The sequence below is a fragment of the Trichosurus vulpecula genome, chromosome 1 (assembly GCF_011100635.1).
Source record: "Trichosurus vulpecula isolate mTriVul1 chromosome 1, mTriVul1.pri, whole genome shotgun sequence".
NCBI lineage: Eukaryota > Metazoa > Chordata > Mammalia > Diprotodontia > Phalangeridae > Trichosurus > Trichosurus vulpecula.
Window position 1 is genome coordinate 160,679,619 of NC_050573.1, and position 72,089 is coordinate 160,751,707.

General features: G+C 37.3%; 1 protein-coding gene across 1 annotated transcript; it reads left to right on the forward strand.

Moving 5' to 3' along the window:
* The first annotated feature begins 30,801 nt into the window (after nt 1-30,801).
* LOC118830625 (pancreatic progenitor cell differentiation and proliferation factor-like) lies at nt 30,802-31,390 on the forward strand. The gene has a single exon (XM_036737525.1). It carries the CDS (start codon nt 30,995-30,997, stop codon nt 31,337-31,339), a length of 345 nt encoding a protein of 114 aa, XP_036593420.1. The 5' UTR covers nt 30,802-30,994; the 3' UTR covers nt 31,340-31,390.
* Nucleotides 31,391-72,089: the final 40,699 nt, after the last annotated feature.

The following is a 72,089-nucleotide window of genomic DNA, read 5'->3' on the forward strand; positions in this document are numbered from 1 at the left end:
CTTAGATCATATCACCTTGGATGATTTGAAAACCTACAGACCCCCCATAACTTGCTATGAGAGCCACAACAAGAAGGTCCTGAAGCTTGAGACAGTGTCTTGTCTACCCTGGGAGAACAACCCCACTTTAAAATAGTTATGTCAAGAAATAGCCTGGAAAAATGAGCAAATAACAATGACAAAAAAAGAACTTGATCATAAAAATTAACTATGGTTACAAGGAAGATTAAAACAAAACTGAGGTAACAACAAAGTCAAAATGGCTACACTGAAATCCTCAAAGGAGAATATAAATTGAGCTCGGGCCCAATAAGAATTCCTGGAAGAGGGGGGCAGAGCCAAGATGGCAGCGGGTAAGCACGGACTAGAGTGAGCTCCGGACCGAGTCCCTCCAAAAACCTATAAAAAATGGTTCTGAACCAATTCTAGAATGGCAGAACCCACAGAACAGCAGAGGGAAACAGGACTCCAGGCCAAGACAGCCTGGATGGTCTCTGGGTGAGGTCTATTCCACATGGAGCTGGGAGCTGGGAGCTGGGAGCTGGGAACGGAGTGGAGCAGAGCCCAGCCTGAGCAGTGTGGAACAACCAAACTTGGAGTCGGGTGGATGGGGCCCCCAGCGCCCTGAATCAGTGAGCTGCGGCAGTTACCAGACCCCTCGACCCACAAACACCAAAGACTGCGGAGAAGGTTAGTGGGAAAAGCTGAGGGAGTGGAAGGAGTTCGCAGTTCGGCTTCCAGCCCCGGGGGCAGCGGAGGTGGGGCAGCTACAGCTGTCATTACTTCCGGCTTCAGGCCCACCTGGTGGGAGGAATTAAGTGGCGGATCAGAGCAGGAGTGCAACAGCCTGCTGAAGATCTAAGCCCATTCCGGGTTGGGGGTTGGGGAAGGAGCAGTGCTGGTGTGGCAGAGGTGGCACCTCCCCCCCAAACGTGGAACATAGAACTCGCTAGTCTACAAGCAGTCATACCCCACTGAAAAACTCAAGGGTCAAGTTAGTTGGTTGGGAATATGGCCAGGCAGCGAAAACGTGCCCAGATTCAGTCTCAGACTTTGGATTCTTTCTTTGGTGACAAAGAAGACCAAAACATACAGCCTAAAGAAGACAACAAAGTCATAGAGCCTACAACAAAAGCCTCCAAGAAAAACACGAACTGGCCCCAGGCCATAGAAGAACTCAAAAAGGAGTTGGAAAAGCAAGTTAGAGAAGTAGAGGAAAAATTGGGAAGAGAAATGAGAATGATGCAAGAAAACCATGAAAAACAAGTCAATGACTTGCTAAAGGAGACCCAAAAAAATACTGAAAAATACACCGAAGAAAACAACACCTTAAAAAACAGACTAACTCAAATGGCAAAAGAGCTCCAAAAAGCCAATGAGGAGAAGAATGCCTTGAAAGGCAGAATTAGCCAAATGGAAAAGGAGGTCCAAAAGACCACTGAAGAAAATACTACTTTAAAAATTAGATTGGAGAAAGTGGAAGCTAGTGACTTTGTGAGAAATCAGGATATTATAAAACAGAACCAAAGCAATGAAAAAATGGAAGACAATGTGAAATATCTCCTTGGAAAAACCACTGACCTGGAAAATAGATCCAGGAGAGATAATTTAAAAATTATTGGACTACCTGAAAGCCATGATCAAAAAAAGAGCCTAGATATCATCTTTCAAGAAATTATCAAGGAGAACTGCCCTGATATTCTAGAGCCACAGGGCAAAATAGAAATTGAAAGAATCCATCGATCGCCTCCTCAAATAGATCCCAAAAAGAAATCTCCTAGGAATATTGTCGCCAAATTCCAGAGCTCCCAGATCAAGGAGAAAATACTGCAAGCAGCCAGAAAGAAACAATTTGAGTATTGTGGAAACACAATCAGAATAACCCAAGATCTGGCAGCTTCTACATTAAGAGATCGAAGGGCTTGGAATGCGATATTCCGGAGGTCAATGGAGCTAAGATTAAAACCTAGAATCACCTACCCAGCAAAATTGAGTATCATGCTCCAAGGCAAAATATGGATTTTCAATAAAATAGAGGACTTTCAAGCTTTCTCAGTGAAAAGACCAGAGCTGAATAGAAAATTTGACTTTCAAACACAAGAATCAAGAGAAGCATGAAAAGGTAATCAAGAAACAGAAATTGCAAGGGACTTACTAAAGTTGAACTGCTTTGTTTACATTCCTACATGGAAAGATGACATGTATAATTCATGAGACCTCAGTATTAGGGTAGCTGAAGGGAATATGCATATATATATATATATATATATATATATATATATATATATATATATATATATATATATATATGTTTTTGTATATGTATATAAGTGAATGTGTATGTATGTATATATCTATGTGTATATGTATGTATGTGTATGTATGTATGTGTATATATATATGTGTATGTATGTATGTGTATATATATGTGTGTATATGTGTATATATGTGTATATAAATATATATGTGTATATATATATGGGTATATATATATGTGTGTGTATATATATATATATATATATATATATATATATATGGGTATAAAAGAGAGAGAGCAGACACAGGGTGAGTTGAAGATGAAGGGAAGATATCTAAAAGAAATAAAATGAAATTAAGGGATGAGAGAGCAACATACTGAGAGAAGGAGATAGGGAGAGATAGAATGGGGTGGATTATCTCACATAAAGGTGGCAAGAGGAAGCAGTTCTGCGGGAGGAGGCGAAAGGGCAGGTGAGGGGGGAATGAGTGAAACTTGCTCTCATCGGATTTGGCCTGAGGAGGGAATACCATACATACTCAGTTGGGTGTCTTACCCCACAGGAAAGAAGAGGGAGGAAGATTAAATAAATGAAATAAAAGGGGGGGGATGATGGAGGGGAGGACAGATGGGGGTGGAGGTAATCAAAACAAACACTTTGGAAGGGGGACAGGGTCAAGGGAGAAAATTCAATAAAGCAGGATGGGTTGAGAGGGAGCAAAATGTAGTTAGCCTTTCACAGCATGAGTATTGTGAAAGGGTTATACATAATGATACATGTGTGGTGTAAGTTGAATTGCTGGACTTCTTGGGGAGGGTGGGTGGGAAGGGAAGAGGGGAGAGAATTTGGAACTCAAAGTTTTAAAAACAGATGTTCAAAAACAAAAAAAACGTTTTTGCACGCAACTAAAAAATAAGATACACAGGCAATGGGGCGTAGAAATTTATCTTGCCCTACAAGAAAGGAAGGGAAAAGGGGATGAGAGGGGAGGGGGGTGATAGATGGGAGGGCTGACTGGGGAACAGGGCAACCAGAATATATGCCTTCTTGGAGTAGGGGGAAGGGTGGAAATAGGGAGAAAATTTTCAATTCAAACTGTTGTGAAAATCAATGCTGAAAACCAAATATGTTAAATAAATAAATTTAAATAAAAAAAAAAACAATTCCTGGAAGAGCTCAAAAAAGATTTTAAAAATCAGAAAGAGTGGTAGAGGAAAAATTGGAAAGTAATGAGAGTGATGCAAGAAAATAATGAAAAAAATAGTTGACAGCTTGTAAAAGAGGCACAAAAATACAGAAGATAATAGTATCTTTAAAAAAAGACTAGGTCAGGTGCTGAAAGAGACACAAAAGTCCACTGAAGAGAAGAACTACTTAAAAAGTAAAATTGGCTAAATGAAAAAAAGAGATACAAAATTTATTGGAGAAAAAAACTTCTTAAAAAGTAAAATTGATTGGAGAAATCTAAATTAAAACATTTCTGAGGTACTACCTCATACCTATTAGATTGGCTAATAGAACAGAAAAGGTAAATGACAAATGTTGGAGAGAACTTGGGACCAATGAGACTTTAATGCACTGTTGGTAAAATTATGAATTAATTTAACCATTTTGTAGAGAAATTTGGAACAATGCCCAAATACCTATAAAACCATTCATACCCCTTGACCTAGCAATACCACTACCAAGTTTGTATCCCAAAAAAGTTTAAAAAACAAAAAGGAAAAGGACCTATATGTGCAAAACTATTTATAGCAGCTCTTTTATGGGGGTAAAGAATTAGAAGCTGAGGGGATGCCCATACACTAGGGAATGGCTGAACAAGTTGAGATACGTGATTATGAAGGAATACCATTATACTATAAGAAATGATGAGCAGAATGCTCTCAGGAAACCTGGGAAGACTTACATGAACTGATGCAAAATGAAATGTATTGTTTACAAAGTAACAGCAATATTGTGAGATAATCAACCACGAATAACTTAGCTATTCTCAGCAACAAAATGATCCAAGACAACTCTGAAAGATTTATGATGAAAAATGCCATCCATCCCTAGACAAAGAAATGATGGTGTCTGAATGCAGATTGAAGCATATCTTTTTTACTTTATTTTTCTGAGTTTTTTTTTTCTTATCTATGTTTTCTTTCACAACGTGACTAACATAAGTACGTTTTGCATGACTATACGTCTATAGCCTGTATAGAATTGCTTGCCTTCCCAATGGAGAGAGTGGGTAGGGAGGGAGGGAGATAATTTGGAACTCAAAGTTTTAAAAGCAAAGGTTAAAAATTGGTTTTATATGTAACTGGGGAAAATAAAATACTAAGTAAAAACTGAAAAAGTAAAGAAATAATGAAATAGACAAATTGGAGAAAACTAGGAAAACTTGTACAAACTAATGCCAAGTAAAGTGATCAGAACTAGAAGAACAATTTATATAATGACTATAATACTTTAAAAGAAAATAGCTTTGGAAGACTTAAGAACTTTGATCCAGGAAATGGCCAATGACAAATCTAGGCTAAAGATATTCCATTGCTTCCCACCTCTTGGCAAAAAGTTGATAAAGGACAAGAATGAAGTAAGAAACATTTATGGTCAGACACCACCCATGTATGAATTTGTTGTGCCTGACTATGCCTGTTAAAAGGGAAGTAGAATTATGGCAGGCAATGTGGGTGTCATAGGGGGATGGGGCAAGGAGTTGAGATAATGATACTGATGGGGAAAAAGAAGAAAAGAAAGAAACAACATCAATGATGGTTAAAATTACACAAACTACATACAGAAGAAAGCCATACAGAAGGGACACCAATAAGCAGTACAGAATTGAAAGATGTATAAAATAAATGGTATAAAATAGAGAAAAAAGTAGAATTGGCCAAATGGAAAAAGGAGGTAGAAAAACTCACAGAAGAAAATAATTCCTTAAAAACTAGAAATGAATAAGTGGAAGCTAATGAGCTCATGAGACATCAAAAATCAATAAAAAAATCAAAACATTGAAAAAAGAAGAAAATGTGAAATATCTCATTGAAAAATAACTCACTAGAAAAAAGATTGAGGAGAGATAATTTGAAAATTATTGGACTACCTAAAAGCCATAAAATAAAGAGCCTAGATATCATCTTTCAAGAAATTATTAAGGAAAACGCCCCTGATATTCTAGAACTAGACCGTAAAACAGAAATTAAAAGAATGACCCAATCACCTCCTGAAAGAGATTTCAAAATGAAAACTCCCAGGAATATTATAGACAAACTCCAGATCTCTCAGCTCGAGGAGAAAATATTGCAAGCAGCTGGAAAGAGATAATTCAAATATCAAAGCTCCACAATCAGGCTCATACAATATATTGCAGGTTCTACATTAAAAGACTATAGGGCTTGGAATATGATATTCTGGGATCCAAAGGAGCTAGGAATACAATGAAGAATAATGTACCCAGCAAAACTGAGTATAATCCTTTAGGGGAAAGAATGGACATTCAATGAAATAGAGGACTTTTAAGCATTCCTGATGTAAAAAACAGAACTGAATAGAAAATTTGACTTTCAAATACAAGAATCAAGTGAACGAAAAGAGGAAAGACACATAAGAGATTCAACTAGGTTAAACTGTTTACATTCCTACATAGGAAGATGAAACTTCTAACACCTAAGAACCTTCTCATTATTACGGTCATTAGAAGGAGTATACATAAAGTGAGGAAACAGGTGTGAGTTGAATATTATGGAATGACAACTAAAAAAATTAAATTAAATTAAAGAGTGAGAATGGTAGAAGGGAAAGGAAGAGGTCAAATGGGAAAAATCATCTCACATAAAAGAGGCATGAAAGAGCTTTTACAGTGGAGGGGAAGATGAGAGAGGAAGGAGGTGACCATTTGAACCTTGCTGTCACTAGAATTGGCTCAAACAAGGAATAGCATACACACCCAACTTGTCATAGTAATCTACCTTACACTACAGGAAATTATAAAGGGAAGGAAATAAGATAAGGTAGAGAAGGGCTGATAGAAGGAACAGCAGATTGGGGAATGCAGTAGTCAGAACCAAAACACTTTTGAGGATAGACAGGGTAAAAGAAGAGAGAGTAGGATAAACACTGGTGGGGGGAATAGGATGGAAGGAAATACACAGTTATAATCAACTGTGAAAAAATACAGCAAGATTCTCTAATAAAAGCTTAATTTCTCAAATATATAGAGAATTGAGTCAAATTTATAAATTAAGAGCCACTCCCCAATTGATAAATTGTCAAGTGATATGAACAGACAGTTTTTAGATGAAATAATCAAAGCTATCTATAGTCATATGAAAAAACTTCTAAATCTCTATTGATTAGAGAAATTCAGATTAAAATAACTCTGAAGTATCACCTCACACAGATCAGATTGACTATTATGATAGAAAAGGAAAATGACAAATGTTGGTGAATGTGGGGAAACTGAAACACTAATGCATTATTGGTGGAGTTGTGAAGTGATTCAACCACTCCAGAGAGCAATTTGGAACAATGCCCAGAGGGCTATAAAACCGTGCATACCCTTTTACCCAGCAATACTACTACTCGGTCTGCATTGCAGAGATAAAAAAAAATGGAGAGGTGTCTATATGTACACAAACATATATAGCAGCTCTTTCAGTGGTGGCAAAGATTTAGAAATTGTGGGCATGTCCATCAATCGAGGAATTGCTGAACAAGTTGTAGTACATGATTGTGATGGAATACTATAAGAAATGATGAGCAGAATGTTCTCAGAAAAACCTGAAAAGACTTACATGAAATGATGCAAAGTAAAATGCGCAGAACCAAGAGAATAATGTTATATGATGATCAACTGTGAATTGCTTAGCTATTCTCAGCAATACAGTAATTCAAGACAATTCTGAAGGACGTATGACAAGAAATGCTATCCATTTCCAGAGAAAAAACTGATGGAGCCTGAAGGCAGAATGAAGCACGCCTTTTTTTTTTACTTTATTGTTCTTGTGTTGTCTTTTTTGGTGGTGTGGAGGGGGGCCTATGTTTTCTTTCATAATTTGACCAATATAGAAATATCGTTCTCATGACTGCATATGTATAATATATATCCCTTCACAATGAGGCGTAAGGGGAAGGTGGAAGAGAGAGAGTTTGGAACTCAAATCTAAAAAATGTTTAAAATTTTTTTACATGTAAGTAAGAAAAAAATAAAATACTAAAAGTAATAATATGATTCAACATATTTAAGACTAGAACAAGAAGGGATCTTTGAAATCAGCTTATCCCAATTCCTTCATTTTAGAGTTAGGGAATCTGGGGACGAGAGAGGTTAAGTAACTTACCCAAAGTCACACAGGTAGTAAATCACAGGGCTGTGAATTCAAACCCAGGTTCTCTAACTCCAAATCCAGGGCTCTTTTCATCATCCCACATAGCTTGTATAATAACACCTGCATTGGCAAACATTTGCAAAACTAAATATTTGTTTTAGAAAAGAAACATATTTGGCCACAACCTACCAGCTTAAATGTTTATTTCAGTTAAGGATACATGTTTTGGTGGCAAACATTTCCCAAATGAAAATGTTTATTTCTATCATTGTGAAAGAAAAAAAAAATATTTGTTTTTGGCCCAAGCTAACTGCACAAATGTTCCTGCAAATGTTTCAACAGGCCAGCTGCTGCTCCCACTCCCTCTGTAAAGTTTCTTGGCCAGGAACTTGGATGGGACTTTGGTGGCCACATTTTGGAGACATTTGAAATCTATTTTAGCCGTTAGGATGGTTGAAGGGTTTTCAACCCCACAGAGATGCTTTGAGATGTTTGTGTTATCACTGTAACCAACAATGTCCTGGTTTTCAATATGTGTATTAACTTAGTTTTAAAATTTTCTGTTAAAGAACTAAATTTCAAAGGCTGAAATACCTTATAAATAAATGTGACTATGACAAAAGTCTATTCCAAAGACTAATAATGGCATAGAGTGAATAATAACAAAAACTAGTATTTATATGGTGCTTTAAGGTTTGTGCAGAGCTTCACAATTCTCAGTTTATTCTCACAGTTCTGGGATATTACAATGATACCCATTTATGGATGAATAAATAGAGGCTGACATGTGTTAGCTGACTGGCCCAGGGTCAAACAGCTAATAAGTGTCTGACCTTGCATTTGAATTTAGATCTTGCTGACTCTGCGTCTAGTGTTCTAGCCTTGAGTAACCCACTTACATTGATAAGCTCTCTAAGGCTGACGAGTAGAGAATACATTCTGCTAATGCCACAGGATAGAATGTCCCTACTGGCCAAGCACCAGCTAAGCTTGGGGAAGTATCTTACCACAAAGTTACCAAGGAACTTTCTGACCTCTAATAGGGGGTTGTTTGGAATCTGCAGGATTGAAATCCCATGAAATCTATGCCAGGGTGCAAAGGATGTTTCATCCTGTGAGAAGATCAAGAAAACCAAAGGCAGAGAAAAAGGTATCTGTCCAATGTCTCAGTTTATTTTTAGATATACAGAACAAAGAAAGGAGTCTTGAGCTATCAACACTGAGAAGCCAAATCAGAACAATGTAAGCTTCTGGGATACTTTATGTTAAGCAAATAAGCTCAGCAGCCCAATTCAATATGGTAAGAGCAAGTAGCACTCTGTGTTGCAATGAGTGGTATGCTGCAAGACAGTTGTCATGCAGGTTATCAGAATAAAGTTCAGAGCAGCTGTAAAAATATGGCCAAGGAAGATGGTAATGGTGGAACAAGGCCATTCAAAGTTTCTGACCTGGCTGAATGACTACACAGGGAATTATGCTCATTTGTGTAAGGGATTGGTTTTCTTTTGTTTTTCTTTTAATTTTCTTGCTGTTCTATTTGAATGAAATATTTTGGCTATTTCATTTAATGAAAATAGTACAGAAGAGTGGAAAGAGCCCTGGCTTTTGAGTTAGAAGACTTAGGTCCAAATTCCACTTATGGTGCTGATCATCCGTGTGAACTTGACCAAGTCACTAAGGCCTCAGTTTCTTTATTAGATGACATCTGAGTTGCCTTCCATCACTAGTTATCAGCCAATGAGGTTCATAGCCATAATAGAATGTGCCTTGGAATAAAGACTTAAATGATATTTGTATAAATTTCTGATTATCTTGATTGCCCCACTTGAAGCCAAAGCAACAAGAGTTCCTAGAGCTGAGTAGGAATGAATGCCATTTTCCTCAAGAAGAGATTTGTAAAGTACTTCATGAAGCACATAACAAACAACAGTCACAAAACATGAACCTAACAAAATCTTGACAGGAAATAGCACTGTTACAGCCGACAGTGATTTCTGAATTAGCTGTTTGTGAACAGTCAGATTAATGTCTATTTAGAGTAAAGATGAAGATCAGTACTAAAAAGAATAAAGGCTAAAGAACCCACCTCTGTCATTTGCTACCTATGTGACCCTTGGCAGCTAGGTAATACAAGGGATAGTTCAAATCTACCCTTTAATGGGATACTACGAAGTCGTCTTACGTAGCTTTATTATAAAAATTCATTCTCCTCATCCACTTAGAACTAGTGCTTTCTTCTCTTTTCTTTTCTTAAATAGGAACTATAAATATACCCCAAACAAAAGAAAACTGCATATCCCATCCTTCAAAAAATCCTTCTCTAATTCATTATCCATGATGGAAGTAAAACAGAGTCCTCAAAAGTTAGTCGTTTAGAGCATGAGCTGTGACAGAGTTAAACAAGCTGAGTAGTCTTATAGTGCAATTCCAAGAACAGACTGTGTATGCATCTGGAGGACCAGCCCTTGTAGAGAGCTGCATCACTATTAAGTCATTTGCTATGTGATATATTATGTGGCTACGGCAACCCTTGAAACAAAGACGAAGGACTTAGTCCTAATAGTAACCTTTCATCTTCTGCAACATTGGTAATAGAGCAGTAGAAAATGGAAAAGAGAATGCTAACAACCATCAAAGTGTCAAAGCCTCTATAAAATCTAACTTAATTGTTACTCTTAAAGTGAAGTCCTTGTCAGATGATGAAAGACTTGCTATAGTAGTAGAGGAGCAGAATCATCTTAATATTAACTTTCTCCCTATAAATGAAAAGGAGAGATGCAGAAGGGTTGTGGCTAAGGGGAAGGTTAACTCCTCTCTTCTCCATAGACAAGTAAATAATGGAATTTTTAGATTTAGTTTTATTATGTGCTTGAAGGCATCACTTCATCTGGCACTTACATGCCTCACATTGAAGTGCTACTCTTCTTCATATCCCCAGCACTAAAGAACCATGACTAATTGATTGACCATAAACAAAAAGATCATTATGAATATTTATCTTATCTATCAATATCTGTTACAGAGGAGGAAGATATAGAGAAATTGTCCAAAGATTTTGATTAGATCCTCTCTACAAAGTTAACATGTACTTAAATATTCAGTGATCGCAATGTAAATGCATGGGTACAGTTGAAAATGAAGAACAGAAAATTTAGGTCAGGATTAGGAAACAGGACACATTAAGGATTTACAATGTACACATAAACTTCACACATAGATGTCATGAAAACTTTCTTTAAGAGGAGTCGGAAGCTGGGTCGGCTAAGTAGCCAGTGAGTAGAGCACTGGCCCTGGAGTCAGGAGGACCGAAGTTCAAATCCAGCCTCAGACACTTGACATACTTACTAGCTGTGTGACCTTGGGCAACTCACTTAACCCAATTGGCCTGCCTTTCCCCACTCCAAAAAAAAAAGAAGAGTTGGAAGTTGCTAGACATGGTAAACTCCAAATACATACATACATACATATATACATATACATACATATGTATACATGTATGGGTGTGTATGGGTGTGTGTAAATATATATACATATATATTGAAGACAGGTAGGTGATTGCAGTAGATAGAGAGCTAGGCCTGGAATCAGGAAGACCTGGGTTCAAATCTAGCCTCAGACACTTACTACTTGTGTGACCCTGGCAAAATAACTTAAGTTCTGTTTGCCTCAGTTCCCTTATCTATAAAATGGGAGCTAATAATAATACCCACCTTTCAGGGTTGTTGTGAGGATCAAATAAAATAATAATCATAAAGTGCTTACATAGTGACTAGAGCATAGTAGGTGTATAAATGTTAGCTCTTATCATTAAATATGCTTTATCTTATCAGATAGGAATTTATTTGTCATTTGTCTGGGACTCAGTTAACTTGCTAAGAGATCAAAATAATAACTAAAACTAGAAGAATAAAAATGATAAAAAGATGTAACATGTAATTGCAATTTCTGGGACTATTTATCTTTTTTTTTGTATTCCCAATATGTAGCATTGTGCCTGGCACATAGTAGGCACTTAATAAATGTTTCTTGATGACTAACTGACTCCACAATGACCTATTCATGTAATTAACAATGAAAATTGATGAATATAATAAGGGGAAAAAACAAATACAGACCATTTTCTCCAGTAGTTTAACCTATATAGTAGTCATCAATACAAGAAAGCCTAAAAACTCAGAAATCATCCTAGTCAACAAACACTTAATCTCCTCTTTCAAGTAGAGAGATATGGTGGCCAAGGGCAAAACCTTTTTATAATATATACTCATTTGCAAAAAGTTCCAGAGGAGCAATCACATTTTCACACAATTTTAGAGTTGTGTGACAAATATACTCTGGTGCCCTCTCTTAGACCTAGATTGCCATTCCTTATCCTCAAATTCCAGGGGGTACTACGGAGAGATTTGTGGAGCCTCTTCACTAAAGCTATTAGCTCAAGCACCCACTGGTTATGTTTACCCCATTGTCAACTACCAGTGAATGATAAGCAGTCCAGTTGAATTTAACCAGTTAATATCAATTGATTTTTACAAAGAAATGCTTACTTTGAAGATATAGGAAGAACAAAGGCACAAGCACTTTCCCCAACTATAATATAGACTGTCATATACAGAATGCCACTGATAGGACTTCTCATGTGGGAGGGAACACTGCCCTTTATTATCTAGATCTTTGGGGAGGGTGGGCTCAGACTTAGAACAGTTTCTACAGAGCATTGGTCCCGCCAAGTTCACGTCCAATTAAGACATCTTTGTCAGATGAGTCCTCTCATCTACTCTGGGCTTTGTCTTGAAGGTCACTCCTAATTCTTCCAGCACTGATACTTGGCAGTCTGAAAAATCCAACATGGACCCTACTTCTAGACTCCTAGATTTCTGGACTCCCAGTGGCTCTCTCTAATGACTTTTTGAAACTCACAATTACAGAGACTCTAGATTAATCTCCTTCACCTAAGATGAATGAGCAAAAACTGAGGCAGGTGAAGAATAAAGGCCCATGTTCATGGGTCCACAATTCTTCCTCAGAGGGAGAGGGTCCAAGGTCTTTCCCCTTATAGCATTGTCTCTCACTAGATAATGTCATTGGTGGGACCAAATCAACAGCAGAGGTCACCTAGAGAGAGCCAAACACAACAAATTCCTTTTGAAAGTGCCTTCAGTTCTAGTTCTACAAATACTGCCAATCAAAGAAGGTTCTCTCTACCACATGACTAGCTGATGGTTATTAGTTACAGAATATCTATGCATGATCTAAAGCCTCTCCAACTTATTTCCATTAGGATATCATAACTCTCCTTGAAGCAGGCTTCCTAGCCTCTTCCATGTGGGGAGTTCCATTATTGGCTCTCTGTGATCATGCTAGTTCCCATTATAGTTGGAAAGTACCTCAGAACACAAGTGACCTAACCCATGCTGGAACAAGAATTACCTTTACTATATATGTGCCAATCATCATTCAATTTATGTGAGAGGACCCCTAATTAAGAGAAAAATGCTACTTCCATTCCACTTTGGGATAGCTCTCTTCATTTTTGACTTCTGTATGTCAAGTCTAAACTTGCCTATTATCTGAGGAGAAGACAAAGGAGACCGTATACAATGTTCATGCCCATAATTGATAGCAGCCTTATGTCAATGCAGTTCCTCTAAATCATGGCCCTCCAAGACTAAGGAAAGTTTCAGGAAAGGATAGATTCTGGGTCCATGGTCATGATTAAATGACTGAGTTAGGAGCCACTGCCACAAATCTGTATTGGGACCATATCTATATATCAGTGCTACCAGTCTCAAACTGGATGTCCAGTAGATATCTTAAACTCAACATATCCTTAACAGAACTCACTATCTTTCCCATTAAGCTCTCTCTCTCTTCTACTTCCCCTTACTACAGAGGACAACACCATCTTCCAAGTGTCTCAGACTTGCAACCTTAGGGTCACTCTGGATTCCTCACTCTCTCTAAGCTCCCATATTCAGTCTCTTGCCAAAGTCTGGCAATTTCAGCTTTGAAGCATCTCTCCAATACACTTCCTTCTCTCTTCTTACATTGTCACCACTATAGTACATGTCCTCTTCACCTCATGCCCTGATTACTTCAATAGCCTACTGGTGAGTCCACCTGTCTCAAGCATCCCCCACTAAAGTGATGTAACACTAATGTTACTAGCAGCTGCTGTGGAGATGTAAGGCCATTAAGGGCTGCTAGCACAGGTTCACTGATCTGCTTTTCTATGGACAGCAACTTTAAGGGGTTTACAATCTCACTTTAATTAAACATACGTGTATCATTCACTTAGTTCTGGAGAAAAAGTCAGCACCCTGAACTTCAGAGAAAACACAAACAGAAATTACAGGCATATAAAAAGAGCAAATAACACAAATCAGCAGACAGGGTTTCTGTCTGTCCATAGCAATATATACATAGTTACCAGAGAGAGAAGCACCAATATCTGGGTTTTCAAAGCTGGGGTCTCCTTAATGGCTACCCAGAGTCTCATCTGGCCAAATTACAGGAACAGTCTTTCAATGAGTGAGTCCCAAAGCAAAATAATAACCTCAGAGCATATATACACTTCTTTAAGGTCAGTCCACAGAGAGTGTCACAACCATGTGACTCAAACTCATGTGACTTGGGCTTTCTTATAACTTAAGCAGGTCACCAAAGACTCTTGATTCAAATGAAGGCAAGATGCAATCAAAGGCACTTGATTACCTTAGTGCTGAGAAGCACTCCAAAAGAAAAAAAACAGCAAAAAATCCTACTTTGCTTGCCATTACAAGTGATTATTCCAGTGGCTTCCTATTGCCTCCAAGAGCAAACACAAAATACTCTGTTTGGCATTCAAAAGCCCTTTATAACCTAGCCCCCTCCAACCCTTCCAGTCTTCTTACACCTTATTTCGAATACATACTCTTTGATCCAGTGATCCTGGCCTCCTGGATGTTCTGAACTAGACAATCCATCTCTCATCTCCCATCTTTTCTCTGGCTATCCTCCATGCCTGAAATGCTCTCCCTTCCCCACTCCAACTATTGACCCCCTGCTTCCTCTAAGTCCCAACCAAAATTCTACCTTCTACAAGAAGGAAGGCTTTCTTAGTACCTCTTAATTTCAGTGATTTCTCTATGCTAATTATTTCCTATTTATCCTTTATGAAGTTTGCTTTGGATGTTTACTCCTCCATTATACTATAAGATTCTTGAGAGCAAAGACTGTCTTTTGCCTCTTTTTGTATCCCTAATACTTAGCTTAGGGCCTGGCATAGAGTAGGTGCTTAATAAATATTTACTGATTTATCAATTAAAAGGAAGGGGGGGAATATATTTCTCCTTCATAAAAAGCCCCTATTCTGAGACAGCATATAGACAAATAGATATACTGCTGACTGTTTTGGCTGAGCCTGATTCAGACCAATCCCTTGGTAGCTTAGGTTAAGTTTGACATTTGAACAAAATGATATATTAACAGTTCCATTCAACAGCTAACAAAAAGAGATTTCCTTAGCCATAGCAAGAAATGGATATTCAACAAGGTAAGCATTGAGGACCTTTTGACTTGATTCAGCTGAGAGAAACTCCCTTTCCTGAGTGGTCTATTGTTATCCACCAGCCTGTTTCACGTTGTGAACTACCAGTCAAAATTAGAGGTCTCTTGGAGTGCCTTATGGCTGCTTCCTACTAAGGTTATGAGGCCATGATGTTCTTTAGTATCTCTGAGCCAATCAAGTTTTAAGAAAGGTTTCAATAATTATTTAGGAAAACATACCCTAATTTACTAGTTAGGTGGTGGAGGGCAGGGCTAGAATATTGCTTCTACCACTCTGATATTCCTTACAGATTACCTTCCTATTCATCAATAGACATCCCTGGTTTAACATTTGTACTGCTATACCTGGTTTCCAAATCTATATCAGTCCTTTGAACTCTGGCAATACTGAGAAATTCAGGTTTCTGATGAACCACTGTTTTATTTATGACAATTATAATCCTGATTCAGATTCTCTCTGGAGTGGAAGGAATTGCCCATGCTTCCATGTCTCAGTAATTCCACTAATCACCTTATTATGTTGACCAACCCCTCCCCTCTACATAGACATAGTCATTTGTACATCATCCCCGAGTAGATTATGAGCTCCTCCAAAGCAAGGACTGTTTTTTGCCATAGAGGACTTTCAAGCTTTCTCAGTGAAAAGACCAGAACTGAATAGAAAATTTGACTTTCAAACACAAGAATCAAGAGAAGCATGAAAAGGTAATCAAGAAAAAGAACAAGAAAAAGAAATTGCAAGGAACTTACTAAAGGTGAACTGTTTTGTTGACATTCCTACATGGAAAGATGACAAGTATGATTCATGAGACCTCAGTATTAGGGTAGCTGAAGGGAATATGCATACATATATGTTTATGTGTATATATGGGTGAATGTGTATGTATGTATATATCTGTGTGTGTATATATATATAGATATAGATATATAGATATAGATATAGATATATATATACATAGAGAGAGAGAGAGAGAGAGAGAGAGAGAGAGAGAGAGTGGACACAGGGTGAGTTGAAGATGAAGGGAAGATATCTAAAAGAAATAAAATCAAATTAAGGGATGAGAAAGGAACATACTGAGAGAGGGAGATAAGGAGAGACAGAATGGAGTGGATTATCTCGCATAAAAGAGGCAAGAGCAAGCAGTTCTGTGGGAGGAGGGGAGAGGGCAGGTGAGGGGGGAATGAGTGAACATTGCTCTCATCAGATTTGGCCTAAGGAGGGAATACCATACATACCCAATTGGGAATCTTACCCCACAGGAAAGAAGAGGGAAGAAGATAAAAAAAATGGGGGGGATGATGGAGGGGAGAGCAGATGGGGGTGGAGGTAGTCAAAAACAAACACTTTCGAAAGGGGACAGGGTCAAGGGAGAAAATTCAATAAAGGGTAATGGGTTGGGAAGGAGCAAAATATAGTTAGTCTTTCACAGCATGAGTATTGTGGAAGGGTTATACATAATGATACACATGTGGCTTATGTTGAATTGCTTGACTTCTTAGGGAGGGTGGGTGGGAAGGGAAGAGGGGAGAGAATTTGGAACTCAAAGTTTTAAAAACAGATGTTCAAAAACAAACAAAAATGTTTTTGCATGCAACTAGAAAATAAGATACACAGACAATGGGGTGTAGAAATTTATCTTGCCCTACAAGAAAGGAAGGGAAAAGGGGATGGGAGGGAAGTGGGGTGACAGAGGGGAGTGCTGACTGGGGAACAGGGCAACCAGAATATAAGCCATCTTGGAGTGGGTGGGAGGGTAGAAATGGGGAGAAAATTTGTAATTCAAACTCGTGTGAAAATCAATGCTAAAAACTAAGTATGTTAAATTAAATAAATAAATAAATAAACAAACAAATAAATAAATAAATGAATGAATGAATGAATGAATAAGATTAAACTGTAAATCAGGACCCTGCTGCAGAGGGAAAGAACACTAGATTTGTAGCCAGATGACATGGGTTTGAATCCCTACTCTTTTCTAACTTTAGTTTTATTTCTGCTTCATCTCCCACAGGGTTTAGTTATGAAGCTCAAATGAGATAATGTATGTAAAACACTTTGTAACCCTTAAAGCACTGCCAAAATATCAGCCATTATTAACTTGGCAGTCTTGATTAATTAGAACGAGTGAACATTCTCTGGGAAGAACACTGCTTGATTCAGTTTATCCTCTGATCCACAATGACAATAAACTTCCATTACTAAATGTGAAATTTTCTAGAAGTCTTTGGTAGCTGATCAGGGCACCGAATGTTGTGAATATACAGTCTGGACAACTTTTAGTTTTTGTTATTTCCTATTCTGGAGAAAACTCTAGGGTATCATAAAAGATCCAAATACCTAATAAATTATTCTGTGTAATTAAATGTAATCATATATAAACCTATCCCAAGAAAACTCTCCTTCCCAATCACATATTAAACTTATACTTAAGTCTAACGGGAAATCCCACCTTCTGGTAAAGTATTATACTGAATAATTTGGGAATTGCCTCTAAAAGAAAACATATACTGCAAACATACAATTGGAATATTCCCAATTAGTATAAATTTACCTCAGTTTCACTTTGAAATAGAAGACCTATATTTTAACTATTCTTCAGACTAGCAGAGGACCAGAGCATTCCTCTGTAACCAGTGCTGTGAACCAAAACCAGCACAATCTTTTCAGCTATTTAACACCTTTCCTGATACAGCTTGCAAATCCTCACCTGCTATGGCTCCCAAAAGGATTGGCTACAATTTTAACAAACGCAAATTAATAGCCTCTCCTCCTATCAGAATTTCTCTTAGAGAGTGACAGGAGACTCTTTGTTATAATGATCATAAAATATTAGGGGGAACTTTAAGCCTTCTTTAAATTTCTGACTATTATGAAATGGTACAGATATCCACATAACTCTCCCCTTCTCTTCCCTACCCCCATTCAATGCATCTCATACTCCATAAAATACATTCACCAAAACATCCAAATGCATTCTCATTTGTCTTCATAATTTTCTAACTACTTTCCTTTGTGCAAGGGATTAATTTCAGTCAATTAAGTATGCAAGCATCTCCAGTCTGAGACTAACCTGTAAGTGTCACAAATGAGAAATGTTTTAAAATGAATCATTCTTAGAGAGTGATCTTTCTGATGGGAGTTGTCTATTGCATGTCTGACATTTGTACTGACATGATCAGCTATCACTTTCACGTGGCACACCTTCAGGAAAAATTCCTAGGACTTTGCTGAGCTTCACTAAATGAATTCTAGCTACTCCCTAGACTGGACCCTAATTACAACTGGCATTTTTAGCTTGGTTCAAATGGCATCTAAAGATTGAAAAGTGACCTGATCCTTGATGTTGAGCATGAGAAGGACTTTGGGTAGCCTCTATGTGCCATTCTAAATGAGTTATACTAATTGGTCCTTAAACATATTTAGATTTAAATTGAATTTTCACATTATAAGCAGTATATTACATACTCATTACTTGCTGGCTTGCAACCTTCTCTACTTATGGGAATTGAAATAAAGCTCAGCTTGTACAAATGAGATAGGTGGCTGTGGGGTGACTCTGACCATAGACAGCGTCATCACTTATTCTTATAATTTTAATGCACAAGGCATTCTTACTTAACAGTGACAAAACATGAAGGGTAAAATCAAAACCAATTTATATTCCATTTGGTATTGTACGTACTTGTACTGTTCTGCCAGGTATAATTATAGAGGCAGCTAGATAGCAGTGGATACAATGCTAGGCTTGGGGTCAGGAAGAAAAACCAAGCTTCATACATATACTAGCTGTGTGATCCTGGGAATGTCAATCTCTGTCTGCCTCAGTTTCTTCAACTGTAAAATGGATATTATTATAGCACCTACATCCCAGCCTTGATGTGAGGATCAAATAAGATAATGTTTGTAAAGTGCTTAAGATAGTGCCTGGCATACAGTAGGTGCTTAATAAATGCTTATTTTCTTTCAGCCTTGTATAAATGGCTTTCTCCCCCCACATTTACTCTCACTACACTTTATCTCACTATTGAGGAGGAAAATTTGATCCATGATTCACAGCACAAATCTGTGTTTCTTTCAATACCATGATAGAAGGAATAATGTCAAATGAAGTCAGCAAGCACCTATGTCAAATAAGAATCAAGAGGTAGAAGTTTCGAAGAAGCAAATTTGAGCTTGATATAGAGAAAATCTTCCATACAATTAGAGCTATACAGAAATAGAATTGTCAACTTTTGTAGGTAGTGGATTCCCTGACACTAAAGGTCTACAAATAAAGGTTGGATGATTACTTAGGTGTGTTGTAGAGGATTTGTTGTGTTTTATATGTTATTTGGTAGACATGATCCTTGGAGTTCTTTCCATCTCTGAAATTCTTTGATTAATATGAAGGCAGATATTTGTTGTCTGTGTTGATTGCTAGGCCTTTTAAATCTCCTTACTGTGGGGATTGCTTTATATTAGCTAAAACTGTTGGAGACAATAATTTAGGTAAATGTCCTTTTAAAAAAATCTGCTCATCATTTTCCAGCAATAGTAGTTTATTTAAACAAACCAGGTTGGCACTATTTTTATTGTACACCATGTATTCATCCCATTACAATTTTTTTCTTTGAATTTAATGTGGATTTTAATCTTTGCACAAACAAGGTGGTGGTATGACTATATAGAAATAGCTGAATCAGTGGTTAGTTGTTGACTGTACATTACAGGCAATTTTTGGGGGGGGGGGTGGTAATGTTGCATGTTACATGCCATGCCTGGTATCACTCAAGTCTCTTTGGATTCTGGAATACAGAGTCAGAAGACAAAAAGGTCTTGAAAAGCAACAATTTGGGGCTGAATTGACTAAGGTGTGATTTAGTAGAAAATATTCATGACAAATAGGTTGAAGCCTCCTATGTAGCTGAAAAACTAACCTTTTTTGATTTCTTTGTGCTTAGCTATAAATTTCCATTTATTTTTCATGGTAAACTTACTGCCTCCCCCCTCCCCCAAATCTATGATGAATAAAGTAGATAATTTAAGTACCTGGCACATAATGATTAACAAAGCATTTTGCTAGACAAATACTGCTTAACAGACATGAACACACCTAAACAGGAAATAATGATCTTATCCCCTAGGATTAATTGTGTTCTGTACCTTTTCCACCACTCATTTTCATGAGGGAATAGAAGAGTTTGGTCATTTAAAAGCTAAGGACCAACAGAAGTAGAGCCAGGTGGAATATGTGAACTCTTCCAACATTCCCCTTAAAACAACTTAAAAAAAACACCTGAAATCACATTATGGAGTGACAGCACCAACTAAAAGTTAGGGTGGGATATTTTTTCCAGCCTAAGACAATGTAGGAAGTTGGCAAGAGAGGACTGTAACAATGGGGTGCAGGCAGCCTGAAGTGTATGAAGCAGCAGCAGCACCAGCAGCAACAGCTGTTGTGGGTCTTCAAGGTAGCCATGGTGATATCAGCAGCAGCAGTTTCAGTACCTTTCAGCCCAGAGATAGTAAGGAGAACAGACAAGAAAGAGATTATAAAAGACTTTTTGCTGACACTGGGCACAGGATCTTGTTGCATTTGCCATACAAAATTTTGCACCACTGTGCCAGGGCAAGAGAAGAGGACTAGAGCTTGTAGCCATAGGGAAGCAGGGGCCATGGTCACAGTTCCAAAACACATAGGAACACTAGCACTTGTGGATAGAGGGAAGCAGGTGCCCCTCCTGGGTTAAGATCAGAATTCAGGCAAGGAGAACAGTAATCACACCTCTCACTGCCTCACACTACATTGGAAGCACTGGAAAAACCTATAGACCCACCCCAAGACCTAAATTTGAAAATAGCAGCTGAAAAGCCTAAAGCATAGGAAAGTGCCCCACTCCAACCCAAAAAAGAAAACCCAATTTTAACAAAAAGTTCAAAGTCAAGAAATAGGAAAAAAATAAACAAACAATAAAAAAGGAAACTAGCCATAAAAGGGGATTATGATGACAGAAAAGAACAAGACACAAACTCAGAAGACAACAATGTGAAAACAGCAATAAGCAAAGCCTCAAAGGGAAAAAAGTCAAATTGGGTGCAAGACTCACAAGAATTCCTGGAAGAGCTAAAGAAAGACATTAGAATGGTAGAGGAAAAATTGGTAAAAGAAATTATATTGATTTAAGGAAATTATGAAAAGAGAATTAACAACTTGGAAAAAGAGGCACAAAAAATACTGAAGAAAGTAAAACCTTTAAAACCAGAATTGGTCAAATGACAAAAGAGGCACAAAAATTCACTGAAGAAAAATCTTTCTTAAAATTTAGAATTGCTCAAGTGGAAGCTAATGACTCCATGAGACATCAAGGAACAATTAAACAAAGTCAAAAGAATGAAAAAATAGAAGAAAATGTGAAATATTTCATCAGAAAAACAAATGACCTGGAAAATAGAGCAAGGAGAGATAATTTAAGAATTATTGAACTACTTGAAAGCCAAGATCAAAAATAGAGCCTAGACATCATATTTCAAGAAATTATCAAGGAAAACTAACCCAGTCACTTAGAACCAGAATGTATAATACAAATTGAAACAATTGACTGATCACCTACTAAAAAAGATTCCAAAATGAAAACTACCAGGAATTTCATAGCCATACTTAAGAACTCTCAGGTCAAGGAGAAAATATTGCAAATAGTCAGAAAGAAATCACTTAAATAAAATGGAATCGCGATCTGGATTATACAAGATGTAGCAGCTTCTATATTAAAGGAGTAGAGGGCTTTGAACATGGTATTCTGGAAGGCAAAGGAACTAGGATTATAACTAAGAATAACCTACCCAGCAAAACTGAGTATAATCCTTCAGGGGAAAATTTTATATTTAATTTAATAGTCTACTTTTAAGTGTTCCTGATGAAAAGAGCAAAGCTAATAGAAAATTTGACATTCAAAAAGAAAATGTAATTTGACATTCAAAAAGAGAAGTATAAAAAGATAATCATGGAAGAAAAGTCATAAAGAAATCACAAGGTTAAACTGTTTACATTTCTATATGAGGTGATGATATGCATAACTCCTAAGAACTTTACCATTATTAAGGTAGTTAGAAGGAGAATGGATAAACAGAGGGCATGACTGTGAATAAATTATGTTGGGATGATCTCAGGGTAAAAAAAGGAAAAGGTGAGAAAGAGGAATGCAATGGGAAAAAGAAGGGAGAGAAAGGATGGGGAATTATATCTCACATAAAAGAAGTATGCAAGGAAAAGCTTTTACATTGGAGATAAAAATGAGATGTTGATGGCAGGCAACACTTGAACCTCACTTTGAACTTAATTGGTTCAAAGGGAAGAAGGAATATACACATTCAGTTAAGTATATAAGTCTCTCTCATCCAACAAGGAAGCAGGAGGGGAAGGGAATAAGAAAAGAAGGAACCAAATATGGTAGTGGTCAGAAGCAAAACAGACTCTGAGGAGGGATAGGATAAAAAGAGAAAGAGAGAATGAACAGAAAAAAAATGGAGGAAATAAATGGCGATCATAACTGTGAATATGAATGGGATGAACTCACTCATAAAAAAGAAGTGAGTTAGCAGAATAGGTTAGACATCAGAACCTAATAATGTTTTTGAAAAGATATAATCAGGGAAACCATATTTTGCTTAAAGGTGCCATAGACAATGATGTAATATTAATGCTAAGTTTATGTGCACCAAGTAGCAGAGCATCCAAATTCTTATAAGAAAAGTTAAAGTGATTAAAGGAGAAAATAGACAGCAAACATAAACTACTGGGGAAACCTCAATTTACCACTCTTGGCACTAGATAAAGATCATCATAAAATAAGTAAGAATGAAGTCAAGAATATGAGTAGAATTTTAGAAAAGTTAGATATGATAGGACTGGAGAAAATCTAATGGAAATTAGTATATCATTTTCTTAGATTTACAGAACAACTTCATGAAAACTGACCAGGTATTAGGGCATAAAAATCTCAGAAACAAATGCATAAAAGCTGAAATATTGTATGCACCTTTTCCAGGCCATAATGCAATAAAAATTACATTTAACAAAGGGCCTTGGAAGCATAGATTAAAAATTGGAAACAAAATAATCTAATCCTAAAGAATGACTGCAGCAAAGAGCAAGGTCACAGAACATAGAAACAATCAAAACAATCAATATCTTCAGTAAAAACAATTCCAACAATGAAACTACATACCAAAATTTGTGGCATGCAGCCAAAGCAGTACTTTAAGGAAAATCCAGATCTCTAAATACTTAAATGAATAAAAAAAAAGAAAAAAAGAGCAGATAAATGAATTGGGCATGCATTTTAAAAGACTAGGCAAAAAAGAACATGTTTAAATCCCCAATTAAACATGAAAACAGAAATCCTAAAAATCAAAGGAGAGATAAGTAAAATTAAAAGTTAAAAAATATCATTGAACTAATAAATAAAACTAGGAGCTTATTTTATGTAAAAAGAAAAAAATAAAGTAGACAAACTATTGGCCAATTTCATTAAAAAATATGAAAAGCAAAGTACTGGTATCAAAAATGCAAAGGATAAATGCACCACCAATGAAAAGGATATTAAAACAATTATTTCAAACTATTTGCTCAATTTTTTTCAAATAAAAATGACAATCTAAATAAAATGAAAGGATATATACAAAAATATGAATTGTTCAATTTAACAGAAGAGGAAATAGAATAGACTCATGAAGAAAAATACTATCCACTTCCAGAAAGAATACTGATGAAGTCTGACTGCAGATTGAAGCATAATTTTTTCACTTTACTTTTCTTGCTTTTCTTTTTGCAACATGACTAATACAGAAATATATTTCACATGATTTTCTATGTATAATTGATAGAACATTGCTTGCCTGCTCAATAGCGGTGAAGCAGCAGATGGGGAAAAAAGAAATTGAAACTCAATTTAAAAAAATGAATGTTAAAAATAAATAAATAAGGAATTTGTCAACATGTTATAAAAATAGCTGATGACCACAAACTCCAAAGTCTTCTTTTTTGGTGGAGGACAGCCTCTAGACCAGCTAATGAGCAGGTTTTTGTTGTTCAGTTGACTCAGTCATGTTTGACTCTTTGTGACCCTATTTGGGGTTTTCTTGGCAAAGATACTGGTGGTTTATCATTTCCTTCTGGCATTCATTTTATAGATGAGGAAACTTAGGCAAACAGGGTTAAATGACTTGCTTAGGGTCACACAGCTAGTAAGTGTCTGAGGCTGGATTTGAACTCAGGTCTTCTTGACTCCAGGCCTGGAGCTCTATCCACTGCACCATTTAGCTGACTTAGCAATTACAATTAAACACTCATAAAGAATTTTTCCCTTAAAGACAGAGTGAGGCCTCTGACTGAGATATCAAGTGTAGTGATCAGGAAATTAAGTTCCAATGGTATTTGCAACTAAGAGTGACCCTGTTTGGTATCCCAAGAGCTGGGTACTTAAGACAAAGACTTACCTTTTGGATGTGAAAGTCTTATCTCTCCAAAGATCTGAAAGAATCAGACTGGGTGCTACTTGTGAGGGGATTGGAGGGAGCGGGATGGTTTCTGTTTGATTTTTTCATCTTAGAAATAGCTCTCCCCCACATAGACACATATGATGAATGAGTTTGATAGTTTCTACCTTTTCCCCAAAAGAAGGAAGCTTTGGGGTTTTCTACTGAAAGGATATGTCAGTGGAAAAGGTTCCATAACAGGAATCTAGTTGAAGTGAGAAGCTAGAAGCAGAAAGAAGCCCTGTAATTATTTCTCCAGTCCAGCTGTACCTAGCAGGAGCTAGTGGTGACCAAGAGACCAGCAGAGTAAGACTCAACAGCAACTTCTTAAGCCTAGCAGAGAGGAGTGCCTGGCAAAGACTATGTGTCCAGTAGAAACCCTTTATTCAATGGAGACCAGCAGGAAACCGGCCTGGTGTAGGAGTATAATCACATCAATAGGAGACTTTGGAAGCTGCTAACAACAGAGGTATGAGTTGACCTTTCAACCACGTGCCATTTAAGTGGCGTAGCGGGTAGAGACTTGACCTCAGGATACTGAAGAACTGGGTTCAAGACTTACCTCTTACTCCTACTGGCTGTGGAACTCTGAGCAAGTCAACAAACTGCTTAGTACTCCAGACAATTCAGCAAAATGCCAAATTGTATGAGTTGCCAGCTTACACTGTTGTAATGACAAGCAAAGTGGGACTTTTTGTTGTCTTTTGTTTTGGAGTGCTTCCCTTCTAGATACGTAAGTCGTTCCCTCTTTAACTCATTCCCTATGAGATTAAGGTTCTTGCACAACCTGTTCTTCCTCCTGCTAGTTTCCTCTGTATCAATTTTTCCTTTTATGCTTCAATTATGAGATAATAACTCCTTTTTATCTCTCCCTAGAGTTTTATTTTTCAGAATCACCCTATCATATGCAGGCTCAGTCCAAGGCTTTCTTTCAAACTATCCATTTAGTGATGAGAGTCATGAGGGTACTGATAATATTTTCACACATAAGAACTAAACAGTTTGGCCTTACTGTGTGCCTTATAATTGGTCTTTAATGCTTACCTTATATTTCTCCTGGATGTCATATGTCAAATTTTCCATAATTTCTGCTGGGTTTTTTCACAAATACCTGAAAGTCTTTAAGTTTGTTAAATGTCTATTTTCATTTTCATTCAGGATTATTAACTTTGCTGGGTAAGTTGTTGAAGTGTAAAATGGATTATTCTGATCATTTTAAATTAAAATTTTCTTGTATAATAAAACCTATGTAGACAAGAATAGAAGGAAGGCAGAAACTTGGCAAAAAACCCCTTTCACACACAATCTCTCAGATAGGATGCACTTGGGTTGGAATATTGCTGTGGTATAGAAAATGATGGCCTGATTGATGTAGAAAAATATGGAAAGACCTGGATTATGAAGGAAGATGCTTCAGAGAAACAGATGATAAGTGGAAATAAGCAAAATACAGTCTTACATATATGGCTATGAGTGTATATGTGTATATTATAGATATCTATGTATATGTATGTATATATACATGTATGCATATACATATATGCATATATATATATATCCATGTTAATTGTAGCTTTCTTTGTGGGGAAGAGAAGGGAAAATAAAGTATAAGTGCACAGCAGAGAACAAAAGAAAAGCTAGAAGGAAGAATAGCTGGGCAGACTTGAAAACAATGTGTGGTATTTATTAAATAGATTTTCTTGAAATGGAAATTTATTATTTTCTATTGAATCCTCTCTCATGTTCTGCTGTGTACATGGCAATGTCTTTTTTCTTTTCTTTTTTGTATTTAAATTTAAAATGCATTTTTGAAAAATTACAAAAAAGAGAACAGCAAAATACAAACATAAAAAAGAAAGAAAGAAAAGATATAGAAGAGGTAGGTCTTCTGACTCTTCTTGATGCACAGGTGGTCAGATCCAAATGCATGTCCATATTCTTTCTTCTTTCCCTGATGCTTCCTCTTTAGGAATTAATAGGGGAGATGAACTCACAGGACCAAGATGGAAACAAAAAAGTTCAGCTCTACACCAACTTTAAACAATCTACTTATGAATTAAACTAATCCCTTAGGTAAGAAGTAAATATGATCCAAATTTCCTAAGAGAGGAATGTGAAAGGCAAAAGTGAAAGAGAAAGAACTACTCTAAAAGGCACTGAAGAAAGAAAAGATCCTCATCAGGAAAGGCTCTGAGGGACTAATTTTAGCAGAAAGTCTTCAGATATAGGGTTAGAACAAACAAAGAACACCTCGATGAGCAATGTCATGCCAATCCAACAACTGAAGGTTAGCTTTACTCAACTAAAATGATATTAACATTATATTCAAAAATTTTTGAAGACTTGTATTAACTGATAAAGAATGGAATGAGCAGAACCAGAAAACAATTTATATCATAACCACAACACTCTAAAGACAAATAACTCTGAACACTGTAAGAACTCTCATCACTACAATGGTCCATCCATGATTCCAGAGGAATAATGATAAAACATACTTTCTACCTTCTGGTAGAGAGGTGAAATATTTGAAGTGCTCAATGAATAACGAGACACCTACACATATACATATGCATGTTTATACATACACAAGTTCATATATGTGTGTATATATGTAAATATTTATATTTGTGAAATCAAAAAGGGGATTTGTTTTATTTGACTATGCCAATTAATTAAAAGGAATTTAGTTTTCTTTTTTTTTCCTTTTTCCCCCATTGGGATGGAGTGGAAAGGAGAGAAAATAGATTTTTTTTTAAAAATTTGTTAAAAATATTTTTTAAAAGGAGTTGGAGGGAGCTACAGAAATGGATTATCACATGTATTTTCAGATGTGGACATTGTTTTATTAGCCTTGCTTATTGCTTTCCTTTGTTACAAGAGACCTCTCACAGAGTAGGGGTCATTTATAAATGTTTGTAATATAAATAAAAATAGATGAAAACTTTCTAAAGAAATGAATAAGGGAGGCAATCGATTGATGGAGGCTAGGCTGCACTGCATTTTCTCTCTGTCTCTTATCTTTCCTCTATCTTTGTTTCTACCTGACTTTCACTGTCTCTGGCTGTATTTGTGTTTCTGTGTGTGTGTGTGTGTGTGTGTGTGTGTGTGTGTGTGTGTGTGTGTGTGTATGTCTCCCTTCCCTTTCCTTCCCCTTTACCTCTCATGTGGCTTAGAGTTTCTAGCTGTGCTGATGGGATTTCAGTAACACAATCAAATGCTATCTTCCTTATATGAACATAAATGTATACATGAGCCAAAATATCTGTGTTTGTTTCTCTGTGTCTATGTCTATCTCTCTCTGTCTTTGTGTCTATGTATGTGTCTGTGTTTATGTCTCTTTTCCCCTTCCTTTCCTGTTACCTGATATGTGACACAGAATTTCTAGGTTTAGTAATGGCATTTTGATAATACAATCTAATGCCATCTTTTTTGAGTGAACCTAAATGCATATATGAATCTTTAGAGTTGGTGTTAAAGGATAGATTCTCCACTTATAGATGCTTTTTTGATTAGATTTATTTTTATTAGACTTTTGTATTGAGTTTAAAAAATCTTGAATTCTAAAAGCATTTTAGTTTTGTGACTTAGGTAGTTTTTATCTCTCAGGGAAATTCTTGTGTACTTTATGGGTATAGAAGACATCAGAATTGTAATAAGTATATTCAGTCCATTAGCAGCATCTCATTGTTGAAGTTCACAAGATACTGAGGAAACTGACTAGCAAAGGGAATTGGGGAGCTCCAAAAGCCTGAATCCTCTCAGCATTCTAAACATTTTAAAAACCTTCATCTTCTTTGCCATTCAAATGAATAACAATTCACTCTGCTAAAGTTATCTATGATCCCTTTATAATTCAGATTCTATCAGATCAATCCTAGGAACAATTGAGAAATTGAAGGTAGCTACTTTTCTCTTTTATTTTGACTTTTGAAAAATTTATCCCTGCCACAGGCTGTGTGGGATAGTGCTATGATATTTGCTGATTCTGCCTCTTTTGCAGCCAGCTGAAATTCCAAATCAGTCTGACTGTAATATTATCAAAGAATTACATTTCTTACTGGTATATATTTTAGCTCAGTGTGATTTGGCATTTCAAAACCTCGCTCAGAAGAGAGTCCTTTCATCGTCATTCCAATGGAGGGTTAGCAATGAGATGCCAGGACCAAATGTCAGTTAGGTGTCCCTGCATGTCTTTGTGTAGACTATGATCTCATTTTATACAATATCCTAATATCTTTGTTTTCTAGTTGTTCAGCAGTGAATCCTGTGGAGAACTGGAAAGCAGCATTACTTCCTGTAGCTAACCATCTGTGGTCCCAGGCCTTTCCTAGTTGCAATGAAATGCAATCCCTGCATTACTTACCACATTGAGAGAATTTTGTTACATCTTTAATTTGTAATTTGTTCAATGTGCAGGTGTTGATGCCCACAAATATTGCTTGCAAAAGGTACAGTAGGAAGATGAAACGTAAGCATATGAGACAACACTGCTTTAATGGAGTAATGTGATCATGAACTTCATATCAGATCTCCAGTGTTATTACTGAAATAATAGAAAGCATTCAAATATGCATGGCAAATATTAGCATCCATAACATCTATGGGAGGAATATCACCTGAATTATTTTAATGGTTTTGTAATTTAGGAAATATGGACCCAGAGACTTTAAGTGACCACCTTATGCTTTGTAATGCCAAAGGATAGATTGGGGATAGTAACCAAAGAGGTCATCCCAGTCCTAGAAAAACAAAGATAAGTGCATTTGAACAACGCGAGCTTGCCAGGCAGTTACATTTTAGGTACACCAGATCATATGCCTGCCCTTTCCATGCCAACAATGACTTCACATCAAAGGCTGTTTTTGTTTTTTTTTCAAAATTGGAAGCATGTGGCAAATTCTGGGAAGCCCTGTTTTTATTATTATTATTATTATTATTATTTTATGATACCATCTCATATATTTATCTTTTCTTGTCAAGTTACTTTTTAACATCCCTCACTATAAGACTCCTCATGTAATATCATGGTTGTAAAGATGGGAGTCAGACATATTCCTATTAGTTTACTATCTATAAACATAAGCTGAGTATCATACGGAATTGAAAGAAGAGAAAAACCTATTGAGTCCTTTGATATTTCTTTTTGTAAATGACTTTGGATGATGCTAAATATTATCACTAAGAAATTCATAGACATATATGTTTAGATTTGTCTGGATAGAAGAGGTTATCAAGTCCAACCCTCTCATATATTAATTAAGAAAATGAGGCCCGGAGAGGTTATATGACATTCCTAGAGTTATGATGCTGTGAGTTTTTGAAGAAGGATTTGAAACCAGGCATTCATGACATTAAGTTCAGTGCTCTACCCAGTATGCTCACTACTCTTCAAATAAATCCAGTCTAATACAACTAGCATTTATTAAGCACCTGCTGTGCCCTAGATTCTAGAGATCAAAAGAGAATGAAACAAAACAAAATTTCTACTATGAAGGATTTTATAGCCTATTATTAAAGTGGAAGTAAAGAGACAAGCCATTCAAAGCATGGGGACAGCTTGTACCACAGCACCAAAGATGGAGATTGAATGCTAAATTTGGGAAATAGCAAGTAGAGAGGTTTGTATCGTCCATAAAAATGGAACTAATTTTCATTGCAAAACTGACCCAAATCTAGTAAGTGCCTTCTTTGAATGCAAGTGTATAAGATAATTACAGAGTAATGACAATGCAATAATAGTCTTGCAAAATTACATTCATAAAGCATTTTATGATTACTAAGCACTTCAAATGAACTTTGTCATTTCATCTTCAGAATAATCATATGAGGTACATAGGGAAAATGTTACCATTGCTGTTTTAGAAATTAAGAAACTAAGACTCAGGTCATTTAAATGACATCTACAGACTTGGAAAGAATTAAAACTAGAAGTAAGGAGACAAATTGGGAGGGTACTACAGTAGTCTAGGTGAGAGATGATGAGGGACTGATTGTGGCAACACTAATGTTTGCATAGTAGGACTAGAGACTGTTCTGAGAGAGAAAAAAGGAGCTTTGGCGGGGAAATGATAATAAGAATTATAGATACTGCTAAAAGATAAAAAGAAGGTAAACTCCAGAGAGAGGGGGAGCTTACTACAAAATATGCTACATTACAAAAACCCAAAGAACCCTCGCATTTTCGTTGCCGTGGAGTATCCTCCCGTAATCTCCTTTACAAATGGGCTCTGTGGCCTAGCGCCCCCTTCCCCCGAGCCAGGTCACCCGTGATCGTCCGCCACAGCCCACTGCCTGACAGGGGCTGCTCGGGAGCCGCCACTAAGGTTTACATCATCATAAGAAGAACAAGCAACATGGCAGCAATCCCGTCCAGCGGTTCACTTGTAGCAACCCATGACTACTACCGAAGGCGTCTGGGTTCCACTTCCAGCAACAGCTCCTGTGGAAGTGCTGAGTACTCTGGGGAAGTGATCCCCCACCATCCTGGTCTTCCCAAATCAGACCCAGGCCACTGGTGGGCAAGCTTCTTCTTCGGGAAGTCGAGTCATCCGTTCATGACAACTGTATTGGAATCCCCAGAGCACTCAGGAACTTTCCAGGTTGCTCATGGCACGATCACCTGTGACCTGGCTCAGGAGGCCATGAGGAAGCGGCATGTCAGCAAGCCCAGCAAGACCAACACTGGGCCTTCTGCATGAGCAGCAGCACCCTCCTTGCTGCTCCCTCGCTTCTGAAGTGTGCTGGGCATCAGAGCCCATTTCCCCCTCCCCCCCCTTCCCTCTCTCACCTATTCCCTTAGAATAGATAGGCTGCTTAAGTGTAGAAGTAGTTGTGTTGTGTGTGTGGTTTTTTTTTTTAAAAAGGAAAACAAAAGCAAAACACCAAAAAACAAGCAAAAGAAGCCACACTGTTATTATTTGTTTTTTTTTACTATCTGAATCACCTATGTGCTTTTCAGCAACCTCAGTAACTTGTTCACTTTGTACTCAACAGAAACTAATAAACTTTGAGCAGCCTTTTAAAAACAAAAAAAAAATATGCTACATTAAAGTTAAGTCTGGTTGGTAAAGACAGTTAGTGCCACATTGATTTTGGGGCTTACTAAACAGGGGTCTTTAGGAGGAAGAGTTGAGATGGAGCTAGATGGGACAATTCATAAACACATTATAGGAAAGAATTTAGGAAAAACTATAATTTTTTTCTTCTTCTCCTGGGATTTTCACTTGAACTTTTCCTTCTGCCTCTCTTGCTACTCTTTATATGGTCTAGTTAACACAGTAGGACATGCCAGTTGTGCCTAAAGCCAATTTAGGAGTGATTAATAATGTTTTGAACTTACTATCCTAATCTTTCTCAAATCATCTAATTCAAGACATCCATTTGTTTGAGAATTGCAATTTAAGCTAGAATGAGGATATTAAAGATCAACTTAAAAGAAGCATCTCAGCCACTTAATAAAAGACAAGAAAGCACTGGATGACTTTTCAGGTAAGGATGTTGCAGAAAGATGTCTATTCCAAAGGACTAGCATTATCTGGAATCAAAGAAAGAAACCAGTCATAAAGGAAGGGATCACTTTGACTTATTTGTGCAACCTGGATTAGAAGCATTCTACAACTTTAGCAAAATTATTTGTCATATTTCTAAATGTTAAAGATTGGGTCATAATAAAGGGAGAGATATAGCAAAAGCAAAAGTTACTATCCAGACAGCTGTCTGTAATGGCAAGTAAAGCGGAACTTTTTGTTTTTTGTTTTGGAGCGCTTCTCAGTACTAAGGCAATCAAGTGCCTTCGAGTATTGCGTTTTATTGAATCAAACAAGTAAAGTGGGACTTTTTGTTGTCTTTTGGTTTGGAGTGATTCTCAGCAGTAAGGCAATCAAGTGCCTTTGACTCTTGCCTTTGTTGCAATCAAGAGGCTTTGATTGAATCGGGAGTCTGTGATGACCTGCTTAAGTCATGGGAAAGCCTAGGCCACATGGGTTTGAGTCCCATGGTTGTGATGTCCTCTGACCCTGAAGATGTGTATATATACGCTGAGGTTAGCATTTCACTTGGGGCTCACTCACTGGAAGAGTGTCACGTGACTCGACCAGACAAGACTCTGGGTAGCCCTGAAGGAGCTCCCCAGCTTTGAAAAAACCCAGATGTTGGTGCTTCTCTCTCTGGCAACTATGTATGTAATGTCTTGGTCAGACAGCTAGAAGCCTGTCTGCTAATTTGCATTATTTTGCTCTGTTTATATAATTTCTGCTTGTAATTTCTGTTTGTGTTTTCTCTGAAGTTCAGAGAGCTGGTTTTTCCTCTGAACTATGTGAATGACATATGTATATTTAACTAAAGTGAGATCATAAACCCCTTAAAGTTGCTTTCCTTAGAAAAGCAGATCAAAGAACCTGTGCTAGTAGCCCTTCTGTGTGCTGCTGTTATTGGCCTTACACAGCCACAGTAGTGGCAAATAGCATTGTTGTTACACTGTCTTAAGATAGAAATCAACTTTTAAGATAATTATAAAATTCAAGGACTTTATTAGGCATCATTACTCCCTTCCCTACCTACCTACTTCACACCATTATGTTTCAATTCATGTTCCATTTCTGTGAAGTGTAATCTTAGCCAATACTTTTAGTTCCTTCTTTCAACTCTTCACCCCAAAATCCAATATTTTATTTCATACCATATGACAATGTACTTTATAAGCATCCTGGATGCCCATATACTTTGTTTCTTCAACAGTATCTTGCATTTTTATGACATTTTAGAACCTTAGATGGTACCCAGCAAGGTTCTAGAAGCACAGAAGAAAATAAATCATTACTCCTGAAAATAATTAGATAGTTCATTTTGCATATTCACAAACGTGCAAAGTAATAACTCTTAAAAATTAATGGGCTCCTCAGTTACACAAATAAACAATAACTCATCTGCAATGGCATGTTTTAAGTGAATCTATAAATGTAAAAATGAACTCGGCAGTGAAGGATCAATGCTAATTAAGTAAAAAATAGTTCATTCTTCATTTACTTTGTGTTTTGTGTTGTTTGAAAAGTTTAAATTGTAGCAAACCTGATTATTAAATTATAGAAGACTAAATCTGGAAGGCTCAATAGAATTCCTCTTGTCCTAACGAGGAAGCAGAGTCTCAGAAAAGTTAGGCGACTTGTTCAAGATGCTTTAGTCTATTGCTGGAAGGGCCAGGACTAGAAACCACTACTCTTGACTCCTATATAATGACATGACTACTCTAGAAGACTATATAAGGCCAGACAAGATAGGAATAGGGATTAAAACAGGATTAGTAATAGTATATGGGTCTCCTATGTGAGGAAGCTCCATCTACCAATAAAGGTTGGCACTTTGTCTGAAACTTATAGTATTAGGTCCTTCCTATACAAGTGAGACCTTGTCTAGGGTCACACAGCTAGTACATATCAGATATCACCACCACCACCACCACCAACAACAACAACAACTAAAAACGTCACATCTTTGAAATCACTAATGGAAAACTTTGCATAAGAAAATGGTGTTAAAATCTCTTGAAAAATATTATTTCCAGGCAGGGAGTTGGGAAAGAGACATAGTAAGACTGAGAGATGATAGGCTGACAGCTTGTGCAATCTATTGGTACCCATGTGACGTCAAGAGCTTTAGAGGAAGTTTCCTAGAATGTTGTGTGGATTCTGTAGAGAGGATTGCAGCAAAAAATGGACAAGAGTTACAAAGGGTGATGGGAACAATCTACCAGAGATCCCCACTATCAATGTAACATGGATTAGGCTAGTTTTCACCTGAAAGGTAACAACACTTTCCTTGAGACTTGATTACCCCAGAGAGCTAGGGCTTAAGCTGCACCTTCCTTGAAGAAGCTCTCTGGTAGCTTCTGCCCATGTTTATTTGATTTCCTGGTTACTCTAGGATACAAAAAGGCAAAACCACATGGAGTCAGAGACAAAATGCCACAAGTTGCCACACCTGGCTCTGCTCACTAGAGTATATGGAGATGAGGGAAGCCACATCTACCTAAGCTAAATGTTAAACTATCTTTGTTGCTACAGCTCAGTAAACCTCCCTCTTAACTATTGAATGACCTAAAAGTGGCTCATTTTAATATAAATTTAAATCTGAACTAAGGGAATATAAGCCTGTCAGGCTCCTCCCTAGAAATGGGTCGCAACTTCATATATTTTGTATTTACTTATATCCATATATCTTGTCCCTTCTGAATGCTTGCAAGCTTATTGAAGGCAGAGATTATTTCATTTTTGTTTGTGCCTTCTTGCCAAGCCAGAAATTGGCCCATAGTAGGTACATAATAAATGCTTGTTGATAGATCACCAATCCATATAATGGTCAAAATATAAAGGCACTGAAATATTTTTGTATACTTTCCAATACAAAAGAATAGTATTATGGGCCACTAACTGGATATTTAAGTTGACTGCTATTATGAAAAGACAGGAATGATGCAAAGTATTTTTCCTTTTATTTTCAATGTTTCCTTGCATTATCATTTAGTTCTAATGATTCTCCCTTGCTCATAGTTTCACAGGATTCAGAATAGGAAGAGAGCTTGAAGACTGCCAAGTCCAACTCTCTTTTCTGACATATAAGGAAAGTGAATACTGTAGAATTTGAATGGCAAAGAAACATTCATAGTCATATGGGCACTAATTTAACAGCACAACCATATTAACCTGCCCTGTGAGTGATTTGAAGTCCAGTGATTGTTCCACTATAGTCTAATGTTAATTATATTTTGCTGAAGTTAATATTAAAAATAATTTATATTCTTTCACACATTTGCTGGCCAGTGGAAGCCTATATGCCAAGGTTACAAAAGAATAAATAGGGACAAATCAAAATATAGAGCCTCTTTTAAGTGGCATAAATAACTAGAAACTAGCTATATTGAAAAAAAAAATTTGAGGGAACTTCCCAAATTTGAGTCCTCTTCCATCGGTCTTATCTTGAGATCTGTGCTAACATATCATCAATTGCCTAGCAAGTTGCTGCCCTCCCTAGAGACCATGCCTTCGCGCACTGATCTCCAGATTGGTGACTGCCTCTCCTGGATCACCATTTCATGAAAGCTCCAAGAAAGCTTCACTTCACTAACTCTTCTCCCACCTCCTCCACAACCCTTTTGTCAAACCTTAACCGAGTACCCATACTCTTCCTTCTCTGCCAACACTCTTCTGTTCTATAACTATCAACTAAAATTGAATCAGCTGTCTTTATTCCAAGATGGGCTGTGCCAATCTACTCCCCTGTGGTCCATTCACCATGCCTGACACTTTCTAGATTCTCATTGGCCATCATCCTTTGATGTGTCACCTTCTCCAGTTAAAATACAATCTCCTTGGGGGACAGGGCCTGTCTTTGCCTTTGGATTTTTATCCCCAGCTTAGCACAGGACGTGGTCAATAGTACCACTTAATATGTGTGTTTTCATTCATTCATTCATTTAAATGTGATCAGCAGTTTTCCTATTGCCAGGTGATGGAACACATTGTCAGGAAGACAGAATGATTAGGTTTATAATAATAATCTTACTGATGTTTTATCTAGTCTGCTGTTCATTTAACTTTTTTGTGAAATAACATCCTGGGCAAATGATGTGTTGTAACTAGTAGGTCAAAAACTGGGGAGGATCAGGAGAACTGGAACTTGGCCTTGACTTGCTGCTAAATATCTCTGTGATGCTAGCCTCTTCATGCTTCTGTTTCTCTGTGATGAGTATAACACTTGCCTTTCAGCCAGGTGGGAAACACAAAGGTCATAGCCCATATGTGATTGATGTAGCCTCTTTTGAGAAGTGATTGTGGATAAATCCAAGTTGGTACTGACTGATATTCCAGCCTGTGCCCAGGGGACTGAGATCATATCAGCAAAAGGAGAGAAGTACTAGGACGGTAGATTGAGGGTAGATGGAGGTATTCTGAAACTATTTCTGTGGGAGCAGATCATCCTTGATTTTAGCAAATTTACTTCTTCATTCCACTGGGTGTAAAGATCCTTCTTTTTGTTCCTACATATCCCACCTAGACCTGGTTTTATGAAGAGAAGGAATAACTACTGCTATTCCCTGAAGAGCTTAAGGCAAAGAACCATCTGCCAAGATATCTCCCCAATTTGCCTGCTGTGGCTACCAAAATGCCCGAATGCTCCAGCTGTTTCCTAGGTAAAATATGATATAAGTACCTGACACCATGCCATACACATAAAAGACAATTAAAAATCTTTACTGCATTGACATGATGACTTTAGAAAGTACCAGATGGCTGAAGTTGAAGAGATGCCCTGTACTTTAGAACAAAAATCTGGAATTGAATCGATCTAGATTTTCCCTCAGGAACAACAAATTTAGGAAAGAAAATCCCAAACAGATACCTAAACAGAGATAGATCTTTCATTTAGATGATCATTTAAAAAAAAAAGGTTACTTCCTGGCACCGAAGGGTACAATATTCTACAAAGAGACAATATTTTAAAATAGGAAGAAAATGGGTGAAATTTTGGTCTTCTTTTTGACATGCTCTTTCTTTTGCTGTCTTTCTTATGCTCTACAACCAGCAACATTAGCAAAATAAACACTTGAAGAATTTTAATTGTTAAACTAGATTAGCTGGAGCCCAGGAAATGAATCAATAGTAAAGGGCTTGCTAACAATACTTACAGATTTTTATGGGAATACTAAAAATGATTCCACTTTGGTTCAAACAAACAAAAAAGAAAGTCTTTAACACTTAGGTTTAGAGGGTCACAAAACATTTTTAAGAGCAGAGGTTTCATTCAGATGCTTTTTTTTCCACTTGGAAACACATAACCCTGCCACTACTTTCCTTTTCCTGATGGTATTGGGAGTCAAGCAGAAAACAGACCTTCCCTGAAGTAAGCAAAGAATATTCCAAATAGACTAAGAGGTCTTTAGGCAGATTTGGAACAACCTGGATGAATTTAAAGCTACTTTATTCAGTCTGTTTCCAGAAATTTCATTAAAAGTCATATCCAATGGCATGCTAAATGAATTTGTAGACTGGAGAGCCAAGTTGTTACGCTCAGAATTTTCATGTGGTTAGTTTCAATTATCTAATTAGATTGTAATACTCTTGAGGCCAAGGTTCATATTTTAGACTACTTTTGTATTTCCTAGTAAAATCCTAGATGTAGAGTTCAAGTGATCAATGACTTTATTCCCTTAGTTTGGCATTTCACATAAGTGACTGGGAAAAAGCTTAAATCTAGCAAGATCTCATCTCCAGTGTCCTTTTCGGTTTCCATTGTGAAATGGAACTGAGAACCAGCAGAGTGTAAGCTACTTGAGGGGAGGAACCGCTTATACTTTTGTTATTGTATTCAAAGCACTTTACTATGTGGAAATACCTTCCACATAGTAAGTGACCAATTAAATATATGTGTGTATATACACATATACATATACACATATATGAATATATATCTGATACACATGTATGTATACACATATACATGTGCACATACATGCATATACACATATATACGTGTATACATGTACACACTTATACATATACTTATGTATATGTATGTGTATATATAGCATTGTAATGGAATTAAACATTCTTAGCAGGGGAAGCAGTCTCTTAGCTTATTCCCCCTTCCAGATTCAAGGCATATAGCAGACTAAAAGAGATGATCACAGTTTAGCTAGTTTAATTTTTCAAGCTTTAAAAGTAATGTACCCTTTCTAGCTTTAGGGGTGGTGCTAGTAGTGGTAGAGGAAAAGTTGAAAAGGGAAGTAGAAATGTTTTGGCCACTATTATTGGGGTGGTTTTCTTATTATGGCAAAAGGGATGATCTTTGATTTTCAAAGACTATTCAAAGACTATTATAGCAAAGTACAATTCCTACAAGTTGGAAAGGATGAAAATGGCCCAATCAAAGCAATTCTACTTTATTATGTGGCTAGCAAACTAAAACCAGTTATAGAATGTCCACGCATGTTTCCAAGTCTCTCTAAGGCAATTCTCAGTCATCATGACTATCCCAGAAATAGAAACCAGGTTCACCAGGATCTTATTATGGAAAGACTACTCTGCATATGTGCCAGACCTCCATTACTCTTATATTAATAACCACCTTATTAACTTTATGTTTAATTTATTAATATTTATTCTGTAAAACTTTAATTTTTTTAAAAATTTTGTTGAAATGTTAGCTCTTTGAAAGTAATTGTATGGTACATTGTCTCTTTAAGATCTTCGCATGAAAAGAGCAGAAAAGGTTTTTATTGTTTTTTATGGGTACGTGTAAAGGAAGAAATTCATATTAATTGTCAAAGGACATAAGACAGGGGTAGGGAACGGGCAGCTTCCAGGCCACATGTGGCCCTCTAGGTCCTCAAGTGCAGCCCTTTGAATCCAAAATTCACAGAACAAAAACTTGGACTCAGCCAAAAGGTCACACCCGAGGACCTAGAAGGCCACATGTTGCCTCAAAGCAGAAGATTCTCCAACCCTGACATAAGATATTGCTGCTATTACAGATGAGCATTTTGATCTCTAATATGAGTGTAAAAAGAACTTTGTTTTAATAAAAGAACTGCTAAAATATGTAGTCAATCCTTAACATTCATTCATTTAACTTTCTTGATTTCAAACATTTTAATGATTTTATTAGTAACATAATTTTATTTTCACATAGGCAATCACACACATTTATAGCTAAGCATAGTAGAGGAAAAAAAATGAGATGCAAGATGCATGCTAGCTTGTGGAGCAGCTGCTCTCCTGCTAGGAACTTCACTGGTCTTGTTTATCCTACCATGATAGAGTAAATAACTCTCCAAGCATTTGTTGTATTTTTCATTGTTTGCTTTAAAAACTCAAGTTTTGTGTTGCAATTATGCTCCCAAAATACAGTGCAAATCCTTTGGGTGCTAAGCCCAAACCTGCAAGGTCAGTGAGGCTGCTTAGTGAGAAAATAAAAGTGCTAAATAAACACCATGCAGGAATGTCTGTAGCCCTTACCAGCCACAAGTTTGGTTTTAACTAATCAGCCATCTTTATATCAAAAACTAGAGAGAAAAAATGTTTTGCATGTTACCAATTTTATTTTTGTACTGCATTTTATGGGTTATTTCTTGGTTTTGTGTTAAGAAAACTGTATGTTATCAGAATTAATGTTTTCTTATAAAGAATTGCATCTACAAAAGTGTTTTTTTAGCAGTTTCTAGCAAACAATTACAGTTTCTAGTGATCTCAGCAGCCTAACCCCTTATTTCCCATACATTTTCAATGTATCAACATTTGTATTATTGATTTTTGTTCTGTTTTCTAGGAATCTTACCCCGTGAAGGTTGAGGCTTGACTGAACATGAAGAAATACAGTGTTAGGTGATATTTGGAGAGTTTTGGAGAAAAAAATTATCTATAGTTTAGATTTGAATATTTGAATTTCTTTGTCAACAAAGTAGAGCAATGCCTTATTTGTATGAGAACACTTTTATATTATAAAGTAGTAGAGACAGATCTTTAATTTGCTAAAAACTATAGAAATGTGATTTTAAAGAACCACTATTGCAAGGCACCAAAGATATAGAAGACCTTTTTATAGACTTTTAGAACTAAGCTATGATGGGCAGTTCTATATTTACATATGCATAACTAATAAGAGAATAAAACTAAGAAAGGGAGAAATTACAAAAACATTTGAAGACTGAGGTATATGAGTTCCAAAGGACAATCAATCTGATGATAAATTTGGGGAGATGTGATTTAAAAGGTGAGTTATACAGTGACTTATTTAAGCTATTGAGGAGGACAAGAAAAGTATCATTCAAGACAGCAGTAGCAAAGGAAAAGGTACAAGAGGAGAAAGGTTGAAAGGATGGGGAGTGGAAGTGAAAATCTTCTCTGTTGGACTTGTGGCAGTTAGAAGCAGTCAACAGAGAGCCTTCAAATGGGTGATTCCTAATTGGTTGGAGAGAACCAGGAACTCTCAGGACAGCTATTCTCCTTTAGCACCACCTAGTGTTGGAGAAGCTGAGGCTTTCCATAAACATTTCTTGCTCTCTGCTGCCACATCTCACTTCAGCAGGGAATGAAGAAGAGGCTTTGCTACTGCTTTGCTAGCCTGCCCATGTCTCATTCTTCTCCAAGCTGCCCTCTGAATGTCATCCACTACGGGCCAGCTCTTTGTCCTAAAGCCTCACTCCAAGTCTGGAATCCATATATTGAAAGTACTCTGCATCCCTGAAGCTTTCACGTGATTAGATTGCTCTTCCCAGAATCTCCATTTGGGGAGGGTGCCGAGGCCAGCCATGACTCATTATTCTGCAGCCTACATGTAGGACTTCATCTATCATGCCCCTACACTAGGTACCTTTGTGATGCCTCCCCACTTTTCCACTTCCTTTTCTGTGTTATCTCCTCCCATCAGAATGTAAGCTCCTTGAGGGCAAGGGCTTACTACTTGCATCTGTATTCCCAGTAAATACTAGTCAACTGTCTAATTGGTATTCACAATGAAAGCTAACACTTTCTAAATGCCCTTTTAAAGCTGATGTTTTTTTGAAATAATTTATAAAGGCTGTCCCTGTACAGAAGAGGATGTTCCTAGCTAAAGAGTTGTAAGGATCAGCAGTCAATCTGTGAGCAGAGAAGTAGTTTAAATTGGTGCAGATTTTCCTGAATAAACCAATGACATTGAAACTTGCTTTCTTGTGTTGTGAGGTGCTCTAAGTGCATGAGTTTTCCTCTGTCAGGTGTTCCCTGGAAGATTCCTATTAAATGCGTACCCATTCTTTTAGCTATTGAATGCACTGATGGGAGAATGTGTTCTAGTTTATATAAGCACACTATAATATATCTTATTAACTAGGTATTTTCTTTAATGCATTAGGACCTGAAAATATTATTTTATTCATTCTTAAGTAAATGGCTATGTTTAAGATCCCAAAGTGTCATTTTTGTGAGTGCCTGGCTATGTAAATATCAAAAACTATATTGATCTATTTTGTTGTGAATGCTTAGGTATGTATATAGAAAAACTCACTGGATCAGGATATAAGAGTTAGAAAGCTGAGTAGAGGAAATATATTTCTCTTTAATGACATTACTTCCTAGTCTTTTAAGAGAGTTTGAATGTAACTGTGTAGTGGCAGTCTATCTATGGGGACTTTGACTTGCTCTTATGAGAACAAACCCAGAGAGAGAACGAGGAGTATTTCACAGGCCTAGGTGAGAGGTAGTCATTGGTGGTATAGACATTAAAGTCCCATTAGATAGGGCCCTACTATACCACATTTAGTCATGTTACATCATGGGGCCTTATTGAAGTAGAAAATCCATCAGATGAGATCATCACACTTTTGTATTACATTTTAGGGCATTGAAATGGACTGCCCTTTATTTGTCATTAGGGATTCCCCAACACATAGCTAAGTGCTAGTTAACTGGCTGACTGACTAAAGATAACTGAGGCATAGTAGATATTTAATAAATGTTTATAGATTGATTTCTTGGCTGACTAATTTCATTTCTTCTTTGACCAATAGACTATTATTCCTTGATAAAAAAAAATGTTTTTAAAAAGGTCCTGGTGCAAAAATTCCAATCGCAATTTCTGACCTCATTCTTTTGAATTCTATACTTTTATATCCTCTTTTCTTTCCTAATGTCTCTGCCTTCAATTCTCAGAGGAAAAAAAGGAAAGGAAAAACACCTGTACCACTAAGGTATTTCTCTTTGTGTAGTTTTTGTTTATGTTATTTGTTACAGAGGAACTTCATAATCCCTGCCTATGCATTCTAGATTTTTCTCTTTATCATTCAATCCCATAATAATCATTGGAAGTGACTAGGGGTCGTGTGACTTTACATTTCTTTGGATTTTTTCTGTCACATTCTTGATGCATACTATTGAAAAGCAGCATTCTTTACAATTAGTTATATCTGTATGGCATGTTTCAGTTGTTATTCTTCAAAAGAGAGTTCCAACCACCGCAATTTATTACTTCTTCCTCTGATCACTAATAAATGTCATTTGTCTGGTGGCACTGGTAGATTCTCATGAGCCCTTTTTGTCTCTTTCTTCAAGAGGGAGATCATTTTGCTTTTTGTCCAAACCTGGTTGTTAAATGATTCCACATCACTGGAATATTCTTTGTGATTTCAATACCTCATGTAATCATGATGCCCTAAAGCTAGTCTCAGTGAGTTTCCTGCAATTTCTTGTTATAAACTTTCATTGTTTTTGTTTTTAAAATATTTTAAATATATTTTAATATATTTACATATAATTTCCTTGTTAACCTCTGCATTTAGACCTGGGTTTCCTAAACTCCTTTTGATCCCTGTTTCCTTCCTTGTGATTAAACTGTCTGCTCGGTCTAATATATCAACTTTTTCACTGTTCGTATTCTCATGATATCTGGGTGTTTTGACCAGTAACTCTGTGTCGAGGTAAATCTTTAACTTTTTCCTTCTCATACTGTCAGGGTGTCTTTCTCTCCTTCATACCTATTAGATTCATGACTAGGTAGATGGGACCACAGCTAAATTTATTGCTCACTATGCAATAGCTTTCTCCATTATATATATATATATATATATATATATATAGTCTTTTATTAATACTTATAATTTTCTATGTCACTTTCTCTCCTGGTTAGCTTTAGAACAAAATTATCACAATAATGACTATGTGTAGGCTTTATATAGTAAGATTTTCTTTTTCTTCAAATCTTTTGCCCCATTCCTATCATGGTACATAATGCTACCAGGGTTAATGATTCTATCTTGTGGAGAAGCAAGAAAGAAAAATAAAGGTCTCTTCCTTGTAGACAAATAACTGTGTCAACTTTTATTTACTCTTGTGGACTGAACTCAGCTATAAAGCCCCTGTGTCTTTCTAGAATTCATAAATGGATACTGTAAGCTTGGCTCAAAACAATAGTTAGGTCAGGATTTGTTTAGGGAAGTCGGCAGACATATCAATGGAGAAAAAATCAAAGTGCAAATACAACCCTCATGTGTCAAGAACATTTTTACTTTGGGTACTAAAAGTGAGGATTCTTTCTGAAGAAATAATTACATAAAGCCTACGCTAGGTAATATCTAAAGAACATGGAAAAGGTAAAGGGACAACATCTCAGTTATTGGAGGAAAACATTTTCATAATTATAGTTAATGTTTGACAGATGTATTAAATACTTCTATCTCTATAACACAGCACTTGGAAACATAAAAATGTAAGTAAACTAGAAATAGTCCCTGCCCCTAAGTTATTTGCAATATGAAAGGAAGATATTCTCTGTGTAACAGAAAGAGAAAACCATTTACTTTCCCATTTTAAGCACTAAGCAGTTTTCTACATTTTCAGTGTTGGCACTTCATTCTTCTAAGCAGTTCAAAAACAGGAATGACTGAACATCAGGAGACAGTATCAGATCCTGACTGACATCCATGTATCTTTTGTCAGCAGTTAATCTTAACAGCATCTTAGCTTCATTAATTGCTTTATGGCTTACCTTAATAGCAGTACTGAGCAACTGACAACTCCTTGGGTATCTCAAAGAACTTACAGATTTCTATTTTTGGAGGGAGAACTAGTTAGAAACAATTTCATTTTCCCACATGGGGAAAGCAAGCTAATCAACACCATCAAATATGCAAAGAAACAGAAGACTATTAGCTTGATGAACTTGTCCAGCTACCCTTTATACTTTTCTAGGAGTAAGGTGTTTGCCCCATCAAAAGAGACTAATTCAATGCCACACAAATGGCACCAAAGTAGATAATTTCTTTTTAGAAATCCAATTTAATCCAGCTGTACTTGAACTTGCCTAATGATAGCCTTCCCAGGAAATGTCCTAACAGAAAGAAAGTTAGATACTTCCAAGATGTTAACATCGAGAGTTGATAGCAACAATTAACTCGAGCAAGGGCTGCCCTTTTTACATTTGAGAAAACTGAGGTTCACATATCATGTAGAGGAACTTTAATTGGCTCCGGTATTAGGAGATCCAATAACAACCCACAGTACCAAGGAAGGCAAGAAATACAAGATAAGCCAAGCAAATCTCCCCGTGAGGTGAGAAATAGACGCAATCTTGTCACAACTGTTTCTCTTCATTTTAAATATACAATGTCTCTAAATTAAACACATCTATTTTTAGTGGAATAGAACATCTGTATCTACTTATTTCAGGAGATGAAATGATCATGAGCATTTTTCTTGTAAGCTGAAGTGTTTCATAAAGATTCACTTAAACTTTTACCTTTTTATTTGGGATGTGTTGGCACAAATTAGTTCATTTTAGGATTCCCCATTATGTTTCCTCCAGCTTAGGGGGAGGGAGAGACAGACTAATGCATGAAGTGGGTTCAGAGAATCATAGATGATATATTTAGAGCTGGTTTCAATCTTAAAGGTCAACTCCCTCATTATACAGATGAAGAAACAGGCCAAGAGAGGTTACATAATGCATTCAAGGTTACATGGTTAGTAAATGTCAGAACAAGAATTTGAATCAGAGTCCTGTGACTCCAGGAGAGTTTCTGATCAGTATGATGATTTCCTTAATCAACTTGATGTTTCAGAGGCTGAGCCTTTGAAAGATCTGAGAGGCACTTCCCATGAGTGATGCTAGAATGTTCACTAGTACCTTGTTGAAGGGACATAAAACTCCTGATTTATTTCTAGTGATTAGCTTCAAGATGAATAGGGCAATTAGGTGGCTCAATAGATAGAGCACTAGGGCTGGAATCAGCAAGAACTGAATTCAAATCCATCCTCAGACATTTACTAGCTATGTGGTCCTGGTTAAGTCAACTTAACTTCTGTTAAGCTTAAACCACTGGAGAAGAAAATGACATACCACTCCAGTATCTTTGCCAAGAAAACCCCATGGACAGTATGGTTCATGCAGTCATGAAAAGTTGGATACAACTGAACAACAACCACCAAGATGAATGGTTGACTGAGGTTAAAGAAGGGGAGCCATGGCTCCCTGGGGCCTATAAAAGTGATCTCTGACAGGCCAGAATTGGCTTTCTTTTAGACATTCTAATTTTAATCCTCTAGTCAGAAGACAGCCATTATGAAGCAGAATGAGGTTGGTCATGGGAATGAGGGAAGACTCACTCACACATAGTTCTGTCTCAAGAGTAGTCACATTATCGCATTTATAGTTCCTCCCTCCAGGAAGCGGAAAGCTCTGCCTTGGAGCAGAGGCAAGTACTCTATTTGCTTAGAAGCTGCCTTAGAAGAGAAGCCCAAGAATGTGCTTGCTTAGTGCATGAGGTGGCAGCAACTAGGTCACTGACAGAGTTCCCACAGAAACACAAAAGTAGAAGTAAGGTACAAGAAGTAGGAGAAATGTACATGCCTACCTTCTTTGAGGAGTTGGTTCATCAAGGTAGTGTACTTGAATCCCAAACCCTCTTTATAGAGGGAGGGATTATCAATTTTCTAAGCAGTATAATGCTAGAATCTTGTTTTCTAGCTAGAAAATGGATGTGTCCAGCAGTGTGCTGGAGCTAGCTTGAACTGGGAGACGAGAGCTGATTGTTAAATCTTCAGTGTGAGCATTTATACCTTCAAAATTGGCAAATGCTCCAAACCAGGATGTAATTTATTATTTTCTTGATTGTCTACACTTAGCAAAAAGATGGAGAAAATATAAATAATGAAAATTAAACTTCAAAATGTATTGTAGGAATATTTCTCTTGGGGGCAGAGAGCTACTTGTTAACTATTTAGCAGAACACTCCTAGATACATCCCAGATAGTGTTAGCCTTAGGTGTTACCCCACTGACAATCTCAAGTTTGAGATTCCCGAGTTTGGAGCTTTGGGAATCAGATTTAGAGAAGAAAAAAGATATTTCTTTATACTCTTTCCTTGGAGAAAGAAGAGGATCTCCTTCATAGTTTCTAAGTGTCACGAGCTTCCGAAGCCTCGTGACTACGCTCGGGGTTCCCCCCAAGCCCCAGGCCTCTGCCTAAGCAAAGGGCCTGATCTCGCGGACAATGTACGGGGCGGGAGCCGAACAAGATGGTGAATGACTCCATTTATTATTTCAGCAAGCAGCACATTTATACCTTTAGTGAGGTAGGTACATTCTTTGGTTACATGGGTGAAAGACAGGTAAAGCTAATACACCTGGGTCCTAGGACCGCCCTGACTCCACCTACTCTCCTCCCCTTCTCTTCCCGCACTACCCAAAGCTCCCTGCGGGCAGGCAGTCCAGGCAAAGACCGGAAACTCCACGTGGTCAGGCAGCCGGAAGTTCCACATGCTCTGCCAGAGAGCCGGAAGTTCCACGTGGTCAGGCAGGTCCGACCTGGAATCTCTAGGGAGGCAACAAAGGCGGGACCCCTCCTCCTGGCTCCACCCACATCCCAAAGCCCTGAGTCTATCTCAGCAGGCCCCTTGGCCTGGAGGTCTGAGGAGAGCAGGGCTCAGCTCTAACTCGGCCCGTAACATCTAAGCACTCTCTCACTTGGTGAGTAAAGTTAGTGAGATTCAGGGGTCAGATATGAAGGGTAGTATGTTTGCTTAGTAGCCCCCAAATATGCTCACCTTCTGAGGTTAATCCGAACCTTGGACTGACACTATAACTCTGAGAAGAATTATGCAAGACTCTTTAAGTAATGGTTAGGATCTACTAGAATGTCAAATTATTTGTCTGGCAACCCCCAAGTTCAGAGTCTTCCCTAGGGAGCAAATGATCTCTTTGAGTACTTCTTGTACTTCTTTATTTTTATAGCCCCCTGTGAGTTCTCTTCTACTTCAGCATTATTCTGTATCATAAAATGGAAATGCTGGCCAACCCATAGGCATTGCTACTTCAAAAAGAACTCAGACCCTATTGTCCCCATTTGAGGAAACCTAGAAATAGGGAAAAATGCAAACTATGTTTAGAAGATTTTATAGAATAACTCCAGATCGGATCAATGAGTCGATGAGATAACATTACGTTTAGGAGTCAGCCTCTGAGATTAAACCTAGTCCATGTGGGCCCATAGTCTTTGAGGGACACTAAGTCACAGTTTATAAATATAAAGAAATCGAAAATCTAGTCTATATCAACGGAAAATTAAAGTAACTTCCTGACATGATGCTAAAATATTAAAATTGTGACTTGTAGATTTATAAACTCAAAGAGTTTACCTATTCACAACTATCCTGCTGACTAGACCAAATGCCTGCCTTTAGCTTTCTTCCATAGTAGAATATAAATTTAGAATATCTGAACTCCATCATTTGGGATTTATCAAATGCTCACTCTGTGCCTAGCACTGCATCTTTGGGCCATTACTAAACTTTTAATCATTGGTATGAATCCCTGCATACCCTTTGTGGTTATGGGAGCCCTTTTAAATCATGAAGAACTTGTTGGGGCCAAACAGAACATCATTTTCATTGTCCTAATGCCCATTTTGTTAGCCATAGGTAACCTGGTTTCAATCTAGATTATTCACCTAAATAACACATAAAGCCTTTTAAAGAATTACTCAAGCTGTCTCTATACAACGCTCAAATAATCACTAGCTAGCACATTAGTTTGTTCTGTGCCTTAACCCAGCATGAATTACTAAGGATCAGAATTTTCCTGAGCATTTTCACATCAGCTTATGGCATTTAAAGTACCTTAAAGGGGTCATAAAAACTAGTCAATATTTTGTAGACCTATACATTGCAATACATATGTGGAACAAATTCCTAAAAGTCATTAAGAAATAGGTATACATGTAACATAGGATGACTAGGTTGCTGAGTGTATTTTGACAAAGGATAGCTAAAAGCTTCTCCAATTTAATCCTTGATTAACAGCACCGCCAAGAGCACTGACAACTGGCTTGCCGAAGAGCCCTGCACAATGCTCAGTTTCCCCCAACAACAGCTTGACCCCAGCCCAAGCTGCTTTTAGCTCTAGTAGGTGGAACAGACTAGAGATAATGAGAGACCAGATAGTTCAGAGAAGAAACTGCTGCTTCAACAGCCTAAAAGCTAGTGTTCACATAACCCTCTCTAGGCATCTTTCAAAGGAGATCACACTTCAAACTTTTGATCATCTCTTTCTTTTCACAGAGTAAGAAAGCCAGAGCAGGGATCTTTTGAAAAGTATAACCCTGACTGTTCTTTCAAACTGCTCGTCCTTTTCCTATCCTGTTGTTCTTTCTGAGATAAGCTAGAGATGTGAAACGTTGATGGATTAGGCATAAGTCTTCCTCTTCAAAGAAAGATTATAGAGTAAGATTGTCTCTTGACACAAAATTGATAGAAAATATTCCAACAGTCTTCTCTGAATACAAAATGCAATTGTAATATAAATGTATGAATAAACAATTTTAAGAGGGAAATTGTAAGGTTGTAATGCTGTAAGGTTGTTATTTGGAGTTGTTGTTTTTATAATCTATATTTCTCATGACATTTTCTCTGTCTCCAGTAATTTAATAAACAACCTATTTGGAAAATTTCAGAGAAAGTATTTGGGGCAGCACTTGATATCAAGAGGCTTTAACCTTCCAGTACATGTTTTCCAGTGACTTCCTAAATTGTCCATATATTTCTAGCCCAAATATTCTCAACAGGTTATGACATTGCAGATGACAACAATAAAGGGGGGGAAACCTGAGTTTATGTGGAACTTGAAAGTGTGTGGAGCTGATACAGAGTGTCCCAAATGTTTTAAGCTTTCATAGTTTACATTCTTCTTGGATTCTCTGTAGCTTTGGGCATAGTCTATCAGCCTTTTATCCTTGATGGTCTCCTCTCTCTAAGTTATCAGGACACTACGTTTTCCTTGTTCTCTTCCTGCCAATCTGACTGTCCTTCTCAGTCTCCTTTGCTGGAACTTCATCCAAATAATTCCTGCTAACCATGAGCATACCACAGGGCTCTAGTACTGGGTCCTCTTCTCTTCTCACTCTCTACTATTTCACTTGGTGATTTTATTAATTTTCTCTCCTACTCCAATCCATCCTTAACTCACCTGTCAAACTGATTTCTCTAAAATATTTCTGACCATTTCACTCCCCATCTGACCCCTCTTCTCTTCACCTCCCAATTAAAATCCAGTAGCTCCTTATCACCTTTAGGATGGAAGGATCAAATACAAAATCTTCTAGTGTTCAAAGGCCTTCATAACATGACCCCAGCCCCACTAACTTTCCAGTTTCCTTATACCCATCATCCCCACACATACTCTGGAATCCAGTGACTCTGATTTTTAGTTCTCTCTTGAATAAGACACTCTACCTTCTTGCTCTAGAAGTCTCTCTCCCATGCCTGGAATGCTCTCCTTCCTCATCTCTGCCTCCTGATTTCCTGGCTTCAAGTCCCAGATAAAATTTCACCTTCTACAGGAAACATTTCCTCATTCCCCTGAACTCTAATTCCTTTCCTTTTTCGGTTATTTCCAATTTATCCTCTATACATTTTTTGTACATAATTGTTTGCTCATTGTCTTCCCTACTAGACTGTGAGGTGCTTGAGGGCAAAGACTTTCCTTTACTTTCTTTGTGTCCCTAGTAATTATCACAGTGGTTGACCCATTGTAAGTACTTAATAAATTTTTGTTATTTATTCATTGACTGCTTTTAAGCTTTAACAACTTAAAACTTCACTAAAAATTTAGGACACTCTTTATATTCATCATCTTTGATCTTCACAGGAACCCCTGAGTGAGGTACTATATTTATTATCTCCATTTTTCAGATGTGGAAACAGACTTATGGAGGTTATGTGACATAATCAGTGTTATATACTTAGTAACTGTCAGAGAAGGTTTCAAGCCAGGTCTATCCTGACTCCAGCACTCTTTCCTTTTAGAACTGTCCTCCCCAAAACTCAATGAATCAGAAACTAAAAGTGAAATTTTAGTAACATTTCTGGCTCACAAATATCTCAATTCACCCGAAAATCTCACACCAAAGCTACTTCCTTTAAAAATAAAAAGTACATGAAACTAATCCTTAACAGATAGATGTGTGTGTGTATGTGTGAGTATATGTGTGTTTATATGTGTGTGTGTGTGTGTGTGAGAGAGAGAGAGAGAGAGAGAGAGAGAGAGAGAGAGAAAGAGACAGAGAGAGACAGAGAGAGAGACAGAGACAGGGGCGGGGGGGCTTGCTTTGCATGTGCCCAGATCTCCTAATATGGGGGTAACTTGCTTCACTGTGTTTCCCTTCCATGTTGTTGGAAGTAGCCTCCTTCACTTGGCTCCATAGCCAGAACAGGTTATATCTTTAAAAATGGAGAGATTAGGACAATTTCTTTCTTTTTGTATGCTTTTTCCTGCTATGTCCAGATGATGAAGATTATACATAGTTTACTCACAGGGTGGATTCCATGAACTGGCCTGGGAGAAGGGATACCTCTGCCACCCCCTTTCTTTTACTCAGTCTCCAAGAAATGGGCTAGAGTGATTTTTGTTCTGTTCTGATGTGTTTTTCTTCCTCAGTTTCAGGTGCCAGCCATAGATACCCCATAGAAGCTGGGAGTTCAAGACATGGTGATCTCGGAGCGAGGATTCAAGATAGGATGCTGTAACCAGCCAGCCTAGCGGGGAAGCCCTGAGAAGTCAAGGTGCCTGGAACTCAAACCTAAGGGGATTTTGGACTTGGAACATGGGCCTATCTTCTATTGGAACTGAGAGTAGCTATAAACCTGATCCCCTTGCCCTTTTCAGAGACTGAGGTGATATAAGGTAATGGAGAAGGGATTAACCCCATATATTGGAGGGGTGGAGTGAGTTGGGGTGGGATATGTTATTTGTATATTTATTAATATACCTTTAAAGTAAATATTTCTTTGTAAAAGCTAATCTGTTAATGAACTGGGGTCCACAGGATCCAGTCTTACACTTGAGGAAACAAAATTGATGGGGCCTGGAGTCATTGATAGTCTAGACGCCCTAAACTCTTACTAAAAAACTCAAGGGAGAAGTGAAATATAGCATACTTAGCTTTCAGTTTGGGGGACTAAGGTAGTCAGTATAGATAGAACAGAATATTCAGGACAGATAAAGCATTTAAGTAAATGTTCACTATAGGGCAGCTAGGTGGCACAGAGGATACAGTGCTGGGCCTGAAAATGATTCTCCCTGAGTTCAAACCTGGCCTCAGACACTTACCAGCTGTCTGACCCTGGGTAAGTCACCTAACCCTATTTGCCTCAGTTTTCCATCTTTACAATGAGCTGGAGAAGGAAATGGCAAACCACTCCAGTATTTTTTGCTTGTATCTGTATCCCTAGTGCTTAGCACATAATAAACTTTTGTTGTTGTTACTGCTTGGTCATGAAGAGTCAGACAGGACTGAAAGGCCCAAACAATAACAACAACAAAAGTTTATTATGTGCTAAGCACTAGGGATACAGATACAAGCAAAAAAATAGTCCCTGTCTTCCAGGCACTTACATCATAGTGGGGGAAGACAGCATATAGAAGGGAGCTGAAATCAGGGTGTAGGGACAGGGGAATATATGCCAGGGGACCAGAGATAAAAGTGGTCTGTGGTGTCATGGTTTAAATGTAGCACAATGCTTGGTATAGTTTCTTCCACAAATGGAGGTTGGGGGGAGGTGGGACTTAATAGTCAGTGGAAGGGGTCATAGTATTGGAAGTGTAGCCAGTAAAGAAGAAGACTGCTAGAACAGCGGTGGAGAGGTGCCCTGTGACGTGGGATAGTTGTCCCATAAAGAGTATGTGATAGCTCTGTGGTATAGGATTTTTCACTGTTTTCTTTATCCAAATGTAATTTTTTTTAAAAGTCAGTACTGTATAGTGGCAATATTGTTTGTCATAGAATTAAAATGACAGTATTTGAAATAGCTCAAATATTTAAAAGTTTTGTGACCACAGGCAAGTCATTAAATGTCTCTGAGTCCCATTTTCTTCACGGGTCCATTAGCTGCCCCACAGGGTTATTTAAGAGAACAGAACACTAAAAAGCTTCAAATCTTACGCCATTATTATCAAACTACCATTATTTAGTATGTAGTTTAGCCTCAAGTATATATTTCATTGAAGATAGACCAAAGGATGGTAAAACATTAAGCAGTGGGCATTGTTCTTGTCTTCCAATCTTGATGTGAATAATCAATATACTCCTGGAGATTCATATGGGAATAATAGCACCTACTGCCCAGGTACATTTTGCCCTGCTTAGCGATGCAATAACAACAAATATACAAGTCAAAGGATAGATGGGGCAGCATGGTGTTGGACACTTAGTTGTTGAGTTGTTTTTCAGTCATGTATGACTGTGTGACCCTTTTGGGGAGTTCTTGGCAGAGATACTGGAGTGGTTTGCCATTTCCTTTTCCGGCTCATTTTACAGATGAGGAAACTGAGGCAAGCAGGGTTAATTGACTTGTCCAAGGTCATAGAGGTAGTAAGTGTCAGAGGCTAGATTTGAACCCAGGAAAAGGAGTCCCATCGCAATGATCAACTTGAAATGGAGGCAAGTAGATTGAGTGACAATTGATTTATGTTCTAGTATCACAAGAAGGTAAGACAACTAATAAGATACATCAATAACCAACTTGTTTGCAGATAGAACTGAACACCAAAGTAGGTAAATCACAAATACCCAAGAGGTATGCGTATACAATTTGTAAATGATTTTTATAATCATATACCTCACGTATTAGCTCACAGGATTGCAAAAAGACCTCAATAAGCTAGAAATTTGGGCTGAATCATCAATGAGATGAAATCTAATATATATAAATGTAATTTCATTCTTAGGTTTAAAAAATTAAGTGTAAGTTTGGAGAGCTAGGCCTAGTTGGTAAATTATCTGAAAAAGATTTGGGAGTTTTAGTGGACTATAAGATCAATGTGATTAACAATGTGGTATGTCTATGAAAAAAGTGAATGGTATCTTGGGCTTAATTAAGGACGACATAGTGTAGAAAGGCAGAAAATTAAATGAAGTTGTAATCACCCATTAGTGTTTTTTTTCACAGCCGTTTCAGAGGAATGTGTTATGATAAGGACTTTGAGTGTTTATTTAGTAATATCTGTAGAGTGTAAACAATGCATTCAGTATTTTTTCCTTAAAAAGAGAAACACAATGAGGGAGAATGAAGGGGGTGACAGTTCCTCTGTGCTCTGCTCAGGTCAATTGATAATTGGGGGCCAGAAATAAATCTGAGAGCATCCAGAGGAGCAGGAATAGAATGGTCAGGGGTTCAAGATCACACCACACAAGAATCAGCGGCAAAAACTGAGGATGTTTAGCCAGAAGAAGACATGAGAGCAATCTTAAAGAATTGGAAGGAATGTCATATAACAGAGCAATTAGACCTGTTCTCCTTGGCCCCAGCAGGCAGAACTCAGAGCAGTGATAACACAGTATGACAAACTGTATTTAGGCTCAGTGTTACTAAGACCTTGCTTGCAATGAAAACAGTCCAAAGGAGATAGCTGTTTCCAGAAGGTAATGATGTCCTTCTCATTGGAAGTCTTCAGAGAGAGGCTGGGTGACCACTTGTAAGGGAAGAAACTCTTTTATAGATGTATATTAGCCTATGTGATCATTAACATCTCTTCCAACACCAAAATTCTATGATTCCATAAATTGATCTGTTTATAATTCATGGGACAGAAAGGTGATGCACTGGATAGAGTGCTAGGCCTAGAATGAGGAAGATTCATTTTCCTGAGTTCAAATTTGACCTGACACTTACTAGCTGTGTGACTCTGGATAAGTCACTTATTTGCCTCCGTTTCCACATTTCTAAAATGAGCTGGAGAAGGAAATCACAAACAGTCCCAGTATCTTTTCCAAGGAAACCCCAAGCAGGGTCACAAAGCACTGGGCACAACTGAAAAGTGACTGAACAGTGACTGAACAACAATTACAATTCATAGTTTATGGTTCCAAACATTGGTTGCCTCTAGTGATTCATGGTTCACCAATATCACAATTGTCTTCCTTTAAAATGATTTAGAACTTTGTAAAATTAAGTTAAAAATAGTTTTGTACCAAGTATACATGCTTCATTCATTCCCCAGTCCCTGCTCTCAAATCCTATAATCCTAAATAACTGGCTGGATTGTCGAATCCATCAAAGCATTTTTAAGTATGTACTCGTGCCAGGAATTGTGCTGATAACTATTTTAAGGACTGTTAAGAGGAAGCCTGAACTTGTCTTTTTGAGTTGCCTTATTACCCAGAAACACTGGACCCAAAGCATGCAGGAGGCCCTCAATGTGTCAAGGACAAAGTCCTCTCTCCACCCTACCCACCACCACCCTCCTCCAGCTGACGTAATGTGTTGTTTGCACTCCAAACTAGATTCCCTTTGTGTCCTTGGAAGTCAAGACAGGCTCCATCACTCTGCACTAGACTGACAAATTGTGTAACTGAGACCCTTGTAGATAAGCAGACCATCCTGTCTTCCTGGTCTAGCAGTTTCCAAGAGAAAAGAATATAGCTTTTGTCACTGCCTTGCTCCTCCCCATCAGGAGCTGTTTTGTCCTTTTCTCACCTTTACTACACTTTTTCTCCTCCCATGCCACACCCCTTTAGGTGGAAGATTTCTGGTATCCCTTCCTTCATCCAGCTATTATAAAAATGCAAACTTCAGTACAGATTGTCCTGCTATTACAAAATTGCAAACCAGTACAGATTGGGAACTGTTTGGGTTCCACATGCATGTTCATTTCTCTTGTAACAATCCTAGTTTTCACATAAGTTTCATGAAGTTAAGATTGCCTATTGACAATACAATAAAGGTGAAAATAATCCCTTCCCTCAAGGAATTTGTATTCTCCTAAGAAAGGTAATATATAAATAACCATATCATATGTGATAGAATTCTGGCCCCTACATCAATCACATTGGTTTGTTAGGCTGCATACCACCTCTTCACTAGAGAAATTGTATCTCAAAGAATCATGATAAATTGTAACGGAAGTGCTTTGGAGAGAGTGCAGAGCATGCACACACATTCTATAACTAGTTCTGATAGGTTAATTCTATCGTGAAGGGGAGGCTCGTTGACTTCAGAGGCATTCACAAATAGCTGACAGCACCCGCTGCCTCTTCTTTTCCCTTTACCTCTCATCACTTCATTTGGTAACTCCTTTGCCCAAGGAACAGTGAGAAAACCACTTTGTAAAGTGAAAAGCCTTAGGGCCTTTACTTCTCTGAAGCCTTTCTAGGAGAGGGAAATAATTTTGTCAGAACTGAATCTTGTATCCTTAACCCTGCATTTGTAGAATGGTAATGTGTAAAATCTGGAATGGTTTTGTTTCTGGTAATGACTATAAAGATACAAGCCTGACTTTAATAGTATTATTTGTTATCTATAAAAGAAAAAGTGACAATCTAGTTTATTGAATTTTACCTGAGTTTATTTTTATATTGTAGCTTCTTTAGCCTGCAGGGTGATATAAAGATATCTCCACAGTAAAACATTGCTAACGCAACACAGAAAACTCTTTGTGGTGATTGCACCTGGCAGGATGAAGAGAAGGCCCTTGTAATATTTATTTTTATTGCTAACTTGGATGAATATAGGTGGCAAGTTATCACATGAAAAAAGACACGTGAATGTGTAGTGCATAATGCCATGTTATGTAATAGTAACAGTAATAATACATACATACATATGTGCATGCATAAATGTACATGTATACATGTATTAATGTGTGCATTATTGTGTATATTCAAGGAAATAGGCCCTATCCCAAAGGAATTTGCATTGTACTGAGAAAATAACACATACACATACAAGAAAATACAAGTATGTATAGATAGATAGTGTAGCTATGTATATGTGCATGTGAGTATGTAAGTGCAGTTAGAATGTTGGGCTTGAGTAAGATGAAATTTAATAAGTCATCTCACACTTAGGTAGAAACAATGAAATGGAAAAGGACAAGATGACGTAGTCATGAATAGACAACAGATTGCATGAAAAGAGTCTGGGAATTTCAGTGGCCTGGAAGGTCAATATGACTAAGCAATGTGCCATAATATTTGAAAAAATTAAACTAATATTAGGCTACATTAAGGAAAGCATTGCCTTCATAATGGAGGAGGTGATAATCTTGCGGTTCCAGTCTCTCACATTGAGCTTCGATCTACATTTCACATTTTGAGAAGGATACTGACAAATGGGAACATACTGTTCAGATGAGCAGGCCCAAAAAGACAGTGAGGGGATTGAAGACTCATCGCATACAGACTGGCTGAAAATTTTAGGAGAAGAAAGAAAGGCTTAAGGGGAACACGATAATTGTGTTCAAGTGTTTGAAGGGATATTGTATGGAAAAGTGGTTTATTCTGGTAGACCCACAGAGTTAGGAGCTATGGATGGAAGATACAGATAGATAAATTTCTGATTGATATAAAGAACAACTTCCCAATAATTATCATTATGCACAAGAGGAATGAAGTGTATCAAAAGAAGCCAAGTTTTACCTCACTGGAGAGTAGTGACTAAAGAACTACTTGATGAAATCTTGGAGAAAACATTCATTCTTTTGTAGGCATACCATAGTGTGATCTCCCAAATCTTAAATTCTGAAGATTGTCATTTTCATTGTCTTCTATTAAATTTAATTAATTTCCAAAAAGCATTTTTTCTAGTGTCCATAGGAAGACAAAATAAAAAGGCACCTAGAAAGTATGGGGAAAGTTATTTGAAGGAACTCTTGTGCTAGGATACACTGACGAGACAAAGCAAAAAATGAAGGCACTAATGATACAAATTAAAAATGGAAGCAGTCCCTTTCCTCAAAAGGCTTGTATTCTACTGGCAGGAGTAATACACTACAGAGAAGTAAATACAAAATATACGTATTTAAAAAAACCCAAGATAATAGAGTGGGGGGAGCATGAGGGCAAATCTGAACAATTGGGATAAAAAAATGGGGCTTGATTTGAGCTATGAATGGAACTTGGGATTCCAAAAGACAGGAAGAGTACTCAGGGCATGGCAGACAGCTTTTGCAAAGACAAAAGTGAGAGATGTGAGCTCTTGTGTGGAATTTTTGGAAAGAGAATGGTGGAAAATCATGTCATGTGCATGGGAAACAATGCATTTTACATTTTGAATCATCCTAATTCTAGTTCACTAGAGAAACACAGAAAACTATATAGATATGAAAAACCAATTCAGGGCAAATATATTCCCCAAAATAATTTAATATTTTGTATTTTATGGTTTAAAAGAGTGAGTCCAATTAATATTTATTGAGCTCCCACTGGTTAGATGCCATCCTATTAGGCACTTAATATCATATCTAAAGAAAATGTCTTTCTGCATTGTTAATTTCAGGCCTTATAAATGTTTGTTCATTTCCACAGAAGTTATTACAGCAAATATTTATATGCAAAGACAGAAAGTGATCAGACCATGACATAAAACATCTTCATAAATATCAGAGGTGGCAATATGATTTCTTGTAGTCACGACAAACAGTATTGGAATGTAGGTAACTAGTTATTTCACTTCCAAAGTGCTAATAGCTCAGGGAACTAGTTGCCTTAATTTAGGATTGTATTTTCTCCTTGATTTAAGACAGATGAACTTTTGTATACATCTATATCTTTTTTCTCCTAAAATACAAATGGCATGGTATTATTATCATTTTTTGTTTATTTAAGCATATCAAAAGTTTTCCTATAATGAAGGTTGAGCCTTTGGTCATCTTGTTTGTTTGTTTTTTGTGTGTGGGAGGATATGTGGTGGAAGAGGAGAAAGAGGCATCTGTACTCTAGATAACTAAGCGTAACACATTTAGAGTGTAAACCATGAATAATAAATATTCATTTAATGGAACATCAGTGAATGGAAGCTACTGTCTGTTATTTATCATTTCATTTTATTGTTTGGCAACATAAGTACCTACCTTATTATTAAAAACATGAAGACACTAAAATGAGTGCTTATTCATAGATCTCTACCAATGTGGTAGAATACTGATGGCTCTTAAATTTGGATTTCTCTTCTGACATTCATAACAAATAACAAACAAAGAAATGTATTTTCATCCACATATATCAAATATACTCAGCAACAAATGAAAGTATATTGTATAACACATGGAAATCTATACTAAAGTGCTTATGGTACTAGAAATTCGTAGAAACTTAGAAAAACAAAAAAAAATGGTTTTAAAGGAAAGTTAATTCATTGCTCTACTTCCGTGAGCCAAAGTAATCTGGATGTGGTCCAATAGAATGGAAAGATTAAACATCAACATCTTGGGTGTCAATGAAGTCAAATGTATGGGAATGGGTGAATTTAATTTAGGTGATCTTTACACATACTACTATGGGCAAGAATCTGTTAAAAGCAATAGAATAGCCCTCACAGTAACAAAAGGGTGAGAAAAGCAGTACTGGGGTATAATCTCTAAAATGACAGAATGATATCTCTTCAAATCTAAGGCAAACCACTCAACATCATAGCAATGCAAGTCTGTGCTCCAACCACCGATGATGAAGAGGTCAAAATTGAACAGTTCTGTGAAGACCTGAAACTTCTAGAGATAACACCAAAAAAAGATATCACATTCACCGTAGGTGATTGCAATGCTAAAGAAGCAAAGGAAAAAATAATTGGAGTAACAGGCAGGTTGTTGTTTGTCCTTTGTTCTTGAGGAGGACCAGGACATCAGGGAGATGATGACATGACTTGCAGTTGACTTGGATTTGAGTGAGGGAGGGCTGTGCAAGGTCACCAGCCTCATTTTCTCCTCCAGAGCCATCTGGGCCCAGTGGCCTGATGTTATCAACTGGAGATGGCCCATAAGGGAAGGAAAGACCCTCAGGGTTCCTAGCCTTAATTTCCAGTTTACTGGCTAAATTTCTTTCTCAAAAACCAAGCCTTAAACCCAATTCACTCTGGAGCTCATAGACTGGACAATAGGTCACTGCCCTCCTAGTGTAGAGTGAATATAAATAGTTAATAGTAACTGTTTCTCTTTTGCCCAGGAATGCTGAGGGTCTTCCCCGCCCAGTTTGATTTTTTTTTGAGTTTTGATTAAAGGGGCCATCCTTTGACTAACATCCTTTGACTATTCACTGAACAGGCATTACCTCACTCAAAGTGAGAACCTGAGAAGGCCTTAGACTAAAAGGGCCAGGGTCTCCCAATGCATCCTGGGCCATCTCCCGTTGTCCTGGTAAATATCAGGCCACTGGACCCAGATGGCTCTGAAGGAGATAGTGAGGCTGGTGACCTTGCACAGCCCTGCCTCACTCAAATCAGTCAACTGCAAGTAATGTCTTCATTTCCCTGATATCATGCTCCTCTTTAAGAACAAAGGACAAACACAACCTGTGAGTAGCCTCTCCTCTCCTCTCCTCTCCTCTTCTCCCCTCCCTTCCTCTTTCCTCCCTTTCCCTCCCCTTCCCTCCCCTCACCTCAGGGTTCTCTGCCCAAAGGAAGGTACATTTCAATGGCTGAATAACAGGCAAGTTCAGCCTTGGAATATACAATGAAGCAAGGCAGAGACTAATGGAATTTTGTCAAGATAACTCACTGATCACAGCAAGCCTTCTTTTTCAGCAACCCAAAAGGTGACTCTACACGTAGACATCACATATCACCATCAAAATCAGATTAATTTTATACTTTGCAACCAAAGGTGAGGAAGCTCTATACAGTCAGTAAAAACAAGATGTAGGGCTGACTGTGGCAGCTTCTTCTTTTTGTTTTTAATAATATTGTACAGTAGGCAGCAACAAAAAACTTTCCAAAGAAAATAAGCAAGAAAGCAAAATGGCTGTTTGATGGGGATTTATAAATAGTTGAGGAAAGAATAAAAGGTAAAAGAGAAAGGGAAAGATATACCCAACTGAATGGAGAGTTCCAGAAAATAGGGAGAGATAAGGTTTTCTTAACTGAACAATGCAAAGAAATGAAAGAAAATAGTAGAATGGGAAATACAAGAGATATCTTCAAGAAAATTAGAGATATCAATGTTCATGCAAAAATGGTCATGAAGAAAACCAAAAAATGGTAGAAACTTAATAGAAGTACAAGACAGTAAGAGAAGGACTCTTTATTTCCATTAGTACCACTTCCAAGTCCCCATTTAGCATTTATAGGATCATAATGTTGAGTTGAAATGCTGTAACTCCACTGTCATTTGTGGAGAACAGATTTTCTTTCATCCATTTGTTTTTCACCTTCCAATTTGATCCCTAAATGTTCTTGGGAAGACCTGGGTGGATTGAGTCTCACAATAAGCTTTCTGAAAACTTTCTTTTACCTCTACTGATGGCCTACTCATATCAACATTATTTAATAAAAATTTAAGCCTTTGAGTTTGACTCTGCAGTTAGAAACACAGAATTACTGACCAATAGTAATACAAGATTATTTCACTCATATAATTGTCTGTTTGAAAGTCAGAATTGCATAGTTGAAAGAGAGCTGACCTGAAAATCAAAAGGACCTGGGTTCAAGTCCTACCTCTGAAACATACTGGGTGTGTCATCCTGGGCAAGTCACTTAAACTTTCAGTGTTCTAGGCAACTCTAAAATTAGAAATTGCAGAAGAGTCAACTTGCATCAGTAGAAGTAGCTTTCTTGTCTGAAAGTTCTATACACCAATGAACTCTCAGCTCCAGCCTATCTCTTATTCTTTCTTTATTACAGATTTTGTTGTTTGGAAAAAAACACATGTTGATTAAGCAACTCTGTAACCTTGTTTCTATGACTTTGAATTTATGCAGACAATTTTAAAATCAAAAAAGACTGTTCAAGGTATCAAATCATCTCTTTTTAAACTATTTTCAGGGCATTAATTGGCATGTCTCCTACTCGCTCCTTTCACCCAATGTCTGCCTTGGTCTTTGAAATACTACGAGGAAAATGGTAGAATCCACTAAAAATTGGTATCTATTCCCAGCTAGAATTATCTCTGGTTCCAAGAAATGTAGATTGAGAAAAAATAGGCCACCCATTCATTCCACAATGTGCTTCAGGATTCAGTTGTAAGGATGCACAGGATCTGACTTTGCCACACGTACATATATTCTAAGTAGGCCTGGTGCCTGGTGGAACACACCACAGGGGTAACAACACACTGTCACTGTCAATTGTGAAATGGCTCTCTGAGTGCCCTGCTATGGCACAGAAGTGTAACCACACATTCATTTCCTTCAGGCGACATCTCCGTTGGAGATTCCCCAAATGCTCAGATTTGTTTCATCAGTATACAGTCTCATTGCCCTTTAGACATCTGGAAACTGCAGGGTAGCTATGAAACACAGCTTCACACATAGCAAAGAGAAGGTATCTTGACATGTCCCTTTCCCTTCTGCATGAACAAACTTGCAGAGATGTAAAAGAAGAGCTCAGGGGAAGTGTTTCTTTTCTAACAGTAACAGCTGGTGTTAACTCACTGGGCCTAGGATTTGACTGAAAATATCTATTTAATGTATTTTATAATAATTTGAATATTGAAATATTTTTATGTTTTTCTATGGCTTAGATTTTGGAAAATCAATAAAAAACAAAGATCTCCATCAACAGCTCATCATTAATTCCTGGCTTTACTTATAATGAATAAATTGTAAGTGGATTAAGTCCAAAAAGATTATGGCATACGAAGTATGGTGTACCAAGTATTATGGCATGCTTGTTTTGGAACCTGAAGACTTCTTATTTGGATCCCTGCTTGTTGCAACAATTTGGCTAGCAGCTGCTATGGGGGTGAAAGACCAACATAAGCCCAACAACAAGAATGCTGCCAGCACAGATTCTTTTGATCTGCTTTATTAAGGAAAGCGACATTAAGGGGTTAACAATCTTATTTCAATCCAACATACAAATATCATTCACTTATTTCAGGGGAAAAAGCCAGCACCCTGAACTTCAGAGCAAATACAAACAAATTACAAACACACATGTATAAACAGACCAAATGCAATTCATAGTTACCAAGAAACCATCAACATCTGAGTTCAGCTGGGAGGCTCTTAGAGTGCCTGCCCAGAGTCTCATGCCACCAGGAATGAGAGCCTCAGCAAATAGTTCTGTTCTCTCTTTTTATACAGTCTTTAGCCATCATCAAATGTCATCTGAGTGACAAGAACTCAGACTCCTACTATTGGCTCTGGTCTTAGCAACACCCCTTAGGGCACTGAGGGCTTCAGTCCCACATAGACTTAGTACCTAGTAGATAGGGACTTGGGCCTGGGGCTTTGCACCTAGTAAGGCTCAATCAAAGGCTCTTAATTAATCATTCTAAAACATTAAGAAAGTCCCACCTTAGTTACCAATGCACTCCAACCCTTCCAGGATCCATGGCCTAACAAAAATCTAAACTAAATGGCCATGGATCATGGAACAAATAGAAGCATTATACTTTGTGATCCAATCAAGCAGGAAACTAAAAGACATTATTCACAACAAAACAAAACATATGTTTCAGTGTCAATCCCAAATACTTGTTTATAATACAAACATGATCTACCCCTAGGTCCCAGCAAGTTAATCTCTTTAATCAATCAGGGAATTATAACAAAACATGTCATTTAGTATAATTCCCCAAATACTTGTTTACAATACAAGTAAGTTTACAATACAAAGCAAGTTAATCTCTTCGATCACTCAGCGTGTCCAAGTAAAGTACTTCATGAGGGTGGGTGCTCCCCACATTGCAGTTGCAGGTTTCCTCCCAATATCATCAGGCAAGGGTATGCTTTAATTAGCAATGTCCTAATGAGAACAAAAATGTCCAAACAAAGTTCTCTTGGGGATGTCTCCTTCTCCCCACACTGCCATTGCAGGCTTCCTCTTGGCACCCAAAGTCCCAACTCAAAGAAGAAGTCCAAATAAAGTTCTGTTGTGAGTCTGTCCTCCCAATGCTGTTCCAGTTGCCTCTTTCAAGTCCTGAGGGTCAGCTTGGCAATAAAGCCAACAGGGTGGGGTCCCTCGGGGTCCAAGGCACTTCCCCCATCCCACCATGAACAAATCCACCCCTCCCTCCTGGGTCCCAAACAGTCCCAAGGGGAGGCAGCAAAAAGACACACAGCTCCTTGCTGCAAAGTTTCCATCTTGCCCCAGGGCTGAATTCCAAGCCCCTGGGTTCTTGGTTGTCTAGCTCGGGCTGGCCTCTCCTGTCTTCTGCTGGAATCTCGATTGCATTGTAGGTAATTCTCCACCATTTTGCTCACCTCAAAGTTCTCTGCTCCAGTTGGGGAAGGCAGCAAAAAAGCACACTCAACACCTTGCTGCAAAGTTTCAATCTTGCCCCAGGGCTAACCTCCAAGCTCCTGGGTTCCTGGTCCTCCAGCTCCAGCTGGCCCCTCTTGGCTTCTGCTGGAATCCTGATTCAGGCAGCTCACAACTCTCACCTTTTCAAACTTCTCACGAAGGCAGTTTTCCTTGCCACCATCTTCTGCTTCTTCCCTCTCCTCACCAGCAATTCCCTCTCCTGTCGATTTCGCAGGAAGGTCATTCTCCACTCCAAAACTTGTCATACAATATAATTTCAAGGCATTCACTCTTTCAGCATAGTCTACCAGAGCCAGGCTTATCAGCTCAAGCCCTTGGAGGGAGGGATTATCTCCCAGGGCCCCTGCTCTGGACCCCTGGAAAACCATTCCCATCACTTCCACTGACATGTTTTCCTTCAGGCCTTTGTTGCTCCTCAGGATCCATAGAACCATAGCCAACTCAAGTACAAAGAGCAATCCAAAAACTGAGAAACATTCAACCACCCCAATACCACCAAACACCATACTTTTCTTTTAATCTGCAGATCCTACTCGACTATGCCATTTGTTTTTGGTTTGGTTTTTTTTTTTTGAAAGTGTCAAAAACAGGTTTTTTAATAAGCTTAAGTTCCCTATTAGCATTTCTTTCAGCTCTAAGGAGATACTGTATTATTTCTTTGTAATCCATGGTCCCAACTTGAGATGCAGAACCCAGAGTTTGTATGAAAAATGATGAAACCAAATCTGGGATCCAGTCACCAAGCCCAGGCTTAGGCTCATAACCTGGATATTGCTTTTCAGCATTAAAAATTCCTCTTACAGTCCCTTGGAATCATAGAAAGGGTGCTAGGCTCAAAAGATGCCAGACAGGAAGTTCTGCTTGAGCAATCTTGGAAAAAAAAACACCCAAAAACAAACTTCCCCATGTGTCCATAGTTAGGGAAGTAGGTGGTTGAATCCTAAGTAGTTTTCCTCTTCTTGGCAGACGGCCTCTCAAATACATCTTGTTCCACAGCTGCTTTTTGCTCGAAGAACTTGGTATTTTGGGCACTCTCTTGACCCTAAGGTGAATCAAAGGAAGTGGTATCTTGATCCACAAGGTTGATGTATTTTGTTCTGCCTGACTGTCCAAAGTTCTTGACCTGCATAACTTTTGGAAGAATAGTCTTATTGAAATGATCCTCCAGGGTGGGAGCACTGAAATCTCTCTTGTATACTTCTTCATCCACGAAGAAAGCACCCGGTGATAGTACTTCTGCAAGAACTTCTTCATCATCAATTTCTTCCTCCTCTTCCTCACTACTGTCCTCTCACTCCATTCAACTTGCATCTCCTTCTACTTCAGAATCACTTTCTCCCACCACTTCAGGCTCTACTTTCTTCCGATGCTGGGCCAACCTTTCCTCAACATCTTCATTGATGAGGTTCTGTAAACGATGAAGCCGGGAATCACTAGGTAAATCCTGTGCCTGTTCCTCAGGCTCTGCTTCTTGCTCCTTGGCTTTCTTGATGAACTGAAATTCTTCATCCTCCTCATCTGAAGACTTCATAGGCACATAGTCTGGCCTCTTCCCTGACACATACCCTTTTACCTTCACTTTCTCCATTGAAATCTCCCCAGGCTTTAACAAAGTCTGAACATCCAGGTTTACCACCTGGAGGGCTCTTAACTACAGCTGCGCAGAGTCTCCACATCAACACTCCTCCTGTGGCTCAGAGCCCCTGCAAATAGATCTGTTCTATCTTTTTATACACTCTTTAGCCATCATCAAACATCATCTGAGTGATCAGAACTCAGGCTCCTACTATTGGGCCTGGTCTTAACAACTCCCTTTCCAATCCTGAGGGTGTCTCGCCCACATAGGCTTAGCACCTGGTAAATAGGGGTTTGGGCCTGGGGCTTTGCACCTAGCAAGGCTCAATCAAAGGCATTTAATTAATCATTCTAAAACAGTAAGAAAGGCCCACCTTAGTTGCTAATGCAATACTCTCCTTTCTTATCACCTGTGTGGACAAAAAGCAGCCATTTAACCTCTCTGAACTCATTTTCTTCATCAGTAAAATGTGGTAGCTGGCCTAGATGGTATTGTGCCTCCATCATATCTAAGTCCTCAAAATATTGGAAGATTTTCATCTTACTAAGAGTGAAAGGGGCTGAGAGTTAATCTAGTCCGATCCCTCCATTTGGCCCTTACTATTACCACCTTTATGACTATTATCTCACATTCAAATTTAGGGTTTATAAGTGATTTCTTTATTATCTGATATGATACTCACTACAGTCTTATAATATAAATGGTATTTAAGTTTGTATTTTACATATGAGGAAACTGATGTCCAGAGAGATGAAGAGATTTGTCCAAGATTAATTCACAGTAGCTGAGGTAGTACGTTTTACTCTCTGTTTCATCAATCAACCAAACAACAGCAGTTATTAAGTATTTACTTTGTGCTAAGGTACTGGATGTTAGGGATATAATTTTTTTTTCTTAGTAGTATTTTTCCCCCAATTACATGTAAAGATAGTTTTCAGCATTCTACAAATTTTTAAAAAATGAAAAAAAAAAAACCCATGGCCTTAAGGAGTTTACATTCAACTAGTGGAGAGATATATACACAACCATACTTACACACATATATACATGGATACATATATGTATGAACTAAATGAGTTTGCCTTCACTCACTCACTTGTCATCAGAGCATAATCGTAGGGCCACAATTCCAAAGCTGAGTGGCTTAGTTCTTCCAGGGAATGGTCTCTGAACATTCCCCAGGAGACTGCAACACAATCTTTTACTATGCCCACTGCTTAAATGTTCACCTCTCTTCTCATTCCCAATGATATTTTTTATTTGTACTCTCAAATGCATCCCTTCATTTCTTTTAAGCTGAGCTTTTGATCCTTTGTTCACCTCATTTTGTTCTCTTATTCTCCTATAGGAGAAAGCATAATTCAACTACTGCTAAACTTTCATGATAATTCCATCCAAGGATATGCTAGAGCCAGCTTGCAAAGGGTTGGGAGATGATTATTACATTTTCAGTGTGATAGAAATTTTTTGACATTGCATAATACAATGAAGATAATTACAGCACCTAACCCACAGAAATGCTGTGAGAATCAAATGAGATAATAATTGTAAAGCACTAAGCACAATGCTTGGCACACAGTAGACACCAGATAAACACTTATTCTTTCTCCACTTCCTGCAGCCTCTTCCTTCTAACACTGATCATCCTCTATGGAATCATCATTGGTAAACTTTGATTAAAAGTGCATCATTTGTACAAGACAGTGTTATACACAGGACACACACACACACACACACACACACACACAGATACTATCCCTGCCATTTGAATACTTTTAAGAGAAAGGATATAGATATAAGAAAAATTACAGCATGATGTAGTGAATGAGTCTAGACCATAAGTACTTTCATGTATACTGCATTCATGCTTTCTCATTCAAATGCTACGAATCATCCAAGATCCATCTCAATACTGTTCTAAAACCTCTCCTCTCCTCTTTCGTCTCTCTGTCTCTGTCTGTCTCTGTTCTTCTTCCTCTTCCTCTCTCTCTCTCTCTCTCTCTCTCTCTCTCTCTCTCTCTCTCTCTCTTTCTTTCTCTCTCTCTTTTTCTCTCTCTCTCTCATTTATATGACAATACTTCCTTACTTCTTATGATCCTCTCTTGTTTTGTCAGGAATTTTTCCCTTATCCATAAATCTGACAGGCAAAAATTTCCTTGCTTCTCAATTACTTTATGGTATCACTCTTTATGTCTAAATGTTGTACCTGTTTTGACTTTATCTTCATATGTGGTGTGAGGTGTTGGTCTGTACCTAGCTTTTTGCCAAACTGCTTTCCAGTTTTCCCAGAAAATTTTGTCAAAAGCTTGGATTTGGGGGCTTATTAAACACTGGATTACTCTGGTTATTTACTCCTGTGTATTGCGTGCGTAACCTATTCCACTGACCTACCACTCTTTCTCAGCCAGTACCAGACTGTTTTGGTGCTTATCACTTTGTAATATAGTTTGAAATCTGGAACTGCTAGGTTAGCTTCCTTCACATTTTTTTTCCTTGATGCCCTTGATATTCTTTACCTGTGCTCCTTTCAGGTGAATATTGTTATGAGGTTTTTTTTAGCTCTATAAAATAATTCTTTGGTAGTTTGATTAGTCTGACACTGGATAAGTAAATTAACTTTAGTAGAATTGTCGTTTTTAATATTTTGACTCAGCCTACCCATAAGCAATTAATATTTATTCAGTTGTTTAGATGAGTATTTCTTTGAAAAATGTTTTGTGTTTTTGTTCATATAGTCCCTGGGTTTGTCTTGGTAGGTAGATTCCCAAGTATTTTATATTGCCTGTCATTATTTTAATGGAATTCTCCTTCTAACCTTCCTTCTTCAAGTTTATTCCCATTAAGCATAATGCTTACTCTTGGTTATAAATACTACTTAGCATCTTAAGAAAGGTTCCATCGATTCCTCTGCTTCCTATTATTTTTTTTAAATAGAATGCTTATTGTATTTTGTCAAAGGCTTTTTCTGAATCTATTGACATGTGTGACAAAAAGTTAGATGCAACTGAAAATTGACTGAAAAATGGATATAATCATACAATTTTTGTTGTTTTTGTTATTGATATGGTCAAATATACTGAGAGTTTTCCTAAAATTGAACAAGTTCTGCATTCCTGGTATAAATCCCACCTGGTGATAGTGGAGGATCTTTGTGATATATATTGCTGTAATTTCCTTGCTAGCATTTTATTTAATCTTTCTCTGTTTTTGCTCTTCCTGGTTTAGGTATCAAAATCATATTTGTATCATAAAAGGAATTTGGTAGGACTCCTGCTTTTCCTGTTTTTTTTCTCAATAGTTTGTATGATATGGGGATTCGGTGTTTCTTATGGGTTTGGTAGAATTCACTTGTAAATCCACCTAGTCTTAGGGAATTTTTATTAGGTAGCTCATTGATTGTTTGTACAATTTCTTTTTTTAAGACAGAATTATTTAAGGATTTTATTTCCTCTATTAATCTCTGCAATTTTTTTGTAAATACTCATCCATTTTGCTTAGATTGTCAGATTTACTAGGAAATTATTGAGGAAAGTAACTTAACAATTGCTTTAATTTCCTCTTCATTGGTAATGCGACCACCTTCCTCATTTTTGATCCTGGTAATTTGTTTTTTTTTTTAGTCAATCAACCAATGGTTTATCTGTTTTACTGAATTTAAAAAAAAAAACAGCTCCCAGTTTTATTAGTTCAATTTCTTTTTATTTTAATTTTATTAATCTATCTTTTGATTTTCAGGATTTCCATTTTCTAGTTTAATTGGGAATTTATTTGTTCTTTTTCTAGGTGGGGTGTGTGTGTGTGTGTGTGTGTGTGTGTGTGTGTGTCTGTGGTTGCATGCTCAATTCATTGACCTGATCTTTCTCTTTTATTGTTGTATTTAGAAATATAAAATTTTTCCTAAGTAATATTTTGGTTACATCCCCCCAAAATTGGAATGTTGTCTCATTGTTGTCATTCTCTTTAATAAAATTATTGATTTTGTCTATTATTTGTTCTTTGACCCAATCATACTTTAGGGTTAGATTATGTAATTTCCAATTAACTTTTAATCTATGCTTCCATGACCCTTTCTTAAATGTAATTTTGATTGTATTGTGGTTTGAAGAGGGTGCATTTAATATTTCTGCTTTTCTGCATTGGTTTGTGAGGTTTTTATACTCTAATACATGGTCAATTTTTTTTTGAAGGTGGCAAATAGAGCTGAGAAAAAAGTATACTCCTTTCTATTACCAGTTTTCTACATAGGTCTATCATCTTCTTTAAGACTATTCCTCTCCTTTACTTCTTTCTTATTTTATAATTAAATTTAACTAGCTCTGATATGGAAAAGTTGGGGTGCCTTAGTAGTATAATTTTATTATTTATTTTCTGCTATAATTAATTTAACTTTTCCTTTAAGAATTTGGATGCTATGCCATTTGGTACATATATGTTTAGTATTGATTGTACTATCAATACGGTTCCTTTTGGCAAGATGTAGTTTCCCTCCTTATTCCTCTTAATTAGGTCTATTTTTTACCTTTGCTTTGTATGAGACCATAATTGCTACTCCAGCCTTTTTTACTTTAGCTGATACATACTAGACTCTGTTCTAGCCCCTTTCACTCTGTGTGTCTCTCTCTTTCTAGTCTGTGTCTTGTAAACAACTTATTAATTCTAGTTCCTAATCCATTCTGTTACACACTTCCATTTTGTGGGTAACTTAATCCCATTCACCTTCACAGTTATGATTACTAACTGTGCATTTCCTTCTATCCTGTTTTCTTCTGTTTATCCTTCTCTCTCTTTTTATCCTTTTCCTCTTCTCCAGTCTGTTTTGCTTCTAACTAGTGCCTTCTTTTATCTACGCTCCTTTTCATTTCTCCCCCGCCCGTATTTCTTTTATTCCCTTCCCCTATTTCCTTGGTTGGCAAGATTAGATTTCTATTACCAACTGAGAATGTACACACACACACACACACACACACACACACACACACACACACACATGAGTGAGGTTCATTCCCCATCCTCCCCCACCATTTTCTCCTCCACTGTAAAAATACTTTTTTTGTATGACTCTTTGATGTGAGATAATTTTCCCCATTCTTCCTCACCTGTCCCCCTTCTCCCAGGACAACCTTTTTCTCACCTATCCATTTTAAAACTAGCATTCTAATATAATTGACTCATTTCCACAGCATCTTTCTATGTAAACTTCTTCTAACTGCCCTAATAATGATAAAGTTCTTACAAGATATATGTTTCTTCTTTGCATATAGAAAGGTACATAGTCTAAACATGGTAAGTCTCTTAACAATTTCTCTTTCATGTTTCCTTTTTTATGTGTCTTGAGTCTTTTATTTGAAAGTCAAATTTTCTATTCAGCTCTGGTGTTTTCATCAGGAATTCTTGAAAATACTCTATTTTATTAAAATTCCATTTTTTTTCTTTGAAAAATTATACTTTTATTCCAGGTACATTATTCCTGGTTGTAGTCCCAGATCTTTTGCCTTCTGGAATATCATAATTCAAGCCATCTACTCCTTTAATGTGGTACCTGATAAATTTTGTGTTTTCATGACAGTGACTCCATGGTATTTGACTGGTTTCTTTCTAGCCACTTGAAATATTTTCTCTTTGATCCATGAGCTCTGGGATTTGGCTATGATATTCCTGGGGATTTTCATTTTGTGATCTTTTAGGTGGTGATTGGTAGATTTTTTTCAATTTCTATTTTACCCTTTGGTTTGAGGACATTGGGACAGTTTTCTTTGATAATATCTTTAAATATTATACCTCTGGTCCATCTTTAATCACAGCTTTCAGGTAATCCATAATTCATAAATTATCTGTCCTTTAACCTATTTTCCACGTCAGTTATTTTTCCAGTGACATATTTCACGTGTTTTACTACTTTAAAAAGTTTCTTTTGATGTTCTTATTGTTTCTTGTTGTTTAATGGAGTCATTAGCTTCCACTTGCCCAATTCTAATTTCTAAGGAACGATTTTCTTCAGTAAGTTTTTGTACTTCTTTTTTTCCATTTGGTCAATTCTGCTTTTTAAGGAGTTATTTTCATCAGTGAGTATTTGTACCTCTTTTTCCATTTGGCCAATTATGTTTTTCAAGGTTTTCAATATTTTTGTGCCTCTTTCAGCAAACTATTAATTGCTTTTCATAGTTTTCTTCCTTTGCTTTCATTTCTTTACCTAATTTTTCCTCTACCACTATTATTTGATTTTCAAAATAATTTTTTAGGTCTTCCAGGAATTTTCATTAGGCTTGGGTCTGTCAGACTCTCTCTCTCTCTCTCTCTCTCTCTCTCTCTCTCTCTCTCTCTCTCTCTCTCTCTTCCTCCTTATTTATATTCCTCTTATGAACTTTTAACCCTATTCATATCCTTTTCTTCCTTCTGAGTATGCATCTTTCCTGCTCCTTCATAATTTGTATGTGATTCACTATTAGAGATTATTAATATTAAAACTGAGTCCTAAAGCAAAGTAATTATTTGTCTAAGCTAATTCTCCTTTTGATGAATAAAAATTTACATATTTGTGAACTAAACTTTCTCAATATGATTAAAGTCTATTATTGCTGTGAACTAAATTTAGATACTTGCTTTGAAAGCAAGACTTGAAAGAATATTGTTAAGTACAATATGACAAAATTCACCTATTCTTAAGCCA

Coding starts and splice junctions, on each gene's coding strand:
- LOC118830625 (XM_036737525.1), top strand. CDS start 30,995: ATGGCAGCAATCCCGTCCAGCGGTTCACTTGTAGCAACCCATGACTAC.